General features: G+C 39.9%; 2 protein-coding genes across 2 annotated transcripts; one reads left to right on the forward strand and one right to left on the reverse strand.

The window, feature by feature from the left end:
• Positions 1 to 9,960: 9,960 nt before the first annotated feature.
• Positions 9,961 to 55,734, forward strand: LOC104104750 (chlorophyll(ide) b reductase NOL, chloroplastic). The gene is made up of 13 exons (XM_009612902.4): positions 9,961 to 10,320; positions 25,014 to 25,082; positions 36,315 to 36,376; positions 36,727 to 36,813; positions 51,292 to 51,359; positions 51,434 to 51,482; positions 51,556 to 51,641; positions 52,928 to 52,985; positions 53,817 to 53,867; positions 54,784 to 54,834; positions 54,931 to 54,972; positions 55,145 to 55,255; positions 55,402 to 55,734. The coding sequence occupies exons 1-13, from the start codon at positions 10,056 to 10,058 to the stop codon at positions 55,447 to 55,449; spliced, it is 1,047 nt and encodes a 348-aa protein (XP_009611197.1). The 5' UTR covers positions 9,961 to 10,055; the 3' UTR covers positions 55,450 to 55,734.
• An 11,465-nt stretch (positions 55,735 to 67,199) lies between these two features.
• LOC138902562 (uncharacterized) lies at positions 67,200 to 68,111 on the reverse strand. Its single transcript, XM_070190444.1, has one exon. The coding sequence runs from the start codon at positions 68,109 to 68,111 to the stop codon at positions 67,200 to 67,202; it is 912 nt and encodes a 303-aa protein (XP_070046545.1).
• Between the last annotated feature and the right edge of the window lie 3,978 nt (positions 68,112 to 72,089).

Consider the following 72,089-nt stretch of genomic DNA (forward strand, 5'->3'; position numbering starts at 1 on the left):
TCCTCGACCGGATAACCCCTCCATTGAACCTTCACTGAAGCAATATCCTTTGATTTCAACTTCCGGACCTGTCTGTCCAAGATCGCCATAGGCTCCTCAATATAAGTCAAATCCTCGTCCAATTGGAGCGTGATGAAGTTTAAAACATGAGACGGATCCCCGTAATACTTCCGGAGCATAGAGACATGGAACACCGGATGAACCATAGATAAACTAGGTAGAAAAGCAAGCTTGTAGGCCACCTCTCCAATCCTCTCAAGGAAATCAAAAGGTCCGATATACCTAGGGCTCAACTTGCCCTTCTTCCCGAACCTCATCACACCTTCATGGGTGAAACCCGGAGCAAAACTCGCTCTCCAACCATGAATGCAACATTGCAAACCTTCCGATCCACATAACATTTCTGTCTAGATTGAGTTGTATGAAGCCGATCTTGGATCATCTTGACCTTCTCCAAAGAATCTCGAACCAGATCCATGCCTAATAACTTAGCCTCTTCCGGCTCAAACCACCCAACCGGAGAACGACACCGTCTCCCATATAGAGCCTCATATGGAGCCATGTGAATACTTGACTGGTAGATGTTGTTGTAAGAAAACTTTGCAAGTGGCAAGAACTGATCCCAAGCACCACCGAAATCCATAACACAAGCGCAGAGCATATCCTCCCAATATCGGGATAGTGCGCTTGATTTGTCCGTCTGTCGAGGGGTGAAATGTTGTACTCAACTCAACCCGTGTGCCTAGATCTCACTGTACAGCCTTCCAGAAATGCGATGTTAACTATTTACCCCAGTCAGAGATGATGGATACCGATATGCCATGAAGTCGGATAATCTCGCGGATACAAACCTGAGCCAGCTGCTCTGAAGAATAGGTAGTCATTACCGGAATGAAATGAGCTGACTTGATTAACTTGTCCACTATCACCCATACCGCATCAAACTTCTTCTGAGTCTGTGGGAGCCCAACAACAAAGTCCATGATGACACTCTCCCATTTTCACTCAGGAATCTCAAGTCGCTAAAGCAAACCACCCGGCCGCTGATGCTCATACTTTACCTGCTGACAATTTAGGCATCGAGTTACATACTCCACTATGTATTTCTTCATCTTCCTCCACCAATAATGCTGCCTCAAGTCCTGATACATCTTAGAGGCCCCCGGATGAATGGAGTACCGTGAATTGTGGGGCCTCTAAAGAATCAACTCATGCAGCCCATCCATATTGGGCACACATAACCGGCCATACATCCGCAACACACTGTCGTCTCCAATAGTAACCTCCTTGGCATCGCCATGCTGAACACTGTCCTTGAGGATAAGCAAATGGGGGTCGTCATACTAACACTCTCTGATACGGTCATATAGAGAACACCGAGAAACCACGCAGGCAAGAACTTGACTGGGCTCCAAAATATCCAATCTAACAAACTGGTTGGCTAAGGCCTGAACATCCAATGCTAATGGTCTCTCCGCTACCGGTAGATATGCTAAACTACCCAAACTCTCCGTCTTTCGACTCAAGGCATCGGTCACCATATTGGTCTTCCCAGGATGATGCAGAATGGTGATATTATAGTCCTTAATCAACTCTAACCAACTCTGCTACCGCATTGGCAAAACACAAGAGTGATGTTGGGTATATAAGTTAAACAAGCCTTAGACTCTAGTGACGTATTTTAAACCCGTGAGGGCCTAGGCCTAGAGCAGACAATATCACTAGCGAGCTGGGCTATTACAGATAGTATCAGAGCCACTCTTGTGTTAGCTATGCCGATGGTGGGTCAGGGTTTAACTGAGTTTAGGCAAATCCCGATTAGGTGGGGCAAACCTTAGTGCTAAGCCTAGGAGAATCCCATACGGTGGGGCAAAACCTCAATGAGGATGCTGAGTTCATAAGAGGAGATGTATGCAACACCCTAGACTTTAGACAGAGTCCCACATCGGCAAAACAGAAGAGTGATGCTGGGTATATCAGTTAAACAAGCCATAGACTCTAGTGACGTATTTTAAACCCGTGAATGCCTAGGCCCAGAGCGGACAATATCACTAGCGGGCTGGGCTATTACAAATGACACCCCTGAACTTCAAGATACCCTCGCACAGTTCTTGAGCATGTTTGGTACTCTAGCTCAAGCAGGGTTGATTCCACTTGCACCAACCACATCTCAGGCTAGGGAAGGAGCTCAGATTCCCGCAGCCCGTACCCGAGTGCATCGGGTCCATGTTGATCAGGTCCTAGAGGTTATACTAATGCAGCCTATTTTTCTGGTTCCACCTGACATTAGGGCATCATCATTTGAGGAGGAGCAACTTAGACTTGAGAGGTACAAGAAATACCATCTTCCTACTTTCAGCGGCCTAGCTACAGAGGATGCATAAGGTTTTCTAGAGAAATGTCATCGTATTCTCAGCGCTATGGGTATTGTAAAGACGAGCGAAGTTACTTTTACTACATTCCAACTATCGGGAGCAGCGTATCAGTAGTAGAGGGCTTATGAGGAGGGTAGCCAAGCCGATGCAGCTTCACTCACATGGGCTCAGGTTTTAGAGATATTCTTGAGAGAGTTTGTTTCCCAGAGCCTTCGGAATGCATGGCGCGCGGAGTTTGAGCAGTTGCACAGGGTACTATGACAGTGTGGGAGTATGTTGTCAGATTTAGTGAGTTGTCCAGACATGCACCTGGCTTGTTTTCCACAGTTAGAGAGCAAGTTCACCGATTTATAGAGGGGCTCAACTATGGTATTAGATTTAGCATGGCTCGAGAGTTGGAGACAGATACCCCATATCAACATGTGGTAGATATTACACGGAGGTTAGAGGGTATGCGGGGACGTGAGAGAGAGGACAGAGAGGCTAAGCGGCCTCGAGATTCTGCCAGATAAAGTGGTCCTCGTGCCCTAATTGCAGGTCATCATGGTAGAGGCTATGTGAGTCGTCTTGTTCATTCAGCACTTCCAGCTTCTAGTAGTACTCCGGCTGCTTCTAAGTCTCAGGTTGCCTATTATGCACTGCCACTGTCTAGTGCATCTCCTGCACGGGGTGCTTCCAGCGATCAGTCCAGCCGATCAGGCCCGAGCCAGTTTCAGCAACCACGCCCACCGAGAGCTTCCTTTGAGTGTGGTGATACCCGGCATATGGTGAGGGACTAACCCAGACTCAGGAGGGGTGCACCTCCAAAGACTACTTAGGCTCCTCGTGTTCCATCAGGTCCACAGACTTCTCAAGCCTTGGTTGTTGCTCCAGTTGCCCCTCCACCTACACAACCAGCTAGGGGTGGAGGTCTGGCGGGTAGGGGTCACCATAGAAGGGGAGGCCAGGCTAGATGTTATGCTTTTCCAGATAGGACGGAGGAATCATTCACTCGACTGCTAAGCCTACGGGCTACTTCGATCATTACGTCTACGGGCTATATTGCACCGAGTTTGAATCATTCACTCGATGATTAAAAGCCTACGGGCTACTTTCACTTCTAGTTCAAGCAAAACATTCACTCGACTGCTAAGCCTCGGGCTACTTCGACCATTACGCCTACGGGCTACATTGCATCGAGTTCGAATCATTCACTCGACTTCTAAGCCTACGGGCTACTTCGACCATTACGCCTACGGGATATATTGTATCGAGTTTGAATCATTCACTCGACTGCTAAGCCTACGAGTTACTTCGACCATTACGCCTACGGGCTATATTGCACCGAGTTCGAATCATTCACTCGACTGCTAAGCCTACGGGCTACATTTTTTGAGTTCGAGCAAGAACTCACTCGACCATTACGCCTACGGGCTACATTGCATCGAGTTCGAGCAAGCACTCACTCGACCATTATGCCTACGGGCTACATTGCATCGAGTTCGAATCATTCACTCGACGATTAAAAGCCTACAGGATACTTTCACTTCGAGTTCAAGCAAAACATTCGCTCGACTGCTAAGCCTACGGGCTACTTCGACCATTACACCTACGGTCTACATTGCATCGAGTTCGAATCATTCACTCGACTGCTAAGCCTATGGGCTACTTCGACCATTATGCCTACGGACTACATTGCACCGAGTTTGAATCATTCACTCGACTGCTAAGCCTACGGGCTACTTTTTTCGAGTTCGAGCAAGAACTCACTCGACCATTACGCCTACGGGCTACATTATATCGAGTTCAAAACATTCACTCGACTGCTAAGCCTACGGGCTACTTCGACCATTACGCCTACGGGCTACATTGCATCGAGTTCGAATTATTCACTCGACTGCTAAGCTTACGGGCTACTTCGACCATTACGCCTACGGGCTACATTGCATCGAGTTCGAATCATTCACTCGACTGTTAAGCCTACGGGCTACTTCGACCATTATGCCTACGGGCTACATTGCAATGAGTTCGAATCATTCACTCGACTGCTAAGCCTACGGGTTACGTTTTTCGAGTTCGAGCAAGCACTCACTCGACCATTACACCTACGGGCTACATTGCATCGAGTTTGAATCATTCACTCGACGATTAAAAGCCTACAGGCTACTTTTTTTGAGTCCGAGCAAGCAATCACTCGACCACTAAGCCTATGGGCTACTTCGACCATTACGCCTACGGGCTACATTGCATCGAATTCGAATCATTCACTCGACTGCTAAGCCTACGGGCTACTTCGATCATTATGCCTATGGGCTATATTGCACCGAGTTCGAATCATTCACTCGACGATTAAAAGTCTACGGGCTACTTTTACTTCGAGTTCAAGCAAAACACTCACTCGACTATTATGCCTACGGATTATATTTCTTCAAGTTCGAATCATTAACTCATCTAGTAAGCCCAAGGGATACGTCACTTCGAACAAATCAATAATAGAGACTACAAAGTCCAAATTTGATTGAAGATGCGAAAGATGCTCCCCCGGAACTTGAAGAAGGGGCGAAGGCAACGATTGATGCCTTAAAAGAAGTTAACCTTGGCACTGATGAAGAACCAAGACCCATCTACCTAAGTGTTTTACTAGAAGTTGATGAAGAAAACACTTATATTGAGTTACTCAAGGAGTTTAGGGATGTATTTTCTTGGAGTTACAAAGAAATACCTGGCTTAGACCCTAAAGTAGCAGTCTATCACCTTGCGGTCAAGAATGGCGCTCGTCCTGTTAAGCAAGCTCAAAGGCACTTTAGGCCGGACTTGGTTCCCCTGATTGAAATCGAAGTTAACAAACTCATTGAAGCTGGATTTATTCGGGAAGTTAAATACCCAACGTGGGTTTCAAGTATTGTCCCTGTAAGGAAGAAGAATAGCCAGATTCGAGTGTGCGTCGACTTTAGGGATGTCAACAATGTGTGTCCCAAAGATGAATTCCCGCTTCCTATTCCAGAGCTGATAATCGATGCTACTACTAGGTATGAGGCAATGTCGTTTATGGATAGTCGTCAGGCTATAACCAACTTCGCATGGTACCAAAAGATGAAGAGCTTACTGTATTCCATACCCCTAAAGGTATTTATTGCTACAAGGTAATGCCTTTTGGCTTGAAGAACGCTGGTGCTACTTATCAAAGGGCTATGCAGAATATTTTTGATGACCTCCTCCATAAAAATATTGAATGCTATGTGGACGACTTAGTGGTAAAATCAAGAAAGAAGGGTGACCACTTGAAAGACTTGAGAATGGTGTTTGAGTTGCTCCGGAGGTACCAACTTAGGATGAATCCATTGAAATGCGCCTTTGGAGTTGCTTCCGAAAAGTTCCTTGGTTTCATTGTCTGACATCGAGGGATTGAAATAGATAAAGCCAAAGTAGATGCAATCTTAAAAATGCCTGAGCCTCGGGATATTCACGAATTGAAAAGTCTGCAAGGAAGTTAGCGTACCTTAGGGGATTCATCTCAAACCTAGCTGGGAGGTGCCAATCATTCAGTCGCCTTATGAAGAAAGGTGTCCCTTTCAAATAGAACCAAGCGTGTAGCAATGCCTTTGAGAGCATTAAATTAGTAGCCCCTATACTTGGAAAGCCGCTGATACTATATATTTCATCACAAGAAAGGTATGTTGGAGTGTTGTTGGCCCAAGAAAATAGTGAGGGGAAAGAAAACTCTCTTTACTACTTGAGCAGGATGATGACACCAAACGAGCTGAATTATTCGCCAATTGAAAAGTTGTGTTTGGTGCTAGTCTTCTCAATACAAAAGTTAAAACACTACTTTCAAGCTCATGTTGTTCGTCTTGTTTCTAAAGAAAATCTCATCAAGTTCGTGATGTCAAAATCTGTTCTTAGTGATCGACTAGCGAGATGGTATCTCCAATTTCAACAATTCGAGATTTTGTACATCCCTCAAAAAGCTGTAAAAGGACAAGCATTGGCAGACTTCTTGGCAGATCACCCTATACCTGATGATTGGGAGCTAACTGAAGAACTACCTGATGAGGATGTAATGGTCATTGAAGTTCAACCTCCATGGAAGATGTACTTTGATGGTGCTGCATATCGCGAATGAGCTGGTGCTGGTGTAATATTTGTCACTTCTCAAGGTGAAGTTCTGCCCTACCCTTTTACTTTGATGGTGCTGCATATCGCGAAAGATACATATTGCCCTAGTCGTTGTCCAAATGAAGTATGATGGAAGTAATTCATTCAAACAACACTTGAAAATGAGGCTGAAATTTCATTCTTCTTTTAAACTTTGGATCTCATATGACTCAGAGAGGGCAAGCCTTCATGATAAACCAGTGTCTTCAATAGGGCGTTTATAGTCTTTTAGGAGGCTACCAAGTATTTGCACTGAAGTTCAGGGATTTACTATGTCTTCATGTTCACCAAATCTTTAAGTCCTCCGGTCTTCAAGTTTGCTGCTCTTCAAGTTGAAATATTTAAACCCTCCAAGTCTCCAAGTTGAAGTCTTCAAGTCCGTCGGTCTTCCAGTTAAAGTCCCCAAGTTGAAATCTTCAAGTCTGTCGATCTTCAAGTTGAAGTCTTCATGTTCTCCACTCTTCAAGTTGAAGTTTGCAAAGTCCGCCAAATCTTCAAAGTTTCCAAATATTCAAGTCAATGTCGTCAAGTCCACGAAGTCTTCGAGTTGAAACTTTATAATTTTCCAATCTTAAGGTGGACATATGAGTCCCTTTGCACCTTATGTTGGCCTCTTCGTGGATTTGTTCTTAAAAGAAAACTATAACTTTCCAATCTTAAGGTGGACATATAAGTCCCTTTGCACCTTAAGTTGGCCTCTTCGTGGGTTTGTCCTTAAAAGGAAACTATAACTTTCCAATCTTAAGGTGGACATATAAATCCCTTTGCATCTTAAGTTGTTCTCTTCGTGGGTTTGTCCTTAAAAGGAAACTATATTTTCCAATCTTAAGGTAGACATGTAAGTCTCTTGAGAGTAATGTCTCCGATAGTCGGGGTACATTGAGAGTAATCTCTCCGATAGTCTAGCCACATTGAGAGTAATCTCTCCGATAGATGAGTACCCATTCCTTCACACCCTAAGATTGTCTCTTTCATGCATGAATCATCCCGTTAAACAAGAACACACCCTTCTCGTTTGACCTAAAAAAAATAGGAATAAAAGGAATAATGCTAAAGAAAAGGGAGGAGAAATTACCAGATGTAAAATCGCTAAAACAAAGTGGAGCTCGATGAAGCTTGCAACAATGTAATTGATACTAAAAAGGATGAAGAGCCTATGGTTTATATAGATGGTGATTGAGAGCATCAAAAGACTTATTTCTCGATGTGGGATTAATTGTAGTGGCGGTGACTTCATCCGTGTCCGAGTAGATAATAGTTGAAACTATTCTACTCCTAATAGGATTTGTGAAAGTGGGCGTCCAATAATCTAGTGTGTCATGCCCTTAGTGAAATGATCTTTATCTTTGTTAACATCTAAATTTAATATGCAAAGTGTTCACAGAAGAGAACACGTAAGCATCAATGTGCAAAGGAGTATTTATTGATTTAAAGTGTTGTTTCAAAGGCAACACTCAACACCAAGTAAAAATCATGGTCCAACTTTTGACAAAATAAAAATTTTCAATTAAATAAAAGTAAAATCTCTTAAAATATAATTTGAAGGAGGCATGGATAAATAAATCCATGAAATTGTTTGCAAGAAGAAAGGTGCAAAGTCTTCCCTTGTTGATACTTCAAGCCTAGTCATTATATTGATACTCTGACAAGTCTTGAAGTATGAGGTATTTGTAGATATGTAAAATTTATTCGATTCAAAATAAATAAATAATTTAGATTATATTTTACATATACTAGTCCAAATAAATATTATGAGCTAATATATATTGACTTAGTTATTTAAATCTAATTAAATTGATTTAAATAAAAGTCCAATATTATTGGGCTATCCTATTTAATTGGACTACGAATGATGAGCCCACTTCATTAGGCCCAAGATGTCATCTTCCTAGAGGCCCACTGCCACGTGTCAAATAACGTGGCACTCCAAGTCAAACGGAAGAGCCAGTGGGATCATGCCACGTGTCAAAATGACAAGGCATGCCAAGTCACATTAAAAGGCCAATGAAACTGTGCCACGTGTGCAAGTGACATGTTCTTGCCAATCAAATGCGGCCTTGTCACACTTCAATTTGATTGGTCGGAAAGAGTTTGTTCTTATCATAACTCTTCCCTCCCACAACTATAAATATGAGTCTTCATAACCCTGAAAAGACACCAGAAGTTATAACAAGAAGCAAGAAAGAGTTCGTGGATCAAACACTGCAAATTACTCCACTAGTTTCAAGTTTCAATCAATCAAGTTCAAGCTCAAGAACGAAGAACAAATCAAGTTCAAGCTCAAGAACGAAAAACAAATTAAGGTCAAGTTCAAGCTCAAGAACAAGGTAATCGTTCGTGGCAACAACTACATATTCAAGATCAAGCTTAAATGCCCTTGAATTTAGTTACTATTTGAAAGAAGAATTAGAGGATTCATAAAGATTGTAATACCCAAATATATAAAATAAAATATTATGATTGTTATAATATTTTTCGATATTAATTTTATTTTCTCGACACAATTTATTGTGAAGAAGAAACGGCAAAAATGGGCTAGGCTTGTGAAAATCAGTAAACTATAGAGTGTAGTGTAATCCAGCTGTATCCCCAATAAAAGTGTTTCAACACGTGTTATCAAGAAAGAGGAATAGAAGGGCTGAAAGTAAAATACCAAAATGCCCATAATAAATAATATTATTCCAAAAGTACCCTTCATCGTATAATTAATATGAATCAGTGTAGTTCTTGGTAATTCTATGTAAATTCACGTTATTAGTAGTTTTCCGTTGACTGAAATCCAAAATCTAATCAAATGAGAAAAGAAAATAATATTATTGATAAACAAAAAATATGAAAATTAAAAAAGAAGTAAAATATAAACATAAACGCCAGTTTTTACTTTATAAATACCAAAAATAATTTTATCTAATCAATTTTGAAATAAAAATATATTAAGACATAAATAATTTATAAGTGAATCATTTTGGAATTTAAATTTTGTATAATAATTATGTGCCCTTTATGGGGGGAATATCTTTCCCTTCTTTTGCTTCCCTTTCACTCTTAAATTACTCGAACAAAGAGGGCAATGAATGCTATCGTATATAAGAAAAACAGTTGTATTTTGGCAACGGTTAGCTCTCTTTCTAACTAAAAATTTGATAAGAGAAGTGCGAAAGAATTGCAGGATAGATTCAAGGTACGTCAGTTGTCCACGAAACTTTCAAGATTGGTTGAATCTAGAGTATAAAAAACTTTCATGGCATTTTAGTTTGCAGTAAATATATGCTTATCACTACTTGTGAATCAAATACTTCAATTGCTTGTTATTAATTTCAAAACATTTTTATTCAAATACCTATTAAGTTACTTTACGACACATAATTTATCAACTACTTTAAATCATCATAGCCAAACGGGCTAAATTCCAAAGAGTTCATATTAGCCCTACATGAGTATAATACTGATATTGTCATCAGCAGCACCAACGGGCCGTATCGTATCTTCCCTCTTCCCCCTCTTTTTCTTCCTTGTCTCAGCCAAACAAGAAAATAAAAATAAAAAATGGCTGAAATGAGTGTACCCACTACTTCAATTCAATTCTTTCCTAAATCAGCACTCTGCTCCCTCTCAACCAGAAAATTTAACCCTCACGACTTGTGGGTTAGTTCAGCAATTGTATCTCCCAGCCCTAGGTTTTGCTTAAAGTCCAAGTACAATTCACTTCCTTTCTGTGCTGCTGCTGTGAAGGCTGCTTCTTCTTCAGAGAAAACTCAAACGGAGCCCATGATCCCTCCTTACAATGTCTTAATTACAGGTGGTTCCAAAGGTTAGTGGTTTGCCGCCCGAAAATTTCCAAAATACAGCCATTGAAATGGGTTTTGTTATAATTTGGCATGTTACTCTTAACTTCTGTTTTTCTGTTTTCTTTCTGGAGGCAAACTATTGTTCTGAAATTTGCGGATTGTTGATTCTCGTGAACCCAGGTGTTTTCGCTTCTCTCTGTTTAGGGTTCTGTGTTGAGCTTGCTTATCTCTTTTTAGGATTCTGTCGAGCTTTCAAAGATCATATAGAAGAAGTAATCTGTAACTTTTATCTGTAACAATTTGATGTTAAACTTGGTCATTATATCTGTAACTTTTAATCTTTGTAAGAGGCCACTGCGGCCAGAGGATCAATGCCATTGTCAAAAGTTAAAGAAGATTAGATTTGGTGTACACTGAGAAATAACGAACTCATTGGACATATTTTATGTTTTGAGTTATGGAGTTGGAAATTGATTATTGAAGGCAGGGCTTGAACTACATCCAAAAGGACAATGGTGAAGTGGTATATGTTCTGACTAGTCATATGAAATATGAGAAACTATAATGTTAGAAGATGCTACTAGATATCAGCCTGCATGAACTCTATGCTGGTTGACTAGTAGGTGTATACATGGCAACTTATCTTTCATTGATCAAAGATATATTATATTTATAACAAGGATGTATAGCTAAACCAAGAAACGCAATTATAAATAAGGTAGGTATCTACCAAATTCTTTTACACCAAATGTACAACTAAGAGAATATTTCTTATCAAATATACAACCAAGAGAACATATTGCTACCAATATGCAACCAAGAGAATACATTCCTTGTTATCCTCCCTCAAGTTGAACCATTGTAGAAAAAATGATCAACTTGTCTCGTAAGGACGAAAGTAACCCTCAAGCAAAGGCATAGTCAATACATCTACAACTTGATCAATGAAGGAGATATACCGAACTTGAAGTTATTTTTGGCGAACTAAATCACCAACCAAAATGGAAGTTTATTTCCATATGTTACATTCGGGTATGAAGCACTAGATTAGCAGTTACATACATTGCACTAAGATTGACACACCTAGGACATCTAAGCCAATCTTAGAAAGCAGGTTGTGAATCAACATTATGTCAGAACTTGCAGCAACCAAGGCACGATACCCGGCTTCAGTGGGCCGAGACACTGAAAGCTGCTTTTTGGCTGACCAAAAGGCAAGAGACCATAAAAGAGTTGCAAAACCTGCTGTGGAATTCCTATCGTTGACGTCTCTTCCCCAATCAACAGAAGCCATAAAGCACGTGTATACTATGAATTGGAATTCACAAACCATGTGTGGTGTTATGGGCGGCTTTCAAGCCATGCCCCATGACCCCTTGGACGCGCCCCATGGCGTCCTAGCAAGCCTCCCTACGCCTAGCGCCATGGACGGCCTCGGGCCGAGCCAAGTGACAAGCGCGCCTGTGTCTATGTTGCCCCACCGATAACCCTCGCCTGCGCTCAGCCGCAGCATATGCCAATAGCGCCGTGCGCGCTGACTCTGATGCTAAAGACAAGGTTGCTGCCAACGGACCTGCTTCTGCTTTGTAGGAATCTAAGTCATTTCTATTGTAAATATAGAGTAGCTTTAATTCATGTATTTTCATTATGTTTCTCTAGCTTAGTTATGTCAAGTCCTGTAACTTTGGTTTATTTTTTTTAAGTACTATTAGAGGGGATCAAGCAATCAAACTTTCTAGCAAGCAAACAATTCTTTGTACTGGCGTCTCTCCCCCTCGACATCGTGTTGCTTTTCTGTAATAGCTTTCATTAATGTGATCAAGCTTTCTTTCATTCTCAATTGCTTTTGACATTGGTTTTCCCGTACGGCACTGACAATCTTGTCTAGCGTATAGAGTGGACCCTAGTTGGCGGATAGTAACTACACGGACATCGGTTGCTTAGCCTTACGTCGCCCTTCCAAGGAATCTCAAGAAGGCGCCGCGTGACAGTTGGTATCAAAGCCTAGGCTCGACATCGGACGAGGGAACACATTGTCATTACCACCATTTCTGACCATGGTGAATCATGGGGACCGCATTGCGGCCCTTGAAGAGACGGTTGACGTATTACGACCTATCGTGAATATGGTGCCTGATCTAAGAACCAACCTAGTGCAAAGGTTGGACGACCTGGACCGCAGGATGCGACAGGCCGGAGGTGACATTACGAACATCGGTCGCGACTCTGAAGGAGATCGGCAAATGGCAGCCACAGAGGCAGCCGGAATTTTTGGCAAATTCGAGGGCCTTCAATAGGAGCGTACCGAAGATTTAGCCTATTGGGCACAAGAGGCAGACATGGTGACTGCCATACAACAAACCATAGACAACTTGACAGGCCAATTCAATGTTGTCAATGCTGCACTACATGGCCTACTTCGAGGAGGCGGAAACCAGATCGTGGGTGTTGTGAACCTCGCCCCCGTGCCACAAAGGCTGAAGATTCCCGAGCCAAAACCATACTATGGACTCGGAATGCCAAAGAAGTGGAGAACTTCATCTTCGACATGAACAGTACTTCGATGCCGTGGGGGAGTTAGAAGAAGCAAAAAAGGTAGCAACTGCTGCCATGTATCTTCAGGGTGATGCTAAACTCTAGGGCGGGGTGAAATACGAAGCCATCAGGGTCGGTGAAGATACTTTCGAAACATGGGCAGAACTGAAGGCAGTCATACGCCTACAGTTCTTCCTCGAAAATGTTGAGTACAATGCATGGAGAAAGCTGCGGGAGCTCCGCCAGACCAAGTCATTGCGGGATTACGTGCGGGAATTCTCCGCGCTCATGCTGAACATACGGGATATAGGGGACAAAGACAAACTTTTCACATTCTTGGAAGGTTTGAAACCTTATGCCCGTATGGAGCTGCAAAGACAAAGGGTAGACACTTTACCCAAGGCGATCCAAGCAGCGGAATGCCTTGGGGACTATCAAGTAGAAGCTCGGAAGGATAGGCCTCAGCCACACGTCCGAGGGGGGTACAAAGGGGGCTAGCCTAGCAGTGGTGGCTCTAGCAGAAGTGGAGGAGATCGGAGTGCAACCAAATCTAAGGCTCCCTCCTCAGGCAGCAATAGTACTGCATCCAACAACAACGATTGGGGGAGGAAGCCCCCTTCAGGATGCTGTCATTGCGGCGGGCCACATTGGAACAATGAATGCTCACATGCACAGATGAACGCCCATCAAACTCTTGATGATGGGACGGATGACGACACAGATGATGCTGACCAGACAGAACCTATAGGTGCCTTCAATGCACTTGTTTGTTATATTTCTGAGGCTTTAGCAGGAACCAGTGCTGGTATCTGTAAGAAGAAGGACCCCTGCCCTACCACCAAGAAAGGGAAAAAGAAAGCGAATGAGGGGCCTCCTCTTAACCAAGAGAAGACCTTGATGTTCGTCGAGATGAAAATTAATGGTAAGCCCATTCTGGCGATGATAGACACGGGCGCTACTCAGTGTTGTCAAAGGAGCGCTTAAGCCCTGAAGCGAGGCTCAAAACACGTTGAGCGCTTCGCCTCGCTTTGTGGGTGCTTTAGTGTCACATCAAATCTCTAAGGCATAATTTTCCTTGCCAATGAGTGTAATCCTGAAAAGGCGACCTTAAACAATTGATAATTCACTTTATCGTGATTTTTTTTTCAATTTCTTTTTTCATATATTTGTTATTCATGCTTATAATGATTAGAACAAGAGTGAGTTACTCTAGTGGTGAGCACCCTCCACTTCCAACCAAGAGGTTGTGAGTTCGAGTCACCCCAAGAGCAAGGTGGGGAGTTTTTTGAGGGAGGGAGCCGAGGGTCTATCGGAAATAGCCTCTCTACTCCAGAGTAGGGGTAAGGTCTGCGTACAAACTACCCTCCCCAGACCCCACTAGTGGGATTATACTGGGTTGTTGTTGCTTAAAATGATTAGTCTTGGACTACATGCATATTTTTACTTTTTTCTCTCGTTGCGCCTTTTTTCATTAAAGCTCACGTTTTATTTGCGCTTTGCACGTAAAGCCCCAACGGACTTTAGAACTTTTTTGCGCTTTTCGCCTTTGATAACACTGGTGCTACTCACAACTACTTAGCCTCAACTCAAGTAGAGCGCCTTGGTCTAGTTGTGGGAAAGGGCAGAGGTCGTGTCAAGGCTATCAACTCACCGCCTCAGCCAGTGGGTGGAATAGCCAAAGGAGTGCCAGTGAAGCTTGGTCCTTATGAAGGAAAATTCAACTTGTGCGTGGTGATCATAGATGACTTCGAGTTGATAGTTGGGTTGGAATTCATGCGGCAAACCAACACCATTCCTGTTCCTTATGCCGATATGCTACTCATGATGGGAGCAAACGGGGCCAAGCCCTGCATTATCCAATGCACAACCATAAAGATGGCCGCTGAGAACATCTCGGCCCTGCAGTTGAAGAAGGGAGTCAAAAGACGTCAACCTACGTTCCTGGCTACCCTCTGTATTGAAGATATAAAATGCTCTTTGAGTCCCATTTCTGCACCCGTGAAACAGCTGCTAAAGGAGTTTGAAGGCGTCATGCCACAAGACATGCCAAGGAGATTCCCGCCTAGGCGCACTGTGGACCATGAGATTGAGTTGGTGCCGGGTGCGAAGCCACCTGCCCGGGCGCCTTACAGAATGTCACAACCCGAACTCACAAAGCTTCGGAGACAGTTGACGGAAATGCTAGACACGGGGATCATTGTGCCCTCCAAGTCCCCTTATGGGTCCCCCGTGCTATTCCAAAAGAAACAGGATGGCACCTTACGACTCTGTGTGGATTATCGGGCCCTGAACAAAATCATAGTGAAGAACAAATACCCTATCCCACTAATGGCAGACTTGTTCGATAGATTGGGTGGTGCTACAATGTTCACCAAAATAGACCTGAAGACAAGTTACTAGCAAGTCCGAATTGCTGAGGGAGATAACACAAGACGACCCGTGTGACAAGATATGGGTCGTACGACTTCCTGGTCATGCTATTCAGCTTGACTAATGCTCCAGCCACATTTTGCACCTTGATGAACCAAGTCTTCCGAGAGTGCATTGACGAGTTCGTAGTGGTCTACTTGGACGACATTGCGATAAATGGTAAAACATTGGAGGAACACCTGGAGCACCTGCGGAAGGTCCTAGCCCGACTGCGGGAGCATGAATTATATGTGAAGCTATCCAAGTGTGCATTCGCCCAAAAACAGATTAACTTCCTTAGACATGTCATCGAGGAAGGGCGGATAAAGATGGACCAACAGAAGATTCAGGCTGATTGGCCGCCGCCTAAGGATATCCACGCCTTGAGGGCGTTCCTTGGCCTATGCAACTTTTATTGGGGATTTGTGAAGAATTACTCTCTGCCGTTGACAGAACTCCTAAAGAAAGTCACGCCTTGGGATTGGGGTCCCAAGCGAGCGGAGGCCTTCAACGCATTGAAAGCGGCCATGTCTAGTAGCCCTGTCTTGGCCCTTCTTGATTTGGCCAAGTCATTCTAAGTACAAATGGATGCCTGTGACTATGCTCTGGGCTGAATCTTACTACAAGAGGGGCACCCAGTGGCGTACGAGAGCCCAAAGTTGAAGGATGCAGAACGACATTATGCCGCCCACGAAAGAGAACTATTGGCTGTCGTTCATTGCTTACGCCTTTGGAGGCACTGTCTGCTGGGAACCCCGTTCGTGGTCAAGACAGGCAACACAACAGTTAGCCATTTCATGACCCAGCCAAAGTTGAATGGTCGACAGGCCAGATGGCAGGAACTCCTAGCGGAATTTCACTTCAACCTGGAGTACCGAAGTGGGAAGACTAACCAAGTTGCTGATGCGCTCAGTCGAAGGGCTGACTTAGCATCGGTGTGCCTACTCGCCACCCTAAGGGGGAGCGAAGTGGCCCCCACTATAAGAGACCAGATACACGATCTACTCCCAAAGGATCAGGCTGACAGTATTTGGTTGATTTGGTAGGACAAGGCAAGACTCGCCAGTTCTACATGGAAGATGGGTTCCTGAAAGGAAAAGGGAGCCAACTTTATGTTCCTAAAGAAGGAGATCTGCGAAGGACTCTTCTGACAGTATTTGGTTGATTTGGTAGGACAAGGCAAGACTCGCCAGTTCTACATGGAAGATGGGTTCCTGAAGGGAAAAGGGAGCCAACTTTATGTTCCTAAAGAAGAAGATCTGCGAAGGACTCTTCTGATAGAATGCCTTGATACTTTGTGGGCCGGCCATCCAGGTGAAGAACGTACCATGGCGTTGTTGCGCCGTGCTTATTATTGGCCTCAAATGGCTGATGATGTTGCTCAGTATGTGAAGACTTGCCTAGTATGCCAGAAAGACAAGTCAGACCGCTTGACACAAGCGGAACTTTTGGAGCCATTGCCTGTTCCAAAGAGACCTTGGGAAAGCGTTTTACTGGATTTCATCACTGGATTGCCCAACGTCGAAGATCTTACAACTATCTTGGTTGTGGTAGATCGATTTTTCAAGTATGCCACATTGATAGCTGCCCAACAATATATATCAGCAGAAGATACCGCTCAACTCTCTCATGTTGTCAAATATTGGGGTCTTCCTAAAGACATCGTTAGTGATCGCGACTCTCGCTTCACTAGCAACTTTTAGATTCAACTCTTTAAGTGCCTCAGGTCCAAATTGAGCCACAGTTCAAGTTTTAATGGCGTGCTGGAGGAATATCTCCGCCATTTTGTTACCGAATTGCAGAAGAATTGGGTGAACCTTCTGGATGCTGCTCAACTGTGTTTCAATTCACAAAAGAGCTCTAGTACAAACAAAAACGCTTTTGAAATTGTTACCGGACAACAACCACTACTCCCACACACTGTGAATGCCCCAAACATGTCAAAATCTCCTCGAGCTGCTAGCTTCTCGAAGGAATGGAAGCGAAATTTGGAGATAGTGCGGAGCTATCTTGTCAAAGCCCAGAAGCGGATGAAAAAGTATGCTGATCAAAATCATCCCTTTGTTGAATATCAAGTAGGAGATAAAGTAATGGTGAAAATCCCAAAGCGGTACTTGTTTGCCGGGGGTCCATGACCCTCGCCTATTGCAAAAGTACATTGGACTCTTGTCCATTGAGAAGCGCATTAGGAAAGTTGCATACTGGGTGGATACCCCAGCCTGGTGGAAGATTCATCCAGTCTTCCATGTTAGCCTTCTGAAACCTTTTCGGGAAGACATGGAGGATCCTTCGCGGAGCCAACTCACAATACCCAGTATTCGAGGCCCTAATTCAACCGGGAAAAGGCTGGTAGAAGCTATTCTCGATGATCGAGTGATTCATGCTTCACAGAAAGATCACCAAGAGTTCCTTGTAAAATGGCAGGGCTGTGATGCGGAGGAGAATACATGGGAGAGGGGAACAAACCTCACAGCCTACAAGAGCATGATCGAAGATTATCTTGCAAGTAAGGCGCCGAGGACGTCGCCAACTCAAGTGGGGGAGAATGACATGGGCGGCTTCCAAGCCATGCCCCATGACCCCTTGGACGCGCCCCATGGCGTCATGGCAAGCCTCCCATTGCCTAGCCCCATGGACGGCCCCGTGATCTTGGCCGCGCCAAGTGACAAACGCGCCTGTGCCTATGTCGCCCCACCGATAGCCCTCGCCAGCGCCCAGCCGCAGACAAATGCCAACAGCGTCGTGCGCGCAGATTCTGTTGCTAAAGACAAGGTTGCTGCCAACGGACTTGTTTCTGCTTTGTAGGAATCTAAGTCATTTTTATTGTATATATTGAGTAACTTTACTTCATGTATTTCCATTATGTTTCTCTAGCTTAGTTATGTCAAGTCCTGTAACTTTAGTTTATTTTTTTTAAATACTATTAGAGGGGATCAATCAATCAAACTTTTTAGCAAGCAAACAATTCTCTGTACTGGTGTCTCTCCCCCTCGACACCGTGTTGCTTTTCTGTAATAACTTTCATTAATGCAATCATGCTTTCTTTCATTCTCAATTCTCTTTTATGTTCTCTCAATTGCTCTTGACATTGGTTTTCCCGTACGGCACTGACAATCTCGTGTAGCGTACGGAGGGGACCCTAGTTGGCGGATAATAACTATAAAGATATCGGTTGCTTAGCCTTATGTCGCCCTTCCAAGGAATCTCGGGAAGACGCCGCGTAACAGTGGTCATGTCTTCAAATATCAAAAAATATGTGTCCCAACAGCCTAATGATGAATAGTGGGAGCATGCATAAAGTGGCTTACTTTATTGACAGTGTAAGTAATATCGTGTCAGGTGAAAGTGAGATACTGCAACTTACAAATAATACTACGAAACAGAGTTTCATCATAAAAGGTCTCACTATCACCCAATGTAAGCTTGTCAATAGGAGTAGATGGAGTAGAAATATTACTACAGGTAGCCATACCCGTTTGTAAGAGGAGGTCATTAATATACTTGGACTGATGAAGCATGAGTCCAATGTTTTTGCCATGTAGCCTTAAGGACTAATATAGGTCCTTAATGAGGAATATATTCTTTTTGTTGTATATTTGGTAGGAATATTTTCTCTTGGTTGTTTTTGGTTGTATATTTGATGTGTGATACTAGGCGTAGGGGAGAACAATGGTGCTGACTCTGAAGCAGAAGTCACAACGTGTTCATTTCAGACATGATGGCGACGACAACCAAAGAAAAGTTAAGAAGACGGCTTAGGCTCTGATACCATATAAAAGTTGCAATCATCTGTATCTTTTTTGACTAGAAAGATATATTTATACAAAGATGTTTAGTTGAACTAGGAAACAAAATTACAAGCAACGTTGGTCTACAAGATTCTCATGTATCAAATATACTACCAAGAAAGTATTCCAGCCAAATATACATCAAATACTAAACATACAACCAGGAGAATATGTTCCTATCAAATATACAACCAAGAGAATATCTTCCTTTTTAGTAGAAACCTTGCAGTAATTCCTTAGGAAAGAAATGCATGTGTTAAGTTAAGTGTGCTTTCAGTCTCCCAAACTTATGAGGTTTAAGCTGAATAACTCTCATCCTTTGACCCAAATGATGCTTCCTTAAAGTCGTCTCAATTATTTTTGGTTTACTTTAGATTGTGAACTCTGTAGTACCATGAACTCTGTAGTACCATAGGTATAGGGAAGATCTTGGCACTTAGAGAAAGTAGTGAAATGGAATGTGATTTCATCTTTCCAATTGCTTGACTACGAAAATTCCTAGTGATGCAAAAAAGTGAGATTTTGAAATTTCTAAAATGTCCCTCTCTTGAATTGAATGGAGACACATACTGGAGAACACTTGTAATATATGCAAATGAAAAAATTGAACTTCTAAAGAAAGCCAAATTTGAATTTTAATCTTTAACGAAAGGGTTTAATTTGAGAAGGAGATCAGTCGGAGGAGGAAGAAAGGATCAACATCTTTTCTTGAATAAATTGAGATCAACTAGTGCCATGATTGATAGTTATGGGATTAGTCAAGTATGTGTCGAATCTTTTCTCCATCTTTTACAATATCTTTTTTGGTTAAGATATTTATTCAAATATTCCTTTTTAACTTCAACTTCAAATATTCTTTTTCTCAACTTCAATAAAATATTTTTCAAACGCCTCTTAATAAATGCTTTTCAAGTTGTTTTCTTTCTGTGATGCATTTCAGTAATCAGTTTTTTTCTTGTGAGAAAGTATGGGAGAAAATATATTATTGATATTGGATGTTAAATACAATACAAGAGGTCCCTATTTATAGTTATACACTACAAGGAGATATTACTCCTCTTCCAATGTGGGACAAGACTACACTATACATATCTGTAAACTAACACTCCCCCCCCAAGCCGGTGCATACACATCATATGTACCGAGCTTGTTACACATGTAGCTAATACGAGAACCAGTAAGAGACTTAGTGAAAATATCTGCTAGTTGATCATTTGACTTTACAAACTTTGTAACAATATCTCCTGAAAGTAATTTTTCTCTGACAAAGTGACAGTCGATCTCAATGTGTTTAGTCCTCTCATGGAACACCGGATTTGACGCAATATGAAAAGCAACTTGGTTATCACACAATAGTTCCATCTTGCTGATTTCTCCGAACTTTAGCTCCTTGAGCAACTGCTTGACCCAAACTAACTCACACGTCGCCATAGCCATGACCCGATGTTCGGCTTCGGTGCTAGATCGAGCAACTACATTCTGTTTCTTGCTCTTCCACGAGATCAAGTTACCTCCTACTAGAACACAATATCCAGACGTAGAACGTCTATCAAAAGGTGATCCTACCCAATCAGCATCTGTGTACCCAACAATTTACTCATGGCCTCGATCCTCGAATAGTAATCCTTTGCCTGGAGTTGACTTTATATACCGAAGAATGCGAATAATTGCATCCCAGTGACTATCACAGGGAGAATCCATAAACTGACTTACAACACTCACCGGAAAAGAAATGTCAGGTCTAGTCACTGTGAGGTAATTCAATTTGCCAACCAACCTCCTATATCTTATAGGGCCTCTAAGAGGCTCCCCTTGTCCAGGCAGAAGCTTAGCATTCGGATCCATAGGAGAGTCAATAGGTCTGCAACCCATCATTCCAGTCTCCTCAAGAATGTCTAAGGCATAATTCCGCTGTGAAATAACAATACCTGAGCAAGACTGAACGACCTCAATACCTAGAAAATACTTCAATTTGCTCAAATCCTTAGTTTGGAAGTGCTGAAAAAGATGTTGCTTCAGATTAGTAATACCATCCTGATCATTGCCAGTAATAACAATATCATCAACATAAACCACTAGATAAACACGCAGATTAGGAGCAGAATGCTGATAAAACACAGAGTGATCAGCCTCACTACGAGTCATGCTAAACTTACCAAACCAAGCTCGAGGGGACTATTTCAAACCATATAGTGACCTGCGCAATCTGCACACACAACCACTAAACTCCCCCTGAGCAACAAAACCAGGTGGTTACTCCATATAAACTTCTTCCTCAAGATCACCGTGGAGAAAAACATTCTTAATGTCTAACTGATAAAGAGGCCAATGACGTACAACAACCATGGATAAAAAGAGACGAACAGATGCTACTTTAGTCACGGGAGAGAAAGTATCACTATAATCAAGCCCAAAAATCTGAGTATATCCTTTTGCAACAAGACGAGCCTTAAGCCGATCAACCTGGCCATCCGAGCCGACTTTGACTGCATAAACCCAACGACAATCAACAATAGACTTACCTGCAGGAAGAGGAACAAGCTCCCAAGTGCCACTCACATGTAAAGCAGACATCTTGTCAATCATAGCATGTCGCCATCCTGGATGAGATAGTGCCTCACCTGTAGACTTAGGGATAGAAACAATGGACAAACAAGATATAAAAGTATAATAAGATGACGACAGACGATGATAACTTAAACCGACATAGTGGGGATTAGGATTAAGTGTGGATCGTACACCTTTGCGGAGTGCAATTGGTTGACTAAGAGGAGACAAGTCCGCAGTAGGTGCAGAATCTGATGCGGGGCGTGAATCACCTGGGCCTGATGCTGGATGTGGACGACGATGATAAGTCAAGAGTGGTGGAGCTGCAGAAGGTTGAACTGGATTATGTGGAGGAACTGGAGCTATAGGTGGTGGAGCTACAACTGGAGCTGTAGGTGGTGGAGTTACAACTGGAGCTGTAGGTGGTGGAACTGGAGCTATAGGTGGTGGAGCTACAACTGGAGCTGTAAGTGGTGGAGCTGGAGTGACTGAATCTCCAAAAGATGAAACTGGTAGTACCTCAGAAATATCTAAGTGATGACCTGAACCTGTGAAGTATGATTGGGTTTCAAAGAAGGTAACATCAGCGGACATAAGATACCGCTGGAGGTCAGGAGAGTAGCATCGATACCCCTTTTGTGTTCTCGAGAAACCCAGAAATACGCACTTAAGAGCACGAGAAGCTAACTTATCTGTTCCTGGAGTAAGGTTATGGACAAAACAAGTGCTTCCAAAGATACGGGATGGAAGAGAGAACAAAGGTAAGTGGGAAACATGACAGAGAATGGAACTTGGTTCTGGATAGCTGACGATGACATACGATTAATAAGATAGCAAGATGTAAGAACTGCATCCCCCAAAAACGCAACGGAGCATGAGATTGTATGAGTAGGGTACGAGCAGTTTCAATAAGATGTCTATTCTTTCTTTCAACTATCCCATTTTGTTGAGATGTGTACGGACAAGATATTTGATGAATAATCCCATGAGATTTCATAAACTGCTGAAATGGGGAAGACAAATACTCTCGGGCATTATCACTACGAAATGTGCGAATAGAAACCCTAAATTGATTTTGAATTTCAGTGTGGAAGGTCTGGAAAATAAAAAACAACTCAGATCGATTTTTTATCAAAAATATCCAAGTGCACATGGAATAATCATCAATGAAACTGACAAAGTAGCGGAATCCCAAGGTGGAACTGACCCGACTAGGGCCCAAACATTTGAATGGACTAAAGTAAAAGGTGACTTTGCTCGATTATCAAGACGCCGAGGGAAATGTGAGTGAGTATGCTTACCGAGCTGACATGACTCACACTCTAGAGCTGACAAGTGAGATAAACCAGATACCATTTTCTGAAGTTTTGACAAACTGGGATGTCCCAACCGTTTATGTAATAAATCTGGTGAATCGGTAACAGGACAAGTTGTAGAAGGAAGACAAGATGTGAGTCCATGTGATTTAGCAAGGATAAGGTAATAAAGTCCGTTTGATTCACGCCCGGTACCAATGATCCGCCCCGTACTGCGTTCCTGTATAAAAACATGGTCATCAAGAAATAAAACAACGCATTTAAGTGATTTAGCTAAGCGACTAACAACTATGAGATTAAAAGGACTATTGGGAACATAAATGACTGAATCTAAAGGTAAGGAAGGAAGTGGGCTTGCTTGACTTATTGCAGTTGCCATGGTTTGAGACCCATTGGCGATTGTGACTTTTGGAAGAGATTAAGAATACGAAATAGTAGTGAAAAGAGATTTGTTACCAGAAATATGATTTGATGCACCTGAATCAATGACCCAAGACTCAGAGGATGAAGATAGGGAGAAACAAGTCACGCTATTACCTGTTTGAACAATAGAAGCTATCTCAGAAGATGTCTGCTTACACGCTTTGTACTGAAGGAACTCAATATAATCTGCTAAAGAAACCATCCGTCTATTCAAAGCATCGGTTCCCATGTCGCTACGAGATGTCTGCTTACATGCTTTGTACTGAAGGAACTCAATATAATCTGCTAAAGAAACCATCCGACTATTCAAAGCATCGGTTCCCATGTCGCTACAATTTGTAGTAGTAGGGTCAACTTGAAATAGTGGAAATAAGTAACTCCTGTGAGAAAATTGAAGAAATAGCTTGAAAAATACTGTTTGCAGCAGGAAGACAGAACATTGTTCTGCGCCGGAAACACTGTTCACGCTGGAAACACTGTAGCTGACGGAAAAACTCAAAGTGGTCGGAATGAAACAAAACAAGTGAGGGTAGGATCGGAATTACCAGGCGATCTTACTGTTCAACTGGAACTTTTTCAAAATCTGGCCGGAACAGTGCTCACGCGCCGGTGTGTGGGTCAGATCTCGCCGTAAATTTTTTTCTTTTATTGATAATCATATCCTATTAAAAAGTTTCACTTATCCTGAAGGCTAGCATAAGATCCAGATTCACTGAGTCTTAAATTGGTCCCATGTGTAATCAAGATTTGATCCGTAACTAGTAGCCTGACCTGGTGTGAAATTCTTGGAGCAAATGACAGGACTTCCTGGATCCATATTTCAGTGGATACAGCTTCTCAAGAAAGTATTTAGCACTCGGCACAAAACTTTTAGATATAACTGTCTCCCTTTTGTACCTTCGTATTGATTCATGACCACCTGGGTTTTTGAAGATAGACCTAAGAGTCATGAATTTGCTCTCAGTGAAACAAAATGAATATGGGGTATCCACCTAGATGGCATGGGAAAGATAGTTTGCATTGTAGCGCAGACCTTATTTATCATGGTCGAATAACAAAGCATAACTGCTGATGGTATGAATTAAGTAAACTTTACAGCCCTATTTCTTCAGCTGGAGTGCTAAATTATGTGATTCTGGATTTGTAGCTCCTTTGGGTGCTTTTAGTGTCCACCCTTTCCCCGACAATTCCTAAAATGCAATGCGTTGGTTATTAAAATGTATAATTTCTTGTTTCATGGTTGAAAAAGCTGCCGACGCCTACTTATAGGTGGTCACTTCAACCTTTTTGTAGATGGTTTTTATTGTTCTTTAGATGCTTTAGAACTCTTCACATCTTTTCTCCATTTTGATCCTTAGTTTTTATCAATTGTGTAGTAACTAAAAGTTTGTATGCTGAAACTTCACCCATGTTTTTGCATAATCACCGAATACATGAATTTGAATTAGATTGGGATGTAATATGTTCAATTTCATGTTGCTTGACAAGTTCAATGGAATTCTTTACTTTCTAGCAAAGAGAACCATAAAATTTGTAGCTAATGCCATGTGTTCATGGATTATCTTTCAATCTGCCCACTTTGTTTCTCAGAGTTGTTACATGGATACAGAATAAGTCACACTGAAATATGCTGCAGTTTCTCTTTGTGATTTCACTTCACTATAGATGTCTACAATCAACATTATTTTATTATTTCAGGAATAGGCTATGCATTAGCTAAAGAATTTCTCAAGGCGGGTGATAATGTCATCATTTGCTCCAGATCAGGTGATTTCATATCATAGCAACAATCGTTTGAGACCATGGACGTTAATGATGTCATTAACCAATAGATTATTGGGTTTCTCATTGTTCATTTCCTCTTTCATTTTTTTCTTTTTCTTATAGGTTGTGAAAAGGCAGTCAATTGTGTAATAATGATATATGCTGAATATATAGTGGGATCATGGTAATAGATGTGCCATTAGTGGTGTACCTTAGTTCGAGAATCATGATGATATAGGAGTTTGGGATAGATCTAAGGTGGAGACTTGTTGCCAAATGCAAGGCTGAGATTCAGCCAACTCTGCAACTGGGGGGCTGAGATTTGGCCAACTCTCCACTGAACATTGTCTTAGATGTCTGGGGATCTTTCGCTTGTTAAACCGAACTAATGTATAGTCTTTGCCAAGTTCTCCTTTAAAAAGATGTCAGATCCTATCTTAACTTGGACCCCAGAAATATTTGATATTTCTCAAAAAGCTAAAAGCCATCTCTGAATCTTGAAACTGAATATAAATGTTATTCTTTAGCAAGTTGTGGAGGATTAAAACAACAACAACAACAACCCAGTAAAATCCCACTAATAGGGTCTGGGGAGGGTAGTGTGTACGCAGACCTTACCCCTACCCCGAAGGAGTAGAGAGGCTGTTTCCGAAAGACCCTCGGCTCAAAAAAAAGAAGACAAAAGGGACAAAAAGGGAGACAATATTAGTATCACAACAACAATCATAGGATAAATAGGAACACCATGAAATCCAGAAGAAAGATGCAAAGTAAAGGGAGACAATATTAGTATCACCACAACAGTCATAAGTAAAATAGGAACCTCATGAAATCTAGAAGAAAGATGTAAAGCAAAAGCGATAGCTAGTAAATAAGACCTGCACTGAAAAGAGAAATAGTAAGCCACAACATTCCCACTAGTTATCTTAAAAAATTATCTTAGACAAAAACCCTACATGGCTAGTCCTACCATGTTACGAAGTAAGGCACGACTCAACTACCTCCTAACCTACAACCCTAATACTCGACCTCCACATCTTCCTATCAAGTGTCATGTCCTCGGAAATCTGGAGCCTCGCCATATCCTGCCTGATCACCTCTCCCCAATACTTCTTAGGCCGCCCTCTACCTCTTCTCGTGCCCTCCGTAACCAGCTGCTCACACCTCCGTACCGGAGCATCTGGGCTTCTCCTCTGAACATGTCCGAACCATCTAAGCCTCGCTTCCCGCATCTTGTCATCAATGGGAGCCACATACACCTTCTCCCGAATATCATCATTCCTAATCTTATCTATCTTAGTGTGCCCGCACATCCACCGCAACATCCTCATCTCTGCTACTTTCATCTTCTGGATTTGTGAGTTCTTAACAGGCCAACACTCAGCCCCATACATCATGGCCGGTCTAACCACCGCTTTATAAAACTTACCTTTGAGTATCGGTGGCACTCTTTTGTCACACAGGACTCCAGATGCTAACCTTCACTTCATCTATCCTACCCCAATACGGTGTGTGACATCCTCGTCGATCTCCCCTCCCCCCTGGATAACCGAACCAAGGTACTTGAAGCTGCCTCTACTCGGGATGACCTGCGAATCAAGCCTCACATCCACGCCCACTTCCCCTGGCTCACCGCTGAACTTGCACTCCAGGTATTCTGACTTCGTCTTGCTCAGCTTGAAACCCTTAGACTCAAGAGCCTGTCTCCAAACCTCCAGCCTCTCGTTAACACCGGCTCGCGACTCATCAATCAGAACTATGTTATCGGCGAATAGCATGTACCATGGCACATCCCCTTGAATATGGTGTGTTAACGCGTCCATCACTAGGGCGAATAAGAACGGACTGAGCGCAGAACCTTGGTGTAGCCCCATTATAACAGGAAAATGCTCAGAGTCGCCTCCTACTGTCCTAACCCGAGTCTTAGCCCCATCATACATGTCCTTAATCGCCATAATGTAGGGAACTGACACACCTTTTGCCTCCAGGCATCTCCAGAGAATTTCTCTAGGAACCTTGTCATATGCTTTCTCTAGGTCAATAAACACCATGTGCAGATCCTTCTTCCTCTCTCTGAATATTGTGGAGGATTAAGTATGAATAATAAACGAACTTCTGTTTACCTATCAAAAGTCGAAAAATAAAAATGAAAGGAGTACAACTCTGTTAATGCAACTTCACTTTCCAAAGTTAGAGCAACTAGAGTCTGAGAAGGTCTGATGACCAATATTGATTCTCCTTATTGAATAGAAAAGAAATCCAGACCTTCGAGCCAATGAAGATTGAAGACCGAGAAAATTTTATAGCCAATATCATTCCAAGCTCCATGTTAGAATTTGGACATTACAATTAAGTAAGAAGTGATGAGACTGGCGTAAGTGCAGTTTTTTATGTTCCTTGTCAATGTGTTACTCAATTAAATACTCCTTGATCAAATCATTCACTCCATAATCTTCATAGTTTGGTAGATCTTTGCTTACACGTATAACGGCCTTTGATGGGCCACACAATCAAGGAGATTATATTGCACTCAAGGATGTGGCCTAGTGAAGTAGATACAAACCTCGGGGACTAGCGTTCAGATTCACAGAGAAAAAAAATATTCGGTGATTTCTTTCCATCTGCATAAGTCTTGGTAGACAGATTTACCAGTATAAGTCTTTGTGTTGATGGAGGTAGTAGGTATCCCGTGGAATAGTCGAGGTGCGCTTAAGTTGACCCGTACGTCACCGTTGTAAAAAAAGCTAATTATGTAGTTAGCTCCTTAAACTTGGCACGATTTATCAAGTAGACATCTTAACTTTGTTAGTGACTATTTAGTTACCTCTTCTTGGCATAGATGTATTTCCTAAACACCAAGTCCAACTGACCATGTGTCTGACTAACAATCGGCGGTGATTTGTCAAACGAAAGAACAAAACAACGACAGGTGTAATTTATAAGGAAAAAATGAAATATAATATTTAAAAGGTTCCATCTTCCCCATTTCAGAACCCTTTCCCCTACTTCTTTGCTTAACAACCCCTTCTCCACAAAAATTCCTCATCTCCCAATAGTTTGAAACAGAGGGCAAATGGGTAGGGCAGTCAAATATACTGGTTGAAAAGATCGATGGGTGGCTATCAGTTTTCTGTCCGGCCATGACTAGACCTATTGTTGGTGACCTCAATCTCTATGTGCAAGTGATGAGTTGTGCAGTGGTGGTTGGAACTTCTCTCTTTTTATTTCTTATTGCTCTCTTCAGGCACTAGAAATTTGATTGCTTGATTATTGCATTTATCCGTTCTTGGAGATGGTGGAGGCAATGTGATTGATTTTGTAAGGAATTTAGGAGCTTTGGTTGTGGTAGAAGCTGGTGGGTTCTTTGTCCCATTTTTGGTTCTTTCTTTCAGACTATGGTCAGATTCCTCTCAAGGAAGACAAATCTGTACTCTCGATGACCCACTAGAGCCTTATAACAACCCAAATCTTTTGTCTATTGTCTGCACTCGATACTATTGCAGCCTATAAATTATGGCTTTCAGGTTGCCTCAACCTATTCCTCTTCTTGACAGGATATTATGATAGTAGATTTTGCGTTTTTAGGTGAAGGAGATGAGGTGATTGAGAAGCCCCACCCCGGCTGCCAGCTTCTTTTTCATTGTTTCCGTCGACTTCTTCCAAGAAAAGTAAGGAAGAAGAATGTGGTGATTAAAAATGAAAAAAAAAAACGGAAAAGCATAATTTTAGTCATTTATACGCTAAAGTGTAAATGAAAAACACAGGTTTTGCCATGTCAGCATGAGGTGTTTATGAGACACACCTCTGTCAAGAATAAGTGTCTAAATGGTCACTGGTATAGTTGAAGTGTCTACTTGACAAATCGCGCCAAGTTTAAGGGGCTATCTAGATATTTAGCAAACAAAAATCAAGGGAATCATATCATTTAGGGTGTGATGTCCAATTAAAGCGATCTGAACTTGAGTGGGCTATGCAATGAAAGCTATGTCATTGTTCTCCACATTACTAAAGCAAAGAGATGGAAAGCACATAAATACTTCAACTACTGGTAGTTCCTTTTTTGGTTGCTACAGTAATATAAGAAAGAAAATCAAATGGTAAAAGGCTAAGTACAACTTGGATGTCGGGATTTTTTTTATGACAATTGGCATTACTCAATACTATAGGACTCAGCTTGTTGTGATTGTTCTGCCTGCCAAATAGAAGATGAAGGAGAAGAAGATCGGAAACCAATATGTGTGAATATGGCTGTAATGGATTTTTTACCTGCACACTATATTTTTTTTTTGAGAAGGTAACATTTGTTGCATATATATTAACTGTATCAAAACAGGTATAGTTAACCATAATTACAGAGGGTGGTACAGGAAGATTATCTAGTCCTTACAAGGATCCTAACACATCAACAAAAGATTCTTGATCTTCCATGTACTCTTGCTTACACCAAAAATAAAAAAGAGCTAAACAATGCATTTTCATTCTCTGGATACTACTATGTCTATCTTCAAAACATCTTTGATTTCTCTTTTTCCAAACAGTCCACCAAACGCAAGCTGGGACAATCGTCCATCTCTCTTTCTAATTAGGGGAGCTACTAAGTCTGTTCCAGCATTCTAGAAGTTCAATAATACTCCTTGGCATTACCCACATGATTCCTTTCAAGATAATGAAAATCCTCCAAATTTGTTCTGTTATCCTGCAGTGCAAAAAAAGATGGTTGATTGTCTCTGCCTCTTCTCCACATAAGTAACATCTGGAGCATAGGTGGAAGCGTCCTGAGTTAAGACTGCTTTTCTGGCTAGCAGCCACGTCAAGCAAGCAACTTTGTATGGAATTTTGACTTTCCAAATTAGTTTCCAAGGCCAACTTCCAATCTGATTATTAGAGGTGTTGTATTCCTTGTAGGCAGACTTGACTGAGAATTTACCTTGCTTATCCCTTTGCTAGAATATACAATCTTCAGGAGTGGATATCCCTTTGAATTGATCCAAGGTGTTGTAGAATTCTGTTAGCCTGGCGATCTCCCAGTCATTGAATAATCTTCTATAGCTAAGGTTTCATCCTTGGTTTGACCATACATCTCCCACAGTTGCTCCTTGCTGCTGGTTCAGGCTATAAATGTCTGGGAAAGTTTGTTTCAAAGGACATTGGCCTAGCCAGGTGTCATCCCAGAAAGAAGTTTTCATTCCATTGCCCACCTTGAATCTAGATTTGTTTTTGAACTTTGGCCACAAGTTCATGATTGATCTCCATAGACTGACACCATAAGGATTGGTTGTAGAGTTGGTAGTCCAATTACTTTCCATTCCATACTTCACTCTAATGACATATTTCCATAGTGAGTGTTCACTCGAAGCAAATCTCCGGAGCCATTTTATCATTAGGTTGTGGTTCTGAATTCTTAGGTTCCTAATGCCCAACCCCCCTTCGTTCTTGCTTGTTACAAGTGAATCCCAATTGACAAGACGGATTTTTGCCTTTGTCACTGTTGCCTTGTCAAAGAAAGTTCCTTCTCAATGCATCTATTCTTTTGACTACATTTGTCGGGATAGGAAATAGAGACATCATGTAAGTGGGCAAGGCATCCAGTACACTATTGATTAAAACTAGTCTGCCCCCCTAGGAAAAGATATTGGCTTTTCCAGTTAACTAGTTTCTTTTTACACTTCTCTAGTACACCATTTCAAATTTCTTTTGACTTGCTGTTTGCTCCCAGAGGCATTCCAAGATACACTGAAGGAAGTTCTCCAATTCTCCCTCCCAGAATGATAGCTAGGTATTGGATATCAGGGACCTCATTGACCGGATATAGATGACTCTTGCCCCAATTAAAATGCAACCCAAATATGGCTTCAAATAGAATAAATATCACCCTCCGAATTTTCAGTTGATCTCTATCGGCTTCACAAAAAACTAGTGTGTCATCGGCATACTGAAGGTGTGTGATTTCTAGATTGTTGACAGCCCTAGTAGATACATTGAATCCCTTGATTCAGGTGTTACCCTGAGCAGTTTTCAACATGTCATTAAGACCTTCCATAGCAATGATAAACAAGAAGGGGATAAGGGATCACCTTGTCTCAGGCCTCTCTGGGATGAGAAGAAGCCAGATGGGGAGCCATTGATAAGGATGGAGAATTTGATAGTGCTTATGCAGAATTTGATCCAGGAGATCCATCTGCCTCCAAACCCCATCTTCTTCAAAATTCCAAGCAGATAACTCCAGTTCAAATGATCAAAAGCCTTCTGAATGTCCAGCTTACATAGCTTACATAGGATGCCTGGGAGTTTGCTTTTGATCCTTGTGTCTACACATTCATTTGCTATAAGTATGACATCCATTATCTGTCTCCTTTTATAAATGCCATCTGTTGAGCATCCACCAATTTATGTACCACTTTTTGAGTCTCTAGTCAACAACTTAGAGATGATTTTGTAGATGCTACCTATTAGGCTGACGGGTCTAAAGTCTTTCAATTCCTTGGCACCCACTTTCTTAGGAATCAAAGCCACATAGGTGGCATTGAAGCTTTTTTCAAAAACACCTATATCATAAAATTTTTGAATAACAACAGTGACATCAGCATTGACTACCTCCCAACAGTGAGTGAAGAAGGCCATGGTATAGCCATCAGGGCCAAGAGCTTTATCCCCAGCACATGCTTGAACACTGCTCCATATCTCTTGGGCTTCGAGCGGACTCTGTAGTATCTGGTTTTCTTCTGGAGTGATCATAGGACAAACTCTGAGGTTTCCATGGGGCCTCCATTCTTCTGACTCAGCGTAGAGGTTTTGATAGAATGAAATGATTTCCATCTTGATGTCTGCAGGATTTCTGATGGGCTCACCTTCAACTTCTAACATGTCAATGTTGTTGTTCCTCTTATGAGCATTGGCGGTTCTATGGAAGAACTTGGTATTATTATCTCCTTGTTTCAACCAAAGAGCTCTTCATCTCTGTCTCCATGTGACTTCTTCTTTTCTTGCGATCTCCTCAAATTCCACTGTTAATGTTGCTTTTGAGAGTATTTCATCTTCATTTAGATTCCTGAGGTCCTGAATCTCATCTAATTCACTTAATTGAGAGAGAATGTTAAGCTTCTGCATTTCTAGATTTCCCTGAATAGTTTTGCTCCACTCTCTGAGTTTTCCTTTCAGAGCCTTCAGCTTGAAAGCTAGAATATAGTCAGGTCTTCCTTCACAGTTGAAAGAGTCCCACCATTCATTGACTCTCTCTTTGAAACCCTCTGTCTACAGCCACCAATTTTCGAATATTAAATAGGATTTGATAGGCTTCCAATTTCCACATTGAAGTAACAGAGGCGTGTGATCAGAAGTCACTCTATGCAAGGTTGATTGTTTGATACTCCTGAAGCCCTCATCCCAGTCTTCAGAAATAAGAAATCTGTCTAGTCTAGCTGCAACGTCATGTCTGTCTCCTTTCCTCCAAGTGAACTTACTTCCTAGTAGTTGTAGATCTACCAACTCCATATCCTCGATAAATTCAGAGAAATCAGTCATCGATCTGGAGATTCTGTTACAGTTTTTCTTCTTTGAAGGAAATCTAACTGTATTAAAGTCCCCACATACCACCCAGGGACCTGAGAACAAGCCTCTTCTTGCACCAATTTTCCACCAAACTTCTTCTCTCTCTGCCCTGTCATTAGGAGCATAAATACTGGTTAAGTGCCAAGACAAGTCCTGTGTTTTTCCAGTGAACTTACATGTGATAGAGTAGGAGGCCAAGATGGTTGTTTCACCTTCCCATACCCTGCTGTCCCACATCAGTAAAATGCCTCCCCTAGTACCGCTAGCCTCTAGTTGTGCAAATCTGCACCATCTATTGGCCCATAATTCTCTCACAATTCCTGTGATATCTCCTTCAATTTTGGTCTCCTGAAAGCAGTAGACATCTGCTTTCCAAGTGTTAATGCAACTGTTGATTAGTTTCCTCTTCCTTGCCTTGTTCAATCCCTTCACATTCCATGATACAATGTTGACTTTCATTGATCTTGATTGATGTGGTAGCCCCCTCTGCTTCTGGTACCATTACTTTTGAAATTGCTCCCGATATCCAGGTTCTTCAGTTCTTTAGAACCTTTAGTTTTAGGAGTTGTTGTCACCGTTGTTCCTGCAATACCCATATGTGTTTGTCTTTTTTGATCAATCTTCATGAAAAGCTGTAAAGCCTCTTTTTCGCAACCTTGGAAATCAACCCCAAATTCTTTACCAAGTTTGCTGATGTTTTGGTGCACCCAGATAGGTGTATCAAAGTAAGGGTCCTCAGGCTCTTGGGTGTGTGGATTCAAGTGTTCAACCTCTTCAATTGCCCACTCAGTAGTTTCCTCCCCTTTTATGTTTTGCAAGGGTTGGAAACCTAGTGGAGAGCAATCTGATTCTTCCGCAATGAACATGGCACTTTCCTTGTCAACTGGGTCAGTTGGGCTTCTTCGTTTCCTTCTTCCTCTGATGTTGCCCTTTCTTCGATTAGGTTTGACTCTGGTTTGATGTTTGCAGCATGCAAAATGTTAGGAGGCAGAGATATTGCCAATATTTCTTCAATTAGTGGGTCTGGTCTGTATTTACTAGAGTGTTCCAAATTGGACTTGTCTCCTGAAATGACTTGGGCCATGATATTTGGGCCAAAGATTGCTTATTATGTAACATGGACCTTATTTGTATCGGGTCATTTAATTTAAATGCCCCTGTTAGGTCACGTGTATCTTCAGAAAACCTAGGCTGTAAGGCTTTTGAGCAACCCACGTGCCCCGTCCCATCTCCATATTCTTGAGCCCCTCCCACTGCCAACATAGAGTCTACGATTACCCGCTGGTCGATGACCTTCATCTCTCTTCCTTCACCGGAGGAAAATCTTACCGGCGACTTGCACAAGACTTGGATCGTGTAAGTAATTCCTTCGTTTTCAATGATTACTGCCCTCGGGATAAAATCCCTATCTCCTCTCACCTTCAATCTGGCCCATTTCAGGTGATTTTTGAGTTACGTCTCTTCCTCAGTTTGAACCCAACCTCCACAGTGATCTCCAACCTCTTTGAAGACTTTCTGGGACCAGAGATGAAGTGGGAGTCCAGCAAGTCTGATCCAAACATGTTCTATCTTCTCAATTTTTGATATAGAGCCCATTGTCGGCGACCACCATTGAAGATTAAACTTATGAAACTTCCAGCTCCAGTTCCCTTTTAGCACATGTTCGTTAGTTTTTTTCGAGGGAAACTCAAACAGAAAGTGATTTTGGCCTATCTCATAGATGTTTACCCCATGAGCCTCCTTCCAAGTGCTGCTGGCCCACCGCCGGATCTCCGAGAGTGTAGGGATGTCAGAAATCCCAACTGGAAGGCTACCCACCACACTCCTGGAAAGGAGTTCATTTTGGACAGTGCTGATTCCTCTAGAGATTTTGATGTTGTCCCCTTTTTCATGAACAAAGGCCTTTTCCATTTCTCTGGTTGTCCATTTGTTTTTTCTGATTGTGTCTAAATAAAGGAGTCCTTCCTCTGTATTCCTAGGGACAATTGTAACTGTCCTCTGGGCTCTGCCATAAATGAATCTTGATATTTTAACTGCAATGTCCAACCACCCTGTATTAAATGCCAATTCAGGTATAATAATAACAGATCTCCTTCTCTTTTGCATGTTTATAATACTTATGTAGCGACCATATTTGTTGAAGTTTCTCGAGCAGAAGAACTCAGAAAAGTGGTCTTTGGACTTCCATCTTCTCACTGAATTACCCTTCCCTTTCGAAGCTTCTGTTAGTGCATAGCATAACCATTCCATCGTCTTCTGGCTGCAGAAAGTCCTCCTGAACATGTTATGACCTCGTTCTGTCCAGTTATACCATGTCTCTGCTCTAGTTTCCTCCCTGATTATTTCGTATGATCTGGAACCTACAGCAAAGTAAATTGCATTGTCATCAATTTCCACTGATATGTTAATTCCAATCAAAAGACTACCGGAAAATCTGTTCTGAATTGGGTACAACTGACTAGAAAGGTTGGGAGGTGTTAACCTCGGGAAATATGCCTGGGAGCACTTTTAGTGTATCTGTTTTTTTTCTTCTTACCTACCTGCACACTATTGTAGGAGGTAAAACTAATTTGTAGGATGAATTTCTCTTTTCAATAGATAATTATAATAGTTTCATCCCATTTTCTTGTCCACTTTGGTTAAGGATGTGAATGGACACTCGAGATTTTAGGAATGTAAATATAAGAAGCTACGGCTTGTGGGAAGAAAAAAAAAAAGAAGCTACAGGCTTTGGGTCAGTGATTCCTAGACATTAAGTACCACACATTTAAATTAAGGAAATAGTGAAAAGCAATGGGTGCAATCTTATTAGGATAGGGCAAATGGGATGCTGGCTGCTTAATAGCTTGTTTGGTCAAGCTTCTTTTTGGCCAAAAATGCTTTTTTGGCAAAAAGTGTTTTTTGGGCCAAAAGTGCTTTTTTTTCAAAGTTAAGGTGTTTGGCCAAGCTTTTAGAAGGAAAAAAGTGCTTTTGAGTAGAAGTAGAAATAGTTTTTGAGAAACAGAAAAAAGTAGTTTCTTCCCAAAAACACTTTTTTGAAAAATACATGTAGAAGCACTTTTTAAAAGCTTGGCCAAATACTAATTGCTACTCAAAAGTGTTTTTCAAATTAATTAGCCAAACACAAGCTGCTTCTCACCAAAAGTACCTTTTTGAAAAGCACTTTTGAGAAAAACACTTTTCAAAACGAGCTGATTTTAGAAGCTTGGCCAAATAGGCTATAAATAGGTGATAGTATGGGTTGACCGGAATAGAGCTTATTGAACTTAACATAACAAAGAAAGGAAGAGAATTTGCTGATGTAGTTTGAATTAAAGATGTGGAGGGATGGCATATTCATGATCTAGTTTGATCTCTTTTGAAGTCCTATACCAATAATTGCTGCTATCCTACCTTGCTGAATCTTGTCCAAATCCTGAATTCACCATAATTGGACAAGCATAAGACTGATGATCTGGCGCGTAACCTGGATACATGAGTTTTTTTCTCCTCAATTTGTAATCTTGTAACTTGTGAGGAAGTGTTCCTATTCTCTTTTTACTGCTTTAAAGCTCACACTATTTTTATGTTAGCTCTTCAGATCCCCCTACTCCTGAATGACAACGAAAACAAAAATTCTTTGGGAGATGTAGTTCAAAACTAAATGTAATTATGTCTTCAGAATTGACTAGTTTGTTTCTTTGACAGATGAAAGAGTTGTATCTGCTCTTGACAGATTAAGAGTTGAAACCGGGAAGCAGCATGTGTGGGTATCTCCATTCTAACTTCATTTCTTGATACATCTTTTTTTGTTCTTTGATACTTTCTAATTGCTCATCCATAGTTTATGGACTTCAATCTGCTGGTTCTATGATGAATGTTCTATATGCCTATTGACTAAGATACCATTGTGGGAATAATATTTTCTGTGCTTCATGTCTATCAATTGACTTTAACTTTGATGTCCTGAAAGTTCTGTTGGAAGTAAAGTTGTAAAGTAAACAAAAGGTCCCGAAATATATTTACTGATCCTTTCAGGTGTTTTAGGCTTTCTTTACATGCTTACCTTAAGTATTATTTCGTCTTCACATGCTAGTTAATAATTCAGATCCATATGCAGGGCACCAGATGTGATGTTAAAGAGGGAGAAGATGTGAAGAACTTAGCTGCCTTTGCGAAACAAAAGCTTAAATACATCGACATATGGGTATTTTATCTGGATCCTCAATTTGCTTGAGTTGATATGGCTGCAAAAGCACTTTATGTTCTTTATCAAAAATCCAATATTTGCTTGAGTTGATATGGCTACAAAGGCTCTTTATGTTCTATATCAAAAATCCAGTTATCTTTCTGATTTAAATGTTAATGTTTTCTTATTCTTTCATTGGATAGATTGTTTGAGAATTAATACTGGTACTTAATCCATAAAAGATAAGTTTTTTGTGCTGCAAAAGCCATGATACAAATATTAGCAGTCCAAAACCAAAATGACTCAAAAAACTATTTTTTTAACGAAAAGAAGTGCAAAAAACTAAATGTAACCAAAATACGTATATTTTATAAAATTCATGCGTTATAAGGCCTTTGTCTCATGTCGCATGTTGACGACCGTTAAGACCAAGTAAAAACATGGGATAATGTAAAAATGCCTTTGAAAGGCAACTAATGAGAGGCTAACGTATCCCTAAAGGCATATCGTCTAAGTCCAGGAGTTAGTGCATTGGATTCCTGGGCAACTGCATCTAGTAGAGTTGACTTAACACCAAGCAAATCTCCTTTCTAGTCTAGGACTTATAGCTTTGGAAATTAAATTAGTCCTGCAACTCCCCTAGCTGCACATGAATGCACAGAGAAGGCCCTCGCTCGGGTTCTTTGACATCGACTCGGTTGCTAGGAAGAATGCGGGCTTAGAGCCAATAGAACTAGTGTTCCTTCGTCACCCTCTAGCGTACCGAACTTGTGAAAAGCATGATTTAAGATATGCACGGACAAAAGTAGCTGCTTAGGTTGCATATATAAGAATAGGAATCGAATTCACAACTATTGATATTGAATCCGCTGTTCTCACCTTAAAAGCTGGGTAAGCCAAGGGGGGACTTTGAACCATTAAGAGGTGCCTAGCGCTTTCATCAATATGAAAAAGGAAGCTTCTGGGCTGTACCTGTACAACTGGGGATTGGGGGACGTTGAATAGTAAACTAAACGAAGATGACGCTGTCCAATTGGCCGAACGGAAGATCGACATGAGAAGCCGATGTTCTTGGTACAAAATCCTATGCAGATTTCTTAACTGTTTTGTTAGGCATTGGCATGAGCAAGAAAGCAGACAAGAGGAAATCAGAAGAACGGGGATTCGAATCGCCTATTTTTTTCCCTTTTTGTTTGCAAGAAAAAAAAAGTAACTGAACCAAATAGTAAACAGGAGGCATAGTAGCAGAAATAGAAAGATGCCCATCCCATTGTATTTGGATTTGGAAAGAAAGAAGAAGATAGACTCTTTATTCTTTTATAGAATCTTTTCTTAAAGTTAAGTTAATCCGATAATAGAAAATTGCGTATAGTATATAAGAAAGGTATCCGCTTTGGCTTTTTAGGAAGAGCGCTTTTTGCAAGATCCGGTCTTAGTGAGAGAGTTGGGATTGAGCTTTCACTAATACTAATAGAAGAATTTTTAGTAAAGGGAGGAAAGAGCTAGGTCTCGTATAGAAGAAAGGGTTTTTTCGCTTTTTGACAGGAGATGATACATAAGTGCTCTTGGTCTTCTATACGTACCGCTGCTCTTAGCCTTGTTAGAATCCAGTGTTAGAAGGAAGAATTCAATAGGCATCCCAATATCCGTTTTCTTAGATGGATAAGAGATAAGCTAAAGTAATGGTCATATCCCTCCTCCCCCTCCGTTTGAGAAAGATATCTCAGGTATTCGCCTACGAGGTCTTCACATAATAGGTTGAAAAAAATCCTTATTAGGAAAAAGAGTTGGACAAATCCCCGGTCTTATAGAAGTAGCTAGCAAGTCTAGGCACTTGATGTGAAGACCCCTGTCTTACACGTGAGGGTAAGGAAAAGAAGTCTCTTTGGCACGTATGAGTAGCTGTCACGAATCGAAGTTTCAAAAGCCAAAAGAGAGATTTTCCGACAAGAAAAAAGTTGGTTGAGACATAGGATGATATGGCGGGCGGCCGACTTTCGGTACCTTCTGCCAACTCGATTTCAATACTAAGTAAGCTCCTCATCGCATAAGTAAGAAAGTTCAGCTACAGAGGGTAAAGAGAGGGGCAGACGAGAGTTCTAATAATTCTCTTCCTTCCATACAGGTCTGCGAGCGTCCTATTTTTTCTTACTTGAATGAAGAAAGACAGAACCTCCCTTTTCGGCCATAACCAACAGTTCGCTTTCCACTTCCGAATACCAAAGAGCGATTGAGAGAAGAGCAGCATGTAGGACTTAAAAAGAGGGTTCCTTCCTCTCTTAACTCTCCGAATTTCGATCCTCACCTTTCTGGTGTCAAAGGCCTACCCTTCCACTTTACAGAAAGTTATAAAGGAAGAAGTCGAAAAGGAAAAGAAAGTCACCTTCCCTGCCAACCTCCTGGCTTTATTCTTATACTCATCGAGCTGCACTATTTTCTATTCTAATAGATTTCACTTCGCTTGCTTGCACGACTTCCTCTTTGCTTAAGAAAAAGGGGGCAAGTCAAGTAAGTAAGCAGTGATCTGAACCAATGCACAAGCTTTGAAATAGAAAGAAAGATAGAAGGAAAGCAAGAAAGAACTATCTGACTTCGCTATCTTTCTATGAGCTCCTAGGAAAGAGATCCTACTCCCAAAGAAAGGAAGCTTAAGAATAATCATTAAGAGAGGTCACGGTGACCCTCTTTTGCTTTTTCAAGCTATGAATGTAGAGATCAGGTTGAAGAGTGAAAAGGACGAAGTAGTGTGAAATTACTTGAACCTAGCGCTCACGAGGTTGTGCTCGACCGAAAGGGTAAGGGCAAGAATACTTGGATGGATGTTGTTCAGGATCGATGTAAATGAGACAACTAAGCAGAGGATGGGAAGATGTGAGACCGGCCAAAGGTGGTTCTATATAGCTGTTACACTTTTACAACTCGTACTATTTTATTTGAAACTTTGTGAAATCGTTTTTTACTCGCTACAAGTATTTCGCTCTAGTTCTCTTAGCTATCGTTACATTTTTTGACTCATGGAAAGTGGAAAGGCAGAAGCGTCGGCTAGTCAATCACGGACTTCTAGGCTTCCTTATGATGATTCAATGTTAGTGACCTCATTCAATCTTTTTTTTGAGCCTTCGCTATCGTGGGCTAGATGAATAGCTAGTAGTTATGAGTAGCAGTCCCCTGTCTATAGGTAGGAAAAGATGTAGAGCTGCGTGCCACACTCACGAGGGACTGGGAAGTTGAGTAAGTTGCGAGTTAAATGAGAGGCTAGAGTCAAAGGCGAGCTAATGAGCTTCTCAGTTAATGAAGAGCTTCCCTTGATGTGAGCAGATCTATTTGAATTATTAAGAAAGTTGCCCTCCATTCTTGCTTTGAGGAGTAGATTGAAGGGCTTATCGCTTCTCCTACTGCTGCTCCTGGCCCCGTCCCCGTCCCGCAGTTGACCGATCTGCTGCCTTAACTTTAGAAAGATCGTTTTTGTTCAACATTTCTTTTTCTTTTTCCCTAGAAGTAGGGAAAGTAAGAGGAGTGAATGAAGACCCCCACAGAGCGGTAAGGAGATCGATGAGTTTTAAATCTTCCTCTTTATGTATGAAATTACAGACATATAGTGAATGGACGAGCCCCTTCAACTTCGAAGCAGCTTCCTTTGTACTTCCCTTCGTAGGGGAGGTAGGAAAAAGAAAGATATTAGATAACTATAGAACAGAGTCAGATCCAATCAGCAAGGCATACGGTCTTAGACACTTAACCAAGCTCTTGATGAGCGGTATCCACCTTCACCATATTCTGCTCTCCTTAGCCTCCGGCTTGGGCATGGTGAAGCAAGGGGTCAGTGAGATCGACCCAGATCAGTGCAGTTAGATAGTTAGAGTTAGTAGTTTCTTCAATAATTCTAAAAAGAGGAGTTACTCTTAGAGTTAGGAAGCGAGTGGAATAAACGAGTTCAATACGCTGGATAAGAAGCGTAGTATACGAAGCGATCACTAGAGCGAAGGAGTGTAATAGGCAGAAAGGACTACTAGAGCTATATACTTTGAGAACGAATGGAATACCTGAAACAAGAGAGGGTAGGTAGAGCACGTTCGCCTTTTAAGCTTTGCTTTCTCGATCCACTACTATCTTACTAAAAAGAAAAAGAACTTCTGAGTTAAGAGAAAGAAAATAGACCTACCCTCACACAGCCTTAATTTAGCGAGTTTGTGTAATTTCTTATGGTTTCTGGACATGTTTGCTTGTTGTAAAAATACTTGGATTGATATCGGTACAGAGGAGACTCACTCTGCCGAAGTTCCAACATAAAAAATTGTTAAAAAACGTGTACACCGTAACTCTTATTAAAAAACGTGTACAACATAGGTCTCTTCGTTCACTTATTGACAAGTAATACATGTCATTGATTTGTATATGTTGTGAAGTAGGTGAATCTACTTACAATTAACATGTCATTGATTTGTATATGTTGTGAAGTAGGTGAATCTACTTACAATTATTAAAGTCGCATTAAAAATTGTATAACATTGTACATAACATTGATTCTTATTGAGTTATGTCATTTAAAGCAAGAGAATGTAATTGTTTTTCCAAAAATTGCAGTGTACTTCTAATATTCATCCATGCAAAGAATGTTACTTTAAGTTTCGTTTACACAATAAGACAAGTTCAGCCCATTATAAATACAATACATACCATATTTACCAAATTATTCTCAACATTTCAGCCTAAAAGTCACTTTATAAGTGTTGAACTATGCCTTAAAAACTTTCTTGTAACAGTTGGTTTAGAAAAGGCAAAAAGGGGAGGGTAGCTGAAGAAATCCCTATGGTAGGAGTTGGACATTGAATGAACTTGAAACATATTTTGAAACAAACATGCTCGGTTGTTATACTGACCTTTCAGATGACATATGGTATAGTATTCTTCGTCCTTTAGAAAATCAACCCATCTATATCTATACAGATCTCAAAATCGTTGGACACATTATGTAGGGTGATGCACACTCTACAAAGACAGAAGGTGTGTGGATTTGGGGTTGAAAAGTAGGTGGGTTGAGTTGTCTTCGAAGAGGTGCCATTATGAAGTCTTATGTTGCTAGCATAATCTGCCTGTACCACAAGCGTTATTAGCAACTTTTCAGACCATCCGATTCATAGATTAACCACAAGTTATCCTGGCCTTGTACAAAGAAATCTTTGAGATGGAAAAATCACTCGCCAACTTTCATGCTTTGGAAGATCCTAACTTCCTTCAAGCGGATGAAGAGATTTCCCATCTCAAAGATTTGTTTGTGAAAAATTGGGCCTATTAGAAAGTGAAAAGTTGAATTGAGATTTTTTCTTATTTGGTTATATCCAACAATGAATAGTGGAAAGGGCTTGCAACATATTTATCACAAACATTGGATTGTGGAGTGCCATATTGCTGCCAAAACCAAGCAAGTGGTATGTTTGATGATAGTCAAGATTCAAGAAATGTGTGATAACTGGGACTAAACTATGATTCTTCGGTGCAAACGAAGAATCATAACTGGGACTAAACTTTGTTGTTGTTGTTTGTTGTTCTTCGGTGCAAACGAATGTTTCAAAGAGGATGAAGTTGAACAATAAGGAGAAGAAGAAGAAGAAGGGAAGGGGAAGATGTAGGCGAAGATGAAGACGAGGTGGTACCGGACAATGAGGAAGACAAAGTTTGTCTCTGTATGTTTTATTGAGCTTCTTAACTTGTTAGTTCTGTTTTCCATATTTGTATATGCTTGCTAGTGTTTTCTAGATCATTACTTAGTTTGTTAAGTAGTCCTATGGACTTGTCAAGAAAAAAAACACTTTGTTATTCTGAAATTCAGCAAAAATTAAGTGCGATACAATGAATAAGTTGAGAAATTAAAATGCTTCAAACCAAATATCATTAAACACAAAATTCATACAAACAATACATTAAACAATGCAAACACGGAAATTGAAAATTCATACACATTCAACATTACAAAACTCAAACAATAACATTGAAAATTCATACAAACAACACATTAACTAGTGCAAACACAAAATTTTAAAATTATTAACGGAAAAGGGTCATATATGTCTCTCTACTAGCTAAAATAAGCTAGATGTGCCCCCCGTTATACTATTTGATTAAAATTATCCCCACCGTTCAAGTCTCTCGTTTAAAATACCCATCTACCTTCAAATTCCAATTTTAAAGTATAAAAAGCCAGGTGTCAGATTCCTATTGGCTAACTAAACCCACCCTTTTCTCTTTGACCCAGCTGACCCACCCAAATCTCTCATCTGTCATCTTCCCCAACCTTACCCTTTCCTTCTTTCCAATAACTCATTCCTCTAAATACTACGGGCGAATCAATGGCACAACCCAAAAAGAATCTGATCTCACATACATCCCTAAAAAAGAAAAAGAAAAAAGTCATCGAAAGGTCAAAATCATAAATTGTTAACATTTAGAGCAAATTCCTCAAACAATGAAGATTGAAAATTTAACATTCAAATACTTAGCACATTAAGCTCAGTGCTACCTTTCATCTATGAAACTAAGCGCTAAATCTAAAAATTCTACACCAACACAAAAAGAAAACTGATTTAAAAAAGAAAAAAAGAAATACATGTATAACTATCGAAAAAATCAAAGGAATTATAGTAAGTGCTGATAGAGAATCAATTATCTCTGCCAAACATGTGGTCTGCTTCATCAAAGACAAGAATCTTCATGCAACTCATGCCCATTTTTCTTGTTGTGACTCAGTTTTGTATAGTTTCAGGAGTGTCAACTATTACTTGTGCTGAAACAGGTGGCCACTTTCAAATTGGTACATAGTTGGCTGCATCTATTTGGATAGCTAATTCTGATGTTATACCAGTGAATTTCCCCATTTATAACAGCACTTCCATATTCTGCAGCATTTTCCACCATTTTAAACCAAACCTTTTGAAGTTTTTATTCTTTGAATTGATGAGGAATCTTCTTAATATTCTCTTTGAAATATAACAACATTAAAAGAGATCATTCGTCATCTCAACATTAGTACAAATCCTTCTTCCTCCAAGTACTATGGGGTTGAATGGAGGAATGAGTTGCTGAAGGAAGAAGGAAAAGGTGAGGTTGGAGAGAGTGTGTACTTTTAGGGTTTTTTTACTGAGTTGGTTTCGGGTGGGTAAGATTATTTGGGCGGGTCGGTTGGGTAAAAGAAAAAAGAGAGGTGGGTTTAATTTAGCCAATAGGAATCTGACGCATGACTTTTTTTAATTTAAAATTAGTATTTGACGGCAGAGGGGTATTTTGAAGGAGAGACTTGAACGGTGGGGACAATTTTAGTCAAATAGTATAATAGGAGGTAATCTAGCTTATTTTAGCTAGTAGAGGGACATATATGATCCTTTTCCGAATTATTAATGCCTAGAGGTACTGCCACCATGAGCCTAGCTTGGGCAATTATGCCTATCTTGTCCTGTTTGCTTGCAAATTCCACATAATATCGAGAAGGTCTAACATCCATCTGATTTGGAATTTGAGTTCTTTTTTGGATTCTTTTTCGACGCAAATATTTTTTATAAGCAACCTTACTAAAGGCTGATTCTGGCCAATATACCTCATCACCGAGTGGTTCGAACTGCCCCCTATATGTATATGAGTAGCTTGCCAGGGTGTAATTTATACTGACATATGTCATGGCTACTATGACATGCTCGCAAGACTTCACAAATGAGAGCATGGAATATGGTAGGATTTCCATTTATTGCCTGTATAGCTCTTGGTTCTCTCATGAAGCTTGTGCGTGCTAGCCCGTGACCATTATGCACAAAAGTTTTGACTTCAAATACACCACGTTCCTTGGTGTAGTCCACAATTTCATGTCACTTTGTTTAATGCTCATATTGGTCGAACCGGTTTTTGGGTTTCACCATAATTTTTACTCCCTTGTTCTACAAAATTTGGCTACTTGTGATTTTTCCACCAATCACTCCACAATTTGGCCAACTGTGATTCTGTCTATTGCAGTATCTGGTAGCCCTCTAGCAGTCTTTGCCAATCCATTAAATGACGCAGACTAATTAGCTATAAGTATCCCCATCTTCTGTAATTTTCATTTATCCGGCGGTATACGTGACAACTGATTATACGCTTCTTGGTTCGTCTACAACAGGTTATACGCTTCTTGGTTCGTTTGTCGAATCAGTTCTATCCGTCGAGTGTTTTTTCTTAATGATCTATGGCAGCCATCCACATAAGGTTTTCAAGTTGCTTATTAGGAAATGCCTTGACAAAATTACTCTTTAAATGCCTAACACAATAACGATGGTAGCCAGCGGGCTCCTTACATTCAACCAAAGAATACAATATTGAGAATTACATGATAGCAATCAGATATTAGACAAATTCATGAGCGCTCCTACACCACATATTGCTTCAATAGGTTAAAAAACGATGTTCATTACTACGACTTTCCTTAGCCACAGTTGCAAAAGTGAGCGGAAATATATTACCATTTACATCAACTCCATCTGCAATCAATAGCTTCATCTCATAATTTTCATAGACGTAAGTGTCGTGTCGTCTATTGTGATAACTGGCCGACAATGCACGAAGCTATAGATGCATGGTTTAAATGCAGAAAATACATATTTGGAAACTTTTTTTTTTCAAAGTATCGTCGTGCAACCTTTCAACAACGGTTCCAGGATTGAAGTATTGGAGAGCAGCCATGTATATATGCAAAGTGGAAAATGACTAGTCCCAGTTACCAGATACCAACTCAAAAGCCCGAGATACGCCTTTCTTTTGTTATCGTACTGCCATACGTGCTTTTAATTGTAGTTATACAATCTTTCACCTTGCACTATGAATTCGTTTGAATAAATGGAATCAACACATGAGCAGTCATATCAGTATCCAAGTTAAAATGATCTTAAGCGATTACGCCCATTTCACAATTGTGATTGCTGTGACATTTGCCAATCTTTTCAACCAACTTAGCGTAAAGCATCCAGCGACAACCTTCTTTCCATCTCCTGCAAATTACAACAACAACCCAGTATAATCCCACGTGTGGGGTCTGGGGAGGGTAGTGTGTATGCAGACCTTACCCCTACCCCGAAGGGTAGAGAGGCTGTTTCCGAAAGACTCTCGGAACAAGGAGATGAAAAAGAGGCAATGGAACAATAACAACCACATACGTCAAGAAGACAGTGCCAGCAACCTAAGAATCAAAAAAATATAAATGGAAAAAGCAATATCAATAATCAGAATAATGGAAAGTTACTAGGCAATCGGAGCAGAAAACAATACAAACACAAGAAGTACTACTAATAATCTAAAGCAAAACACTACAAACTAGCCCGACACCCTCAACAGGGAAGAAAAACGCTCAACTACCTACTAACCTACGACCCTAATGCTTGCCCTCCAAGTCTTCCTATCTAAGGTCATGTCCTCGGTGAGCTGGAGTTGCGCCATGTCCTGCCTGATCACCTCTCCCAATATTTCTTAGGCCGCCCTCTACCTCTTCTCATGCCTGACAAAGCCAACCGCTCGCACCTCCTAACCGGGGCGTCAAGGCTTCTCCTCCGCACGTGCCCGAACCATCTAAGCCTCGCTTCCCGCATTTTGTCATCTATGGGCGCACCCCCCACCTTAGCCCGAATATCCTTATTCCTAATCTTATCCAACCTAGTATGCCCGCACATCCACCTCAACATCCTCATTTCTGCTACTTTCATCTTCTGGATATGAGAGTTCTTGACTGGCCAACATTCTGCCCCATACAACATAGCCGGTCTAATCACCGCTCTATAAAATTTGCCTTTAAGTTATGGTGGCACCTTTTTGTCACACAAGACGCCAAATGCTAACCTCCATTTCATCCATCCCGCCCCTATACGGTGTATGACATCCTCGTCAATCTCCCCGTTCCCCTGGATACTAGACCCAAGATACTTAAAACTCCCTTTCTTGGGGAAGACTTGTGAATCAAGCCTCACATCTCTGTCCGCTTCCCCCATCGCGTCACTGAACTTGCACTCCAAGTATTCTGTCTTAGTCCTGCTCAACTTGAAACCCTTAGACTCCAGGGTTTGTCTCCAAACCTCCAGCCTCTCGCCAACACCGCCTCGCATCTCATCAATCAGGACTATATCATCAGCAAATAACATACACCATGGCACCTCTCCCTGAATATGGTGCGTCAGAGTGTCCATCGCCAAGGCAAATAGGAAAGGACTGAGCGCTGATCCTTGGTGCAACCCCATAACCACCGGAAAATGCTCCGAGTTACCTCCCATTGTGCTAACCTGAGTCTTAGTTCCATCATACATGTCCCTAATCACCTTAATGTATGTTACCAGAACACCTTTAGCCTCCAAACACCTCCAAAGAACCTCTCTCGGGACCTTGTTGTACGCTTTCTCTAGGTCAATAAACACCATGTGTAAATCTTTCTTCCTATCCCTGTACTGTTCCACCAACCTCCTGATAAGATGGATAGCTTCCGTAGTTGAACGGCCAGGCATTAACCCGAATTGGTTCTCTGATATAGACACCGACCTCCTCACCCTCACTTCCACCACCCTCTCCCACACTTTCATAGTATGACTAAGCAACTTAATACCCCTATAGTTGTTGCAATTCTGAATATCACCTTTGTTCTTATACAACGGAATCATCGTACTCCATCTCCATTCCTCTGGCATCTTTTCCGTCCTAAAAATAATGTTAAACAATCTTGTCAACCACTCTACGCCCTCTACCCACATACCTCCAAAACTCAACCGGAATTTCATCTAGCCCAATCGCTCTGCCCCTGCTCATCTTACGCATAGCCCCCACGACCTCCTCGACCTTAATACGCCTACAATACCCAAAATCACGGTGACTCTCGGAGTGCTCCAAATCACCCAACACAATGTCTCTATCCCCCTCCTCATTCAGAAGTTTGTGAAAGTAAGTCTGCCATCTCTACTTAATCTGAGCCTCATTCATTAAAACTCTGTCATCCTCGTCCTTGATGCACCTCACTTGATCCAAATCACGCGCCTTTCTCTCTCACCTTGGCCAGCCGAAATAACTTCTTGTCCTCGCCTTTGTCCCCTAATTCTTTATACAAGCGACCAAACGCTGCATTCTTGGCCTCCGTGACTGCTAGTTTCGCCTCCTTTCTAGCCTTCTTGTACCTTTCTCTATTCGCTCTTCTCTCCTCCTCATCTGAGCTCTCCACTAACTTCAAGTATGCCGCTTTCTTGGCCTCCACTTTTCCTTGAACCTCTTCATTCCACCACCAATCTCCTCTGTACCCCCCAGAGTAACCCTTCGAGACCCCTAACACCTCCTTCACGGCCTCCCTAATACAGTTCGCCGTCATTGTCCGCATGGCACTCGCGTCCCCACTACTCCTCCAGGCCCCCATATCCATCAACTTCCTCTCCTACTCCTGCGCTTTATCCTTAGACAAAGCTCCTCACCTGATCCTCGGACGACTCCAGATAACCCGCTTCTTCTTCTTTATTATGATGCCGACGTCCATCACCAAGAGCCTATGTTGTGTCGCGAGGGACTCACTCGGGATAACTTTGTAATCCTTGCAAAGAACTTTATCACCCCTCCTGAGGAGAAGGTAATCAATCTGAGTCTTAGCCACCATACTTTGGAAAGTAACCAAATGCTCATCCCTCTTAGGAAAATTAGAATTCGCTATCATCAACTTAAAAGCCTTAGCGAAATCCAACAAAGCATCACCTCCTCTGTTCCTAGTCCCAAAGCCGAAACCACCATGAACCTCATCATAACCCCCAACATTCGTCCCAATATGCCCATTAAAATCCCCTCCTATAAACAGCTTCTCAGAAGGCGGAATACGACGCATAACCTCGTATAGATCCTCATAGAAAACGCCTCTTAACCTCCTCGTCTAAACCCACATGGGGTGCGTACGCGCTAATGACATTCAGATTGAGCTCTCCAACCACTAACTTAATAGCCATCAATCTATCATTCACCCGCTTAACCTCAACCACTGATTCTCTGAGGTCCCTATCCACCAAAATACCTACTCCGTTCTTACCCTTCGTAATCCCTGAGTACCACATTTTAAACCCTTCCGCATCCTTCGCCTTCGACCCTACCCACCTAGTCTCCTTGACACATGCTATGTTGACCTTTCTCTTCTGGAGAATCTTAGCTAACTCTATAGACTTACCCGTCAACGTCCCTATGTTCCACGACCCAATTCTCAACCTAATGGTTCCCTTACTCCTCTTACCCCTACCCTAAACCCCCCCCCCCGAGGACATGACTTTAATCTACCATCAAAGGCCGCAACCACTAAAGCCTACAGTTGATTCAGGCAATCGCTAATGCAAAAACAAGCAACGGACCAACCTTAAAGAAAACAAGCTACATGTACAGGCACGCTAGTAGTAAGTCTAGACCGAAAGCGAACTAATAATGGCCGTAAATTAAATGAATCACAAGAAGAACAAGGCAAGAAGGCGGGAGGTACCAACTCTTAAAAGTAGAACCTGGAATGTAGTCCCGGTGAACACCCAACTATGCGAATTTGACGCGCTCACTTCCAAAGGCTCCAACAGGGGGTGCTCTGCTCTGCTAGCACGTAGGTCTCCCGCTTGTTTAACCACTATATTTAAACCAAGGTTTGTTTTGGGGGGGGGGAGGGGGGCTGTTGCCGCTGCTGCTTAGTTACCTAGCAATTTGATGCTGCCGGAAACTGCCAAACGTCGCCGGCAAGTGCGGTGGCAGAGAGCCAACAGACCAGAAAAACAACAGTAATAATACTAAGGGAGAAAGAGTTTGGGGGGGAGGGAACGGGTACGGTGGCGCAATAGGCGAGAAGGGGAAAGGGGGACGCCGGTAGTGGCGGTCGCCGGCGATGGATACCCCTGCTAGGGCTTGGGGAGAAGCGGGGTAGGAGAGAAACGGGGAAGGAGAACGAAGAAAGGGGGTAGGGTAGGCAGAGAGTGAATTGCCGGAAAGTAGAAAGGTAAATGCCTTCCAAATTTTTTTCGTAGACTCTTCAACCATAATTCCCCTATATTTCTTCAAGACTCCAAATTTGTACACATTTGTGGGATTACACACTTGTGAGATTACAATTGGTATGTTATTGTTGCTTGCTGCTAAATAGCATACCTGATCGAAGATCGGATGGCGAATCGTCAGTCCACATTGTTGACGAACATCATCTAACTCCCTTGTGAATGCAAACATATTAGACCGACCTTGGAGGTGATCCAGAAAAGGAATCTCGTTGGTATGGTATTGCACATGCTCCGTGGTTGCTGTTGCGCTTCTTTATCCTCACTTTTAAATTCTAAAGTAGGCATTTCATCGCCCCACTCATCGGCTTTGTTCGGTATATCACTGTCATCCTCTTCATTTTGTGCATTTGCAACATTACTATTGTTGATACGTTCGGCCAGCCGTGTTATTATAGGATCGTCTTCTACTTCATAACCACTATAAAAACAGGAAAAATCATGTTAATTTCTAATGAATTAAATAATATATTTAATTATAGGACCTACCAGTCAAAATTTGTAGATGTCCCAGCATTACGTGCTTGTTTAAAACTAGTAAATGTCCCGCATGTTTCGGTTGTTCAAATTAGTAGATGCCCCAGCATTATGCACTATTCATTCCCTCTAAATGCATCATTGAAGAATTCATTTTAGGCCGATATCCCTTGCAAAGATAAGCACAATAAAGATATCACCAATAATACTGAAAATGATGCTACAGATATGGAATACTAAAAACATATACCATTCACATTGAGAAGTCTGCTGATATGTCGTTCCAGCATATTGTGTTTGTTCATTCCCCTACTAAAATCTCATTCTTGTATCGACATTCCATAGAGATTGGTTAAAATCAGGCCGAAATGTTTCATATGGTATTTGACCCGATAAAGTACCTCCAAAAATACCCACGTCGGGGAATATGTTAAATGTATGGGGGACTTCATTCGGAGTCACAGTTTCCGTGCTAACATACATTTGAAGCATATTTAGAGCCACTTGATCTTTAAGATCTTGCCCTCTTAAAAAATCGTGTAGCATTTCGTCATCGAAAATATTTATCTCGACATAAGGTGACCCACATGTCAGAAATTGGAAATGTATATACTTGTAGTTATATACAGTCTTACCGCTTGCAAACTAACGTACATTGTTTTACATATCATAGATACTAGTGTTTCGTAGTCGAGTTAAGTTGGCAGCTTCACCCCCGCTTTAGGACCACAACTGAGTTATTTTCATACACAACCTCACTGCCCCAATATAACGAAACCTTAACTCTTTACATCATGTGCCGTTAAAGAATGACTTTTTACAACTACCAGCAGAGTTTTTATAAATATGAAGGATGACTTTTAGTTTTAGTCTTTGAGAAGAAAAGTTAAGTTTTTAGTCATTGAGAAACTTATATGTTGAAATGTTGATATTCTAATTTTTGTTGGTTGCTTACAAATTCTTGAGCATGATGCAGATCAATAATGCAGGATCAAATGCATATAGCTTCAAACCCCTGGCAGAAGCTTCTGATGAAGATCTAATGTGAGCTCTTTTACACTTCACTTGTGTCCTATCTTTGTTTATTGAAGGTTTTCATGAACTCGATTTGCATGCAGTCAAGTTGTCACTACAAATACTCTTGGTTTGATGATATGTTGTCGTGAGGTAAATTCTGTTGCTCAGTTGTTGAATTCCTCTTTGTTGATTAGCCTCTGTTTGCTAACACTTGTTATTTTAGGCTATAAACTTGATGCAGAATCAGCCTCGAGGAGGTCATATTTTTAATATTGATGGGGCTGGTTCAGATGGAAGACCAACCCCCAGGTATCTTTATTCCTTTCCTAATGGCACTCAACTTATGCATAATGTATCAGAAGAGATGGGGCCGTGTGCTAGAACATTTTCATAAGGGATATTTGAGAAGTGAATAACTTATCAAGAAAAAGTATCTCATTTTGCTCCATATCCCCGGAATGTCACCTGGATGTCTCACCTGGTGCACAAATTGCTTCCCATTGACATTAGTTCATCAACCAAGAATTTGCCCTACTTTTGAAATTGGAACCACAAGAGTTCTTTCTTAACTTTACCAACCTCTTGGTGGAAACATCAAGTTGGTCATTTAATAACTGGACCTTAAACTCATTAAGTACAACCATTATGCAAGTTATAAGTCAGTTGGTAAGAAAGTTATGGAAAACCTTCGTGCAAGAATAGTATTTCTAAGAACCATTAAATGTGTTACTTCAGTACATGCATGTGTTTCTTTGCAGATTTTTGCTTGTCCGTTTATCTTCATGATCTGAGGGAGGGAGGCTATAAAAGAATTTTCTAGAAAGGGACTGAAGAAGAAATTGGATTATGATTTGTTTTTCGGCACCCTCATCTTTTTCCTTTGATAGCAGAAAATGGGTAAGAGTGCAAAGGGAACTGGGAAAAAATCAAAGCTTTTGATTCAAGTTTTCTGAAACCTCACTGTAGCGCCCCAAAGTTAAATTTTAATAAAAAGTTCATGGGAGGCAAACTTCAAGTTTGTTTCAGACAAGAAGGATAAAACAATAGTCATCTAAACAGCTTAATAAATTTTCTTTAGTTAGACGCATTTGGTTGTTGCTAGAGTAAACTTAACTTTCTGTATCGTGAAGCTCAAAATATCATAGCTGATCCTATTCCATGATAATCCTTGTACTGCTACATGATACATCCTCTGACCAATTGTAAAAGCGTTATGACTTCAAATAATTACTGGTGGCTATAGGCGTTATGACTTCAATACATGATGTTGCGTCATTAATAGATCAAGTAACATACTTTGGAACAAAATTGGTAACGTGTCATGCTTGAATATTAAACAATTATCAATATGTCCCTGATTGTCTCTTCAAGTTTTCTCTTTATGTTGTCTGCTCCCATCTCCATTTTTCTTTTTCGAATGTGCCCCTTCTGTTTGTTTCAGATTTAATCGTTCCTTATTTTTAATATCTTGGAATTGCATTGCTATCAACTTCATATAGGAGGTCACTAGTGAGAATAATGCAACTAGTTTCTCACTTGCGTCCCTTCTCGCAGTTCTTCTCAGTGATGGGTCTTGTTTCTTCTTCCCTCTTCAGATTTGCTGCATATGGAGCGACAAAGCGCAGTGTTGTGCACTTAACCAAATCATTGCAGGCATGTACTCAGTTTGCAGACCGAAAAAATATTTATATATGTATATGAAAATGTTCCCTCTCTAATTGTTAATGTTTTGTGAGGCAGCTTACACTATTCAATTTTGTATTAGAATAGGCAGACGATTCGAGTCTCACCACTACCTATCAACAAATATATCCATGTGCTTGGGAAAGAAAAAGAAGTAGGCGCGTACATAAGGGGATGTGTTACAGAACTAAAATAAAGAAATTTGTCCTGTCTAACAATTTTATCATACTCCCTCACCCTTCTCCCCGGGTTGTTGTCAAACTCTATGCCGGATCATTTAGATGAGGCACACCTTCAATGTACTCCCCCCCCCCTTGTTGGTTGTTCAACTCTATGCAGGATCATTTAATGTTGGGTTTGATATTAAGACACATTAATTTTGCTAATTTTGAGTTCCAGGATGATCAATTACCCATCACGTGCTTGGCACCCTAAATGTTGAATGGCTGAGAGGATAAAGGTCAAGACTAGTTAAAGACATGAAAAATCACGGATTATACTTCTATTTTCCTGTATTATTTTCCTTTACAGCTGCCACAGAAAACTGGAATTACATAATTCTTGAAATCATAAAATACAACTTTGATAGATGAAGTATTAATCAACATTTCACAAAACGTTAAACCTGCAGTTGGAAGACTTGAATGCTGGCTGGCTTTCATTCTTCTTAGATGCGTCTCTATGTAGCAAAAGTAGGATAGCTGCAAAAGTTATGTCATTGTGCAATCTGGCGTCACCTTTGTTCTCTGTTATATTTCGTGATGAATTATTACAGCATAGATTTTTTTGATTTTGCTGCAGGCAGAATTGGAAATGCAAGATGTTAAAAATGTTATAGTGCATAATCTATCGGTATGCCCTGCTTCATTTATCTTGTGATCTTATAGTGTCTTGGATTATTGAGAAGATTGCTTTTGTCTTTTTTATTTGAATTATAATATTTTGTGGGTGTTATTTTCATTTCTTTTGCTGTATATTGAATATTCCACGTTTTTTGTCTGACGTCTTTCTGATAAGCATGTTAAGTTCCTAAAAATGATGAGTATAAAGCATCCCTTATGTTGTCAAGTTTGAGATAGAAAATCCTAACAAATATTCCATCTTACATGTAATTCATCATTTTTAAAACATACTAATGATGACAAACAAATATTGTTCCTAATTTATGTGAAATTGATCTTAAGGTAGTACAGAACCCTGAATCTTGTTTTCCTGGGACAATTCTGAGAACGTGGCAATTACACTTATAATTCCACCATAATTCTTGCCACCTTGATGAATTGCTTGCAAAGTTTGCATTTTACATGCAGATGATAAATTGCAGATACTTGATAGTCTCAACGCCCAATGGTGGTGCAAATCAAAGCTTTTGTGCTGACGACATGATAGATTCCAGATATATAAGAATATAAGCTGTTAGCTGCTGATTTTGCATATTGGATGAAGTTCCAGACCCACTGACCTAATTTGTTTTTATAACATATTTGTGGCAGATAAGCGTTGCATTGCAAAAATGTATATTTCCTATATGGCGTTGTTGGATTGAGGACCTATGTAACTTTAGTTGAGATCCATAAATGTTTACCTCAAATACTTTGTTAGTTTTGTTTTGGGGCCCTTTTTCCTGGCTATGAGATTACATTCTGCTATGTATCCTAGAATTGGCTCTTTATATTTGGACTTCCAACGTGTGATTGCTCGCTCTTCTCTATCATTTGTCTCCACTCAATCCTGTTATATCTGAACCCACATTGAACTCACATTGCAGCCTGGGATGGTCACAACTGATCTTTTAATGTCTGGTGCCAACACGAAGCAGGTAAAATGCTGATTAAAACTTATGTTCTTGCATTTACGGCCTGTCTTGCACTCTTTTTGAAAATAAAAAGTTACAACAGTTTTATGTTTATTGCAGGCCAAGTTCTTTATTAACGTTTTGGCAGAGCCAGCAGATGTGGTGAGATTTTAATATCTTAAGTAGATGATTTCCTATTTGTTGTTAGAAAATGAAATATTTCCTTAATAATAGGCAGATGAAAGTTTCACCAGGAACAGCTTAAATGAATATGAAATCTGTCGCGTCCTCACCTGCTTCATCTTAGGTTTTGTGTACACGTCTATTTTTACAGGTTGCAGAGTATTTAGTCCCAAACATTAGATCAATACCGACCAATGGATCAACAAAGCCTACTTACATACGTTTTCTCACAGGATTGAAAGCATATTCCCAAATATTTTCAGTTAAGTGGAACAGTTTGCTACTATAATATCCTTCACCTCTTTGCGCCTGAAAACACCTTCTCCTACACAGATCCACACCCAGGTACATGCCTCCCTGGCACCCGATTTCTTTCTAATGATATCATGATTTTGTATTGCCATGCAGAGGATTGCATTTGGTGCTAGAAGGAATCGATATGTTCTTGAAGATTGATGAATCGATGGGTCCAAATGGATGGTTGGGGTCCAAATATATCTCTCATCTTGTTGCTCACAACTTGTGTATATCATTGGAAGCCTTACCATTTTTGACGAGGACAAAACCATGTAAGAGGTTGGGATAGAATGAGCTTATGCTTAAAAGAGTGTCTGTATCTTACTTCTTATTGACCTATTTAGATAGATAATCAAAAGGAAATTTTCTTTTCACCACAAATTCTTTTTATATGTTCTAAATTAATTTTAATACTAAAATTGGTGATTAGTAGTTTCTTTATTATGTAATTTTAGTATAGTCGTGCTTTGCCGTTGGAGTTTAAATCCGTACATCCACTCTCATATCTCTATGTTACGGAAGTACTTGCTTAACCTGGTACTTGTTATCCCATTCCAACTCGGATAATAAGCAATCCTACAAAGAAGTTTCATAACCATTGTGGACCAGCAAATTCGCAAGTTGAGGTCTAAAGAAGTCGCTTAAATGAAAGTTCTTTTGAGGAATCTGAAGAAGTCACTTGGGAAGCCGATAGTTACATGCGACGTATCCAGAGGCGGATCCAGGATTTAAATCCTATGAGTTTAACTTTCAAAGTTTTTATTATTGAACCCATTATATTTGTAAAGTTATGGGTTCATATCTACTATTTTTGTAATTTTAATAAATTTTTACATGTAAATTTTTACTCCGCATCAAAAGTTATGGGCTCAATTGAACCCATCGGTAATACGCTAGGTCCGCCCCTGGACGTATCCACATCTCTTCCACACCAAAGATATGACTTGTTTCAACATTCTAGGATGAAACTTTTTAAGTGGGGGAGAATGTAACGCAACATTACTCTGTGTAGCTCTTTTACACGTCTTTAGTTCTTATAATGCTTAATATGGGTGGTTTTAACTTATTGGCAGACTGTGAAGGGGCATTTGCATCTATAACTAGTTTTTGGGTCACCATTTAATTTATACCCGCTTTGCACAAAAATTTACAAGTATATTCATTTTTCGGGTAACTTAAGACATACGGGCCTGAAGTAGCAAAAATTTATATCTGAAGTTTGAACTTCAGAATTTTTTGCCTGAAGTGTAGCCTTATCAAAGCAAAACTTAAGATATTTTTGCCTGAAGTTTAGTTTGACTTGCAAAGGCAATTACGCAAACTTTAGTTCATAGTGCAAGGGCAAACTTCAGTTCAATTGTGTATGTCTGAAGTTTGAACTTCATAATTTTTCGCTTGAAGTGTAGCCTTATCAAAGCAAAACTTCAGATATTTTTGCCTGACTTGCAAAGGCAATCACGCAAACTTCAGTTCATAGTGCAAGGGCAAACTTCAGTTCAATTGTGTATGTCTGAAGTTTGAACTTCAAAATTTTTTGCATGAAGTGTAGCCTTATCAAAGCAAAACTTCAGATATTTTTGCTTGAAGTTTGGCCTGACTAGCAAAGGCAATCAGGCAAACTTCAGTTCATAGCAAGGGCAAACTTCAGTTCAATTGTGTATGTCTGAAGTTTGAACTTGAGAATTTTTTTGCCTGAAGTGTGGCCTTATTAAAGCAAAACTTCAAAATATTTTCACCTGAAGTTTGACCTAACTTGCAAAGGTAATCGGGAAAACTTCACTTCATAGTGCAAACTTCAGACAAATTAGTCTGAAATTCTTCAATTTGTAGTGCAAACTTCAGGACAAAATTAACTTGTTATATTTGAACTTCAGATAGTGCAAACTTCAGACAATTTATAGTGCAAATTTCCATACCAGTGATGTTTTGAGATTTTGGCAGCAGTTGAAGAACAATTCTGTGCATAATTTTCAGTGATGAAACTGCACAACTACGATATTTACTTTTGATTGGTCAAGGAAAAACGGTCAGCTCAAAATCAGTGGCATCCTTTTACACTATTTATCTCAAAAGCACAACCTCTTTGAAAAGGAAAAAAAATAATGGGTTTGGTTAGATTTTAAACTGAACTGCTCTCAGCCTCATCAGAAAAGAAGAGGAGGAAAAAATGAGCACATAAGGTTAGGAGGAAGAAGAGGAGGCGTCTGAAGTTGTCAAAATTAGGGTATAGGTTAAATAATTTTAAAAATATGGGTATATGTTAAATGGGGGCGACCAAATAGGGCGCCCCGTGTAATTTTTACGACTGTGAATGTGTGTGTTTGATATGGGGATAGCAATCCATGTTTTGGATGATATGGAAGAGCTTGGATTGGAATTAGGCAGGAAAATGGAATAATTTTCAAAACACGTTGTACTGCAATCGAAACAAGTGTAATGCTTGCAACACAACACTCGTAGGCAGCACAAGCTCTGGATAAAGGGTTGTGTGATCACAACCAATGTTTTAAAAGGCGTTTTCGGGGCGAGCCCCGGGGCGAAGCGAACAAAAAATGACCGAGGTGATGGTGTGGGGCGAAAGTCTCAAGAGGCGTACGCGCAGCAATTCGGAGCGTATGCCCAGGCGTTGGGGCGTATGCCCGGTTCAGGGCGTGCGTTGGGGCGTATGTCCGGTTCGGGGCGTACGTCCGGGCGTTTGAGGCGCGTTTTTGTAGTAAGGCGTAAGCCCCAAAGACTTTCAAATTAAAACAAAATTTGTTGAATACGTCCTTCATATAATACCCAAACTCTCAAAAGTGAGCTTGTAATTATTCAAAAGTTTTAAAAAGGAACTGAAATGTATTAAATTTAAAAGTCAAGACCTTTTTTATTGATTAAACCCCTAATTTATGGTCTTTCCCAATTCTTTGTCTTGTTCGCTGGTATGCTGTGATGACCCAAAATATCATCTTTAAAGTTAATAATTAATTCTGTATTCTAAGATCTCGAAAAGTACTATTTATCATTATTCGACTTGCGTGCGCAGTCCGTAAAATTTTTCGAAAAGTTTTTATGTGAAAAATGGATTAAAATATGAATTAGAGCTTTAAAACTCAACTAAGTTGACTTTGGTCAACATTTTGAGCAAACGGACTCGGATCAGTATTTTGACAGTTCTGGTAGGTCCGTATCATGGTTTGGGATTTGGACGTATGTTCGGAATCAAATTCCGAGGTCCTTAGCCCGAGATATGGAATTTTGATGAAAAATTAAAAGTTTAAGTTCAAATAGTGATCGGATGTCAAATTATGTGCAAACGACCCCGGAATAGAATTTTGATGATTCCTACAGCTCCGTATGGTGATTTTGGACTTAGGAGTGTGATCGAATTTTATTTGAAAGTCCGTAGTGAAATTTGGCTTGAAATGACTAAAATAGGAATTTAAAGTTTGGAAGTTTGACCGGGGAGTTGACTTTTTGATATCGGGGTCGGAATCCAGTTCCGAAAAATTTCATAGCTCCGTTATGTCATTTATGACTTGTGTGCAAAATTTGAGGTCAATCGGACTTGATTTGATAGGTTTCGACATCGAATCTAGAAGTTGGAAATTCTAAGTTTCATTAAGCTTGAATTGGAGCATGATTCATGATTTTAGCATCGTTTTATGTGATTTGAGGTTTCAAATAAGTTCGTATGATATTTTAGGACTTGTTGGTATATTTGGTTGAGGTCCCGAGGGCCTCGGTTGAGTTTCGGATGGTTAACGGATCAAAAATGGGACTTAAACAGCTGCTGCAAATTTTCTTCTGCTGAGCAATCGAGCCCATAAGTCGAGCCCAAGAATCAAAGGCAAGCTCGAAGGCCATTAATCGAAGGCTCAGGATCGATGCCATGATCGAGGCCATAATCAAAGGCCCAGGCTCGATGTCATGATCGAGGTCATGATTGAAGGCCCATGATCGAGGCTTAGGCTCGAGGGCCATGATCGAAGGAACGATCGAGGCCCAGTTCCGAAGGCTTCCTAGGCAGATTTATAAAAGAAGAGATTCCCTCCCATTTGTCATTTTTGACGAACTTGAGCTTGAGCAGAAGCGATTTTGACAGATTTTCAAGGAAAAACATTTGGGTAAGTGATTCTAACTCGGATTTGATCAATATACACGAATATATCATTATTTTCACCATTTAATTAGTATATTGAGATGGAAATTTGGGAAAATTTTAGAAATCTCATAAAAATGAATTTTTGAGATTTCAGTGTCGATTCGGAGTCGGATTTGAGTGAAACTGGTATGGTTGGACTCGTAATTGAATGGGTTATCGGATTTTGTGAGTTTCACCTGATTTCGAGACATGGGCCCCACGGGCGATGTTTGAGCTAATTTCGGATTTTATTGAAAAATATAGTATTTTCTTATGAAATTGATTCCTATAATTTTTGTTGACTGTATCGAATTAATTATGACTAGATACGAGTCGATCGGAGTCAGAAAATCGAGGAAAAAGCATAATACTTGGTTAAATTGGAGCAAGTCGAGGTAAGTGACTTGTCTAACCTTTTGTGGGGGAAATTTTCCCTAGGATTGATATTGATGTGATTATTAAAATGTGTTGAAAGTCGTGTACACGAGGTGACGAGTGTGTACACGAGCTAAATGTGAAAAATTATATTTTTAAATTGTGTAGATCACTGTTGCGCATTTATTAAATTATTTTATCTTGTTATATTCTTCATCATTTATTTGAGATATATACTTTAAATTTGTTTGACTTTTTCCTGCTAATTGTTTTACCTGTTTAGTTGAAACTTGGTTTCTTTTATTCTGTGCATTATTTGAAGGTTGATTTTCTTTAAATTAAATATTATTAATATGAAGTATTTGATATTTTTAAACTTGATATTAAAGCAACATATTAAAAATTTTGAAATATTATTTTCCTGAATTATTTATTCCTGAATATTTTTGTAAGATTTTTGTACTCATTGTGATGGAGCCGTGAGCTCTTTATTGTGGAAAAATATTATTGATGATTTATTTTGGTATGAGCCGTGAGCTCTTTATTGTGAAAAAATATTGTTGAATTATTTTGGCAAGTTAAATTATTTGAACACTTGAGGTACAAATTGTGATATATTGTGATATTGATACACATGCGGTGGTATAAGATCTGGGTATTGAAACGCATGCGGTGAGATAAGGGTGTCTGGATATGCGTGGCTAGTAGGGGGAACTACTAGAAATTATGCGGTGTGATAAGGATGGCTAAAACGCGGGATGCTATTTCGGAAAAAATATTTTCTTTCAAATAAATTATGAAGGCTCCCGCGGTGAGATAAGAAAATGAGATATTGTGAATTTATTTATGATTTGGGACTACGAGGCGGTACCTCGTGAGTGCCCTTGTTGATATTGATTTATGGCCATAGTTGCCTTTGATTATTTGTTGTGATTTTCATAAAGTTGAAAGGAATTCTGTTTTGATTCCACGAGATATTATTTGCCATTATTTTGTGTAATTAAATGGTGACATGCTACTTGATTCATTTCCTCATTTTATTTAATTATATTGTTAAATATTTTACCATGCAATTATTATTTTTCAGTAGGACCTGACCTGACCTCGTCATTACTCTACCGGGGTTAGGCTTGACACTTACTGGGTACCGCTGTGGTGTACTCATACTACGCTTTTGCACATCTTTTTGTGCAGATCCAGGTACTCTTTACCAGCCCCGACTTCAGTGAGTTACCTGTGCACGGAGATTTCGAGATATATCTGCCAGCTTCTGCAGACTCCGGAGTCCCCTTCTATCATTATTATGTTCCTTCCTTATTTTCTTTAGACCTTGATATATAGAGACATTGGGTATAAAATTCTTAGAAACTTGTGACTTATTTCTACCGGGTTTTGGGAGTTGTAATTAGGTAAAGTTTCAGATTTATTTATTTCAGATTTTTATTTTTATTCCGCATTGATAGGCTTACCTAGTTCTAGAGATTAGGTGCCATCACGATATCCTACGGAGGAAATTTGGGGTCGTGACATATGCTAATATCTCCCAAAAGCAATGAATATTCAATTTATTTTTTATAAATACAAAGAGAACTCCATTCTCCCTCATAACAGCAAGTTCAAAGTTCAAATTGGATGTTAGTCATCATTTTTATTCCTCCATATAGAAAACTTTATTATTTTCGACTCAAGTTATTTGTGCTTATAAGTAGCGTATAATAGATTGTTTTGACTAGTTTTTTGTGGGGATGGAGCACATCTATATATATATATATATATTTCACATATTTATAGTTTTCTTCAATTTTTATGCAATTTTACCTGTTTATAAATATTTACTGTAATTATATTATTTTATAAAATATTAAAAATTAAATATTTATGGAATTTACGCCCCGTACCTTGGGGCTTACGCCTTGCCGAGACATATATAAAACGTCTCGTCTTACGGTCATACCTTTTAAAACACTGATCACGACCAAGAAGTATGCATAGTAGTGCTACAGTCGCAGCACACTTGCTGCAATTGTAGCCAAATGTGGAGTCCAGGACCCTCCCTAACATAAGAGGAGCTAAGATTGCAACGTGTGTTCTCCATCCAGGCAACAGCTACTTGAATATGACTGCAATCGTAGCATCACCTGTCCTAAGTCTTCTCCTACCCTGGGCAAGCATCCCCCAAATTGTTAGCAAATGCGATCATATGATCCTAATAGTGGCAATCGCATTTATGCATGCGAACCCCAAACAGCTACAATTAGTGTAGAAATAACGTGAGATAGCCACTTTTTAACATGATATTTAGTTTTTATTCAATATTTTTAATGCTGAGCAAAAATAGCCACTACTCTATTAAAATTAATACAAAAAGGTATTTTTACCCTTTCTTCATGAGTGTTGTGTAAATATTAAGGACATGATGTCCTTAACATTTACACTGCACACATGAAGTTAAGGATACCATGTCCTTAACATTTACACTGCACATATGAAGTTAATGACATGATGTCCTAAAGTTTAACAATGGAATATGCAAATACAGGACACTTTGTCCTTAATATTTACATAACATTCATGAAGTTAAGGACACCATATCCTTAATATTTACACAACACTCATAAAGTTAAGGACACTATGTCCTTAACATTTACACTGCACACATGACGTTAAGGACACCATGTCCTTAACATTTATACTGCACATATGAAGTTAAGGACACGAGGTCCTAAACTTTAACAACAGAAGGTGCAAATACAAGTTAAGGACATTATGTCCTTAATATTTATACTGCACACATGAAGTTAAGGACGCCATGTCCTTAATATTTACACTGCACATATGAAGTTAAGGACATGATGTCCTAAAGTTTAATAACGGAAAGTGCAAATACATGACACTTTGTCCTTAATATTTACACAACATTCATGAAGTTAAGGACACCTTGTCCTTAATATTTACACAGCACCCATGTCTAGCACATGGGTATTTTCATCCGGGCGAGTAAATATTTATTAAGCACTGGCTAAAAAGTAAATACATTAGTGGCTAAAAAGTAAAGACATCTCTAATTAGTGGCTAACTGTGCACGTCTCCCACAATTAGTGGTGCCAAAATGGATTTAAAAAAATAGTTATCCATCCACATTATCTACTAAAAAAATGGGTTGAATGTTGAACTTTTTAAAAATGGATCAAATATGGATAAGATTCATATTATCCACTTATTAAATGGATAAACAATGGATAACCAATGGGTTTTAAATTTTACACTTGCAAAGACTCAAATTGTTCCACAAGTTTGAAAGATTAGGAATTCTTTCAAAAGTGATCATATTTAAGAAACCATAGATAATATAGATATCCATATTATTCAGCGGTTAACCAATTTCCTATCCTTATTCAATATGAGTCGGGTTGGATAATTTATCCATTTTTGCATTACCCGTTTTCGACCTGCTCATATCCGACTGACCCCCATTTGCCCCAGTTACAATTTAAGACCCCTTTGGGAAAATTTTCACATTTTCCATACTTCTCAGACTAGGGCTCGGCTAAGAAGGGTTATATCCTTTACAAAAGAACATAGTTGACAGGGTAGTACTATAGTGAATCCCTAGTCATAGACGTTACATTTGATCAGGATAAGGTACCTTGCTTTAATAAAGATAGGGTCTCGAATCTGAGACTGATGAGCTCCAAGCAGGAGTGTTAGCCCTGCTAGAAGAGGAATCAGAATCGGACTTAGTATACGACATATGTGGGTGACTTGATAGATGACTTAGATAATACGAAATTATGATGATTTAACCAAATATGTAACGACAAAGGCCAAATATACGTATGTACTATGAGAAAAAGTTTAAATATACATTTCATTATATTTTGGGTCCAAATATACCCCTGTCGTAATACTATTGGCTCAAATACACTCCTCTTTTGTTAAGTTTATTCACAGTGGACATCCAATCCTATGTGACACTTACATTTGATGAGGTGGATGCCACATGGCATGCCATCTCAGCGCCCCCAATCCATATATAAAAGATTAAAATTTGAAATACAATATTTTTCATGGTAGCGGTAATAGTGGCAATAGTGGTGGAGGGGCAGGGAATTTTAGTGTTGGAAAAATAATTGAAGGGAGGGGTAAAATGGGTTAGGGGCGCTGAGGTGGCAAGTTATGTGGCATCCGCATCATCAAATGTTAGTACCACGTAGGATTAGATGTCCACTTTGGACAAACTTAATGGAAAAAGGTATATTTGAACCAATAATATAACGATAGGGTATATGTGGACTCAAAATATAACGAAAGGTACATTTAAACCTTTTCTGATAGTACATGGCTATATTTGACCCTTTGCCAAATATGTAATAAGATTTTCACACTTGACATGTTCTTTATTTTTAGAACATTTTGATTATGATATTTGACTTAAAAAGGTAATTTGGTTAGGCCAAATACATAAGCGGCCCTTTCAAGTTTGCCTCAACTTTCATTTGGACACTCTAACTATGACATGTACATATTAGATACTCCAACATGATTTATTGTATGCTTATTGAACACCTCATGTTCACCTGGTCTGAAAATTTAAGCGCTGTATAATTCATATTCGGATGATGTGGCACAACATTGAATAAAATAGTGACACGTGGCTACGATTTTTTTTTTTCCAGGTCAAATAGCGCTCTCTCTCTCTCTCTCTCACACACACACACACACACAAAACTTGAGAAAATTTTTTTATGACTTATCTCTCCCCCCAACTAAGGGTGGCAAGTGGGCCAGTCCAGGCCCGGGACTGCGGGCCAAACGGGCCAGGACCGTTTGGCCTGATTTTAGCAGGTCTGGGCCGGTCTCGTGGGCCGATCCTATGATTTGGGCCCGTCAGGTCCGGGACCGTTTAGCCCGCCAGGGTTCGGGACCGGCCCGGGACCGTTTGGCCCGCTAAGGGACTAGCCGTTGGGCTGTCAAAAATAGCCGTTGGCTATTTATAAAATAGTCATTTAACCCCTCCCAACTTTGTTTTAATCCCAAAATTTTTATAATTACACTTTTTTCCTATTTTCAACTATAAATACCCCATCATTCTTTTATTTTTTTTACAAAATCATCAATCTATCACAATCTCTCTCTAATTTTCTTCTATATATATATATATATATATATATATATATATATTATACATTTAATATATATATATTATACTATACTATATATACATCTTATATATTTTAATATATATATTATACTATACTATACTATATATAGTATAGTATAGTATAGTATAGTATACTATACTAAGATTCGATAAGCTATATAAGATGTATATATAGTATAGTATAATATATATATATATATATATATATATATATATATATATATATAAATGTATATATATCTTATATACTATATATATTCAATATTAAATATTGAATATTAAAATTTAGGTCACAATTCTATAATAAAATTTACAAAGCATGGTCTTAGATATTTTTTTTAATATCCTTTTGTCTCTAATATCTATTTAAAGTTGTTTTAAAAAAAAATAATATTGGGCCAACTTAGTCCACTTAGTCCGTTAAGCCCGCGGGCTAGGACTGTTTAGTCCGGGACCAAACTGTCCCGATCCTGGGCCGGTCGCTACAAAAAAGCCCGTTTAGGCCGGGCTCCTCCTAAAAACATCCTTTTCCAGTTGTCTTTCCCCCTTTTTATAATGTCTGTTTTGTTTCGATTCTCTTCAATTTCATCGAGATCTACTGAAACACTATGTTCAGCAGGCACTTTATACCATTTCTCCAGCACATCAACCTCATTACTAAGTTCAAAACTGTTTGGAACCTTTCAACTTTCTCAGTTATTATACCTTCTTATGTTGCAAAAGATATCAAGAATTAAGGTCATTTTTCTACTCGTTATAAAGTTGGTATCGTATGGCATTACACGATATGGTTCACCTTTGGTGCAGAAGACTGTGGGCTTTTGAAACTATGGATACTTCGGTTTAAACTTTTCTCTCTTGGTTGATGATTGAAATTGTTGGTTCTTGTGGGTTTCTCTCTGCAACTATAATTTAAAGGAATGATGAATTAGTCAATGTTGGGAGTGGGATGAATCTATAGAGAAATTTGATGGTAATGGTGGTAGCTGGTGATATAGAAGTTGAAGAAAAAAGAAAAATTTAGTTGAAAAAAAATTACATTTCTTATTCATGAGGTATTTAATAGATACATTCATTGTGCCACATTAGCATGAAGTGCTAATAGATACATTCTGAAAATCATGTAAATTTGTCTAATAGGTACAGATCATTTAAGGGTCTGCTATGTAATTGGCCATTGTTATGTACATGCGTGTGAACACTGAATTATTGAACAAAATCGAGCTTTTACCCCTTTTTAGCGTAAATTTTTCTTTTTAGGTTTTTTTAAGCTAATATACCACTAAGCTAGGTGCTCAGTGGTCGTTTTTATTAATGGAAACGAAAATAAAACAATATCTTTCAATGTGAAAGAAATAAGAACTAGCTAGAATACTATAAACTAGTATCAACTTAAAAACACCATGCCTTAAGTTGATAGTATTAAATGAAAGAAGTACAAAGTTAGCCATTGATCCTTGTTTCCAAGTCTGCATCTTCCGGACACCAAAATACCTCTTCCTATGTAGATGAAGCTCCATCAAATGCTTGCTCCTCAAGAGTATCCAGTGTTGGGATGAATTATCAATTGTATCATGGCAATTGTTGCACACATTCTGCTTTGTCAATCTGTCCATAATGCCTAAAAATATCACCTGAGCTATCTGGATTCCTTCTCGTTAAATGTTGCATGATCTGGGTTGATTGTGATCAACAATACTGCCAGCAAATTAGCATACGTAATATTGTAATCTTGACCAAGAAAGCTGACCATCCAATGATGTTGAGAGTGCCATATTGTACAACTTATTGATCCCATTTCCAACTCCACAATTAAGAAATTACCTTCCAACAGGTGAGTGCCTCTACACCTTCCAATGCCCAAGACTGCCCAGTATGGTTCTTTGTGAATGACTTGTGCACATGTCCAACTTGCCTGCCATGTTTGAGCCTTCTCCAAAGTGTGATGAGCAATGTATGTGGATTGGCCTATACATTGGTTAATCCTAAAGGTAATGAGCATCAAAGATACTAATACCACTCTTTTATGTTTTGCCAAGCATAGGTTCCAATCCCCAAAATATGTACCTGCAAAACAGTAAACCTTGTTAGCAAAAAATACCTTCCTACTCTTCTCCAAATGGATTTGAGTAGGAAGATCAGTATGATCTCCACATCTTGTATTTACACCGTGACCTATACCCATCAACATCATTATCTAGACCATTACAACTCCCTATAGCATCCCCTTCATAGCATCTCCTTTCATCATCATATAGAATTTGGCTTTGCATTCCTCACCCTAATGTATGGCAATTGTAATTTGTCACTATTTAAAATATTCCTCCCTTTAATATCTAGTTCCTCAAAAGAAGGAACCTGGACACCAACATTGTTGTCCAAGGTAACATTAACAAGATGGTCGGCTAGTTGATTTCCTTCCCTTAGCACATGTGCTATCTCAACCACACAACTAACTCTTAGCTCATTAATCTCCTCAACTAATGCAACAATATTCCAACGCGGTTCCCACACATCATCTAACAATCTTTTCATCAACAAAGAGTCAGTTTCAATCACACAAGGGGGAAATTGAGAATGAACAATGTACCTTAGTGCTTCTAGGATGGCTTTAGCTTCAACTATGTTGTTTGTAGCATCAAAAATATCCTTAGCTATGTTGTTTGTAGCATGAAAAATCTCCTCTGTCTGTGCATATATTAGATCACCAATCCCATCTCTAATGCAAAAGACATAAGAAGCCCTTACAGTAGCATCTCTACATGCACCATCATTGTTGCATTTTAACCACCCAACATGAGGCAATTGCCACAACACCCTGGTATACTTCAACCTTGGAATGTGATGTTCTAATTTATCATGCAAGTCTGGCCAGTTGACTGTAATCCCTGAGAATGCAATCCTTCTGAACTTGAGAAGCATGTATAGGTCATTGGACACTTGAAAGATCAACCTAGTAATAGAAACAGTCTTCCCATGCATTCCAGAATTCCTTCTCTTCCACAAATTCCACACAATCAAGGATGGGATGGCTTGGTAGACTATGCTCAAGCTTGTATTGCCTGGCCTTCTCCACCCCTCATTTATCACTTGAACAAGTTGTTTACCTTCAATGTTGATCCATGCCGGTGCACAAAAGTACCTCCATAAGAACATGGCCATTGGAGATCTCAGAAACACATGACATATGGTTTCTTCTCTAGAGTTTCTACAACACCAACATCTTGATGGCATTGAGTACCCCATTCTTCTTAAGGATTCATCAAGTGGTAGTTTTACTTTTCATAACCTTCACATAAAAAAGATATCTTGAATGGTAATCCCTTTACCCGTATGAACTTGTAAAGCTTGTTCTCCTGTCTTCTCCTCCTAATATAGTGCCACGCAGTTTTCACTGAAAATTGGCCCTTGGACTCCAACTGCCACCATGGCCATGTCATGACAATTTGGTGGTACAATATTCTCCAGTATATTCTCAACTAGCTTATCAGGTAGAATGTCCCTCAACAGGTCTACATTCCAGCCCCCACTTTCCACAACATCACTAACATGTGTGATAGTTTCACCATACTAATGTTTTGGTCTTGAAGCATAGTAAAATAATCCAAGACCAGTCCAATTATCATATCAAAAGAATGCATTGTCCTTTTTTAATTGTCACCATATTTAATATTTAAGAATGTCCCTCATTTCAATCATCTTTCTCCACACATGTGAGCCATATTTCCAAGACATTAGGACCTCATTGATCTTATTTGTTCCTCATAAATGTAGTCCACAAGGTGTCTTTTGTTCTAAAGTTCTATCAAAGCTTAGCAAACAAAGCCTTAGAGACATCATGAAGGGATCTAAAACCAAGACCCCCTTCATCTTTACAGAGTGTATCACATGAAGCCCAATGTCTTGCCTTTCCATTTCCTGAATTACTCCAATAGAATCTAGCGAACATCCTGTGCAATTGAGAAATCACATAGGGAGGTGGATTGACAGCTGATAAGAAATGGATTGGCATGCTTTCAAGCAGTTGTGCAATCAATACCGTCCTTCCACCAATAGATAGTAGCTTGCCTTTCCATGATTGAAGTCTTTCCTGCACTTTGAAGATAATGTCCTTATAGAACTCCTTATGCCTTCTACTATAGAAAATAGGGCATCCAAGGTACGTAAAAGGGAAAAGATGCCTCTGAAAGTTGGTAATCAGGTGCACTGTATTAGCTTCATCAGGAGGTGCATTTTCATGCATATAGAATGATGATTTCTCCTTGTTGATCTTCTGCCCAGAAGCTGCCTCATATTCCTCCAATACATTCATGATTAATTGTATAGCCCCATAGTGTGATGAACTAAATATGAGTGTATTTTCAGCATATGAGAAGTAGTTGATGTTGAGACCCCATTTTGGCATTCCAAATCCAATAAATTTTGGATTATCAAACAAAGCATCCAAAGCTCTTCCAAGGACCTCAGTTGCTAATATGAACAATATAGGAGATAAGGGATCCCCTTGTTTGACTCCCCTTGTAGACTTGAAGAATCCATTAGCTTGACCATTCAAAAGTACTGAATACCAATTGTTGGATACCAACCTATATACCATATCTATGAAGACTTCTCGAAACCCCATTTGCCTCAACACATTTGTCAAGAATATCTATGAAACTCTTTCATATACTTTAGCCATGTCTAGCTTGATCACCACATTTGATGGCTTGCCCCTCATTCTAATATCAGTGAGAATTTTCTGTGTTAACAAGATATTTTCCACAATGTTCTTTCCTTTGACAAAATTAGCCTGATTAGGAGAGATCAGGGTAGGCAGTAAGTCCAACAGTCTCTTATGTAGTACTCTAGAGATGATGTTGTTGGAGAAATTGCTTAAACTTATTGGTATCATGTATGAAAAGGTTGACACATTCTTCTTCTTAGGAAACAACACTAAATTTGTGTGTGTTATGAATTTAGGCAACTCACAACCACAAAATAAATCGTTGACCATGCTAAATATATCATCACAAATAACATCCCAGCATACATGATAGAATTGGCCAGTGAATCCATCTGGCCCACTAGCACTATCACCATTTAAGTCACTTTACCTCTTCCATAGTAGGTTATGCCCCTAGTCTTGTATTCTGCTCCTCAGTGACCATTCTAGGGATGTGATGCACAATATCAAAATTTGTAGGCACACTTTCTTTAGTGAATTGAGCTTTGAAGAATTCCACTGCCTCCTTTGCCATGCCATATTGATTGTCAATCCAATTGCCATTGTTATCAAGAATTTTTGACACTTGCAACCTATTTCTCTTCCCCCTAACATGAGCATGAAATAGTTTGGTGTTTTTATCTCCTTCTTGAAACTATTGCATACCAGCCTTTTATCCCTAAAACTCCTGCTCCAAGTGCAAGTATCTAGAAAGATCAACTTGTACCTTGTGAGGTTTAGCTTTATTGCGTGCAGTGGGATTGAGTTCAAACTCTACTTCATGTACTTAATGACATATTCTAATGAAGCAATTTGTTTGAATATGTCTCCAAATATTTCTGTACTCCATGTTGCGATTGCTTTCTTCACATTCTTTTACTTGTGTTGAAATATGATGAAAGGATTTTTCATGATATCAGTGTGCTGATGTTCCTTTATCACATCCAGAAATGTCTAATATTTTACCAAAAAATTAAGAAACTTGAACGGTTTCTTGATTTGGACAATATTGACATTGCAAGACAACAAAAGGGGTGCATGATCTGACCCATATTTCATGAGATGTTCTACCTCCAAAGCTGTAAATAAGTCTTGGAATTGTTGATTGGCTAAGAACTTGTCCAACCTTTTGAAAATGCAAGTATCATGATATCTTCCATTCCACCATGTATATAGACTACCTTTAAAGCCAAGATCATAGAGAGCACACGTATCAACACAATGTGCAAAGTCTTCGACTTCACTAAGATAAAAATGCAGTCCACCATACTTCTCCTCTTATGTCAAAATGACATTAAAATCACCTCCCACAAGACAATGTAATCTATGTCAGAAGCTAGATGATACAATGAGTCAAACAGTTCAATTCTCTCCAAATCATCACACTTTGCATAGATCAGTGTGACTCCATTTTTTTTCCCCAGAATTCTATGAAACAATTTAAGAGTGAGTTGTTGATCTATATCAATTATAACATATACATCAATATCTTCATCAACAAATGCCCATATTTTCCTAGATACATTAGCAAAAACAATATGAATTCCCAATCTTCTTCTATATTCTTCTAACTCGTTAATGTCTTGCCATTGTTCCATCAAGCCAATTAAATTAAAGTTGTACTTTTTGTGAAGGTTAATCAACTTTTGGAAAGCATTTTGTATGTTTACTGACCTCACATTCCAAACTAAGGCATTATCCATAAGATTATTTGGAAATAGGGACCCCACTCCTCTTTGGTTGTACCCTAATTGGCATATTCTTATCTTTCTGCTTCTTGTCCTGTTTAGCACCCAATTTCTTTTTGTTAATACTTCTTGGTGATAAATCTCCAACTCTAGCTACTTGTTGAAAGTTAGCAGATGTGGATTCCTCAGCTATGTCTCCCCTAAATCTCTTTGTTCCTTCTGTCCATCATCAACAACTTGAAGAGCTAAAGGTCTTGGTTCAGATTCTTAGCAATCATGCCCAATTCCTTTTGACCTCTCCAATTCAGTAGGATTCCTTTTTTCAAAGTTCCACTTGTGACACTAAATGTCTTCCCAGCAAGAATACCTGGATCCTCACTTCTGGGCTCAACCACTTGGACTGCCTTATTCAAAGGTTTTAGTTGTGTTTCATCCACCAAAGTGTCAGCCATAACCAGTGTTTTGTCTTGTTCAGCAAATGTGTTCTCTATTAAATTTGTTTCCTTATGCCTTGCATCATCATCTCCATATACCTCCATGTTGTGCAAGATCATCATGTAACTCAGAATCCTTGCCTGCATTATGTGGTGACTTGTTCACTGATTCATCTCCATTAGTTGGATTTGAAATAGCCAACTCATGTACCTTCTCACCTTGAGAATCTACCTCCTTCTCTCCATTGTCAACATCCCTCGCATAAACATTCTCTTCATAAGTCTGCGATGGAACCTGCTGGCATGACCTATT

This window comes from Nicotiana tomentosiformis, chromosome 12 (genome assembly GCF_000390325.3).
Source record: "Nicotiana tomentosiformis chromosome 12, ASM39032v3, whole genome shotgun sequence".
Taxonomy (NCBI): Eukaryota; Viridiplantae; Streptophyta; class Magnoliopsida; order Solanales; family Solanaceae; genus Nicotiana; species Nicotiana tomentosiformis.

Coding starts and splice junctions, on each gene's coding strand:
- LOC104104750 (XM_009612902.4), top strand. CDS start 10,056: ATGGCTGAAATGAGTGTACCCACTACTTCAATTCAATTCTTTCCTAAA. Junction 53,868..54,783: donor TTATAGTGCATAATCTATCG/GTATGCCCTGCT, acceptor CTCACATTGCAG/CCTGGGATGGTCACAACTGA. Junction 54,973..55,144: donor TGGCAGAGCCAGCAGATGTG/GTGAGATTTTAA, acceptor CTATTTTTACAG/GTTGCAGAGTATTTAGTCCC.
- LOC138902562 (XM_070190444.1), bottom strand. CDS start 68,111: ATGGCCATGTTCTTATGGAGGTACTTTTGTGCACCGGCATGGATCAAC.